This window comes from Amblyomma maculatum, chromosome 10 (genome assembly GCF_055883805.1).
Source record: "Amblyomma maculatum isolate TAMU_Amacu chromosome 10, ASM5588380v1, whole genome shotgun sequence".
Lineage (NCBI taxonomy): Eukaryota > Metazoa > Arthropoda > Arachnida > Ixodida > Ixodidae > Amblyomma > Amblyomma maculatum.
In genome coordinates, this window is record NC_139353.1 from 180978506 (window position 1) to 181043610 (window position 65105).

Consider the following 65105-nt stretch of genomic DNA (forward strand, 5'->3'; position numbering starts at 1 on the left):
TAAGGCAATTACATCAGAGAAGGAAGGTAATTTGTATAGTTACCATTGTTTCGTTGGCAGCACTACGTGGACGCATAGGATGTAATTCTGGGTGAAAGCGAAGAGATTGTGCTTCCGGTCTAGTCTCTCGTCTCCCGCAACCGGATATATTTGGAATTGCTCGGTTTACCTCTTACTGAATGTATCCATCATATGCAGCCCACGCCTTGTACGATTGATTCTCCAGAAGAACGGCAACGGAATATGGTTAAAAGCGCCTGTCTTGTACGTGGCGCGGGTGCCAAGGTTAAAAAACGTATTCGAAATGAGAATGTATCGCAAGATAGGGTCACGCTTTCCGAACGACTGAAGCAGAGTCCAGACAGCGGAACAAGGACCAGAATAACTCAAAAATACCAATGCAAGATGCTTTGAAAATCAGGCGGATCCTGCGTTCTCACCCTAGAATCCGTCAGAAAGACGAAGCAAATACCAACGCTCAGTTTTGAGGCAACAGCACCCAATGTACGCGGCAGTTCCGAGGCTCTTCACTCGTTATTTCTCAGTGGGCGCACACGTGGACTCCAGGAAGAATATTCCAACACGTTAAAATCCTTGCTCTGCAGGACGCCGTGTCCGATCGTATCACGCAGCGTTGAAGCCACAAAGTATATGGTAATTCATTCGCTAATTTCAATAACATTGATTGCCTTCTCAATTTTGGTAACGTTCCTCATAATAATAATGATAAAAACAAAAGGCACATCACGTATATTTGAAGGCTGACCGTTCTCAATTTTTAACGGCCCTCTACACTTGAGCATGCATTTGAAACATTAATTTTTATACATCATATTTTGCGTGCCTTATCAGTGATTCAGCGGTGAAGGCTAAAAGAGAAAACCTGAAGGATGTGACGACAAACATTGTCACAGTTGTGCCGCTCTCGGAAGTGTTAAGGAAGGAAGGCCGCTGGTTCGCTCACTGTTTCAGTGAGAGGTCTGACGATGGCCAGGGCGAAAGGGATAACCCTGGGTGCCTTGGTGACGTAGGCGAGCACGTCGAACAGCACCGGGTACACGTACGAGATGACTTCGGTGCGCTGGTGGGTGAAGCTGATCTCGCTCAACGCCATGTGGCTGTCCTGCACGGAAAGCGTACAGCCCTCAAGAAAAGTATACGCGTTGTACCAAAGGCAGTTCTTGGTAGTTCTTGGTGTCGGCACATGTTATATCGTAGTGATGGTCAAACTAAAACTCCATGCACTAAACTTTTGGCTCACAACTAATGTTCGGCTCACTGAACCGAACATTCATTTATTAAGGAGTGATTTGATTTATTTATTTATTTATTTATTTATTTATTTATTTATTTATTTATTTATTTATTTATTTATTTATTTATTTATTTATTTATTTATTTATTTATTTATTTATAGGAAAGGAAAGGCGAGGTAACTGCCTCACTTGTTTTCTGTGGACACCGCAACCGCGCCGTTAGGTAAGGGAGGAAGGTGGGAGTGAAAGTGGAAAGAGGAGCCGTAGTGGAGGGCTACGGAGTAGTTTCGACCACCTGGGGATCTTTGAAATGCTTATTGCAAATGTTTTATCACTGCAGCACTTCTATCAGTTCCAAAAAATATCACTTTGTTTTTATTATTACTTTTGATATTTCTTGCTCTTCGTCGTAATTACTGAAAGCCAGAATGCAGCAGTTTGGCATATATTACTCGCTGTGTGTGTTCGCGTTTCCTTTACCTTATTCCACCACGTGTTTTGATGCCGCTGCGGTTACATGTCAAAAGTCCTTGTATGAACTTAGCCAATTCATAAGTACGCTGACGAGAAAGCCGTTTGCTACTCTTCGCAGGTCTATATGAAATTTTTTTAGTAACTTAGTGTGTTCTAATCAGCTAATAATTATTAGTTAGACACTAATTACGTGTTCTTCAGTCTGTTTAATTGTTCTTGTGAAGCACCGCACTACTTCGACGTCTTCCGTTTATTGTGAAGTCATCATGCACGATTTCTCATTTTTGACAAATTGTGACATAAACCATAAGTTTCTCGGTGTGCGTAAGTATTATTACCGTTTATTTAAATGCATTTTATTCCACTTTTACGGAAAGCCGGCGTTATTCCGCTCACGTTTGAGATATTTTCACACTGCTTCAATGATTTAAAACTATATTTTCCGGTGATGTTAAGCATTAGTGAGCCTTAATTACAAGTTCCTAAACAGGAATATTTGTACGACTCCTTCGCTGCATAGTCGTCCGCGCTATGTCAGCGCAAATATGACAGTTGTGGCTATCATTAATACAATAAATGTGCAGTCATCAACCTTGGGTTCTAGGATTATGTTTCTTCTTCTATCTGGTACAATTTTTCTTTTTTTTTTATATATTTATTAACTCCGGCACTATATAGAAGCGGTAGACTGGTTTTGAGACTGCACACTTTCTGGGCACACAATTACGACTTTGTAATTTTGTCATACCTTTAACGGCACAGCTTAAAGGGAAACTCCGGGGCTTTACCGTCCAAATGCACTGGCTAGTTGCGTTGGTAAAGTATTGGAAAGAATGCTGCTTACACGTATTGAGTGGTACCTGGAGCGCTACCGCATATATCCAGATATAATGTCAGGGTTTCAACGTGGACGCTCTTTAATTGACAACGTGGTGGACCTGGTATCATCTGTACAACGCCAAAAAATTTTAAAGCGCTGACCCGCGTCGTTGTTCCTGGATATAAAGAGCGCATATGGAAACGTCACTCACCAGGCCATTTTGGACGCTCTGGAAGCTGTCGAGCTTGGCGGTCGTGTTTTTGCTGGATACGCAGTTATTTATCCAACAGATCTCACTTTAAGCAGACTGAGGATGGCCCAGTTATTTATCCAACAGATCTCACTTTATGCAGACTGAATATGGCCCAACATCTTCTCATTTCACTTCCCGTGGAGCCCCACAGGGTGGAGTGCTAAGCCCAACGCTTTTCAATCTTACTCTTGTCGGGCTTGTCGACTTAATACCACAATCGGCGCAACTTTCAATATATGCAGACAACATCTGCATCTGGGCATCAGAAGTTACGCGGCCACAGGTTAGAGCGAGGCTTCAAAAGGCGGCTAGTATAGTTGCGGCCTACCTCCACCTGCAAGGTCTACAGATACCAACTGAAAAGTGTGCGCTAGTTGCATTTACACGCAAGAACATGTCACCTTACACCGTACGTATTGATGGTAAAGCAATAGCCTACAAAAGCAGCCATCGCTTTCTGGGGCTGATCATCGACCGAAATCGTTCGTGAACTCCCCATATTTCATTCATGAAAACGAGGCTGACAGCAATTACGTACTTGCCTTTATTGGGGGAGAGTCATGGGGAGCGTCTGTGAGGTCGATGCTCCAACTATACCGTGCATTATTTATGCGATTTCTTCGGTACAGCTTACCTGCACTTGGAAATATTAGGAAAACCAGCTTAGGGATTCTACAGAGCGTTCACTCTCAAGCTCTGCGAACCTACCTGGTATTGCCGAAATGTGTCTCTACGGCTGCTACCATTTTAATTGCACAGGAGCTCCCTGAGGGCACATTTCCAACACATCTCCCGGGTACCCGGTCATCATTTGGCCAGTCTTCCTATTACCAGGCCGCGTACATCGTGTACAGAGACCGTAGATGCGCATCGCGTTATTTTACCGTCCCAGTTTACACCCGCATCTAGACCGTCCTCTCGACTATGGAGCCTGCATAAACCACACGTGCTTATTTCAATACCCGGCATCAGGAAGAAGGTCGAGCTATCGCCGACAGAACTAAAACAAACCACCCTTGAATAGTTCCATGAGCACCATGCAAATCCTTTGCATGTCTACACCGATGGTTCAGTGAATGCCGTGAGTTCTTCAGGCGACATGGTCATACCCTCAATTAATACAGAAATAAAAGTTGGGACAATTCACCAGACTTCTTCAACAGGTGCAGAGCTAATAGCTCTTTGTGTCGCAATTAGGCATATCAGTCAGCAGAGCCCCCAGCGGTGGTCTATTTTCACAGATTCAAAAGCAGCCCTGCAAGCCTTAAAAGCGGCTCTTCGCCGTGGAGCCCATGAACAACTCGAATACGACACATTCATCACTGTGCAATTAATGGAGGACAAGACATCATATTCCAATGGCTTCCAGGACACAGCGGCATAGCGGGCAATCTTCGGGCGGACGAGGTCGCACGAACAGCCCACCAAGACGGCGATTGTGTGTTGATTCCCTTTTCCAGGGCAGACACAGCGGGCAGGCTTCGCGCACTTGCACGGAAACACATACTCTCCTTGTGGAATTCTGGCCAGTCTGCGAACTGCCGCTTAAAGTCCCTGGACCCTGACATGAAGCTCCGGCTTCCACCTGGCCTAACCCGACGCGAAGAAACTTTGCAGTGCCGCCTGTGGGTTGGTGTAGCATTCACAAACTCGTATTCTTTTATGATAGGCATTGCAAACAGCCCTGCATGTCCAAACTGTGGATGCGACGAGTCTATAGGCACATTCTTTCTGAGTGCCCTATATTCAGTGAGGAAAGGCAGTGTCTGTGCCGTACGTTTGAGCATCTAGATGGACGCCCATTGACTGAAATTAAGATTTTAGGTCCCTGGCCACGGCGATCGTCTGCGGTGAAGGCCTCCCAGGCACTGCTCCGCTTTATGAAAAGCACAGGCCTAATCGAAAGACTATGAGTTTGATTTTATGTTAAGTGATATTACTGTGACGTGATGTCTGTGATGTGACTGTACTAACTTCAACCATCCCTCTCTCACAACTTTTATATCCACTCACCCCCTTCCCCCAGCGCAGGGTAGCAAACCGGTTGCTGTTACGGGTTAACCTCCCTGCCTTTCCTCCTCATCTTCCTCCTCCTCCTCTGGAGCTTTATCGTCGTTCGAGTATTCTGGTGAAAATTTCTCGGTAAGTTTTCCTGTGTACCCTGACGTATTGTACCAAATTTAGGCGCCATGCGATAGTTCATTTGCGCAGAACACAATTTTAAAATGTGCAAATTTTCGGCTTCACTTGAGACGATTTCAGCGGGCAACACTGCATTTGTGACGTCACAAACATTAAACCCTCCCTACTGTCCACTTTCAACGTAATCATAAAATTTGGACATTTTATGTGCTGCGTCATGATTTCCAAAGCGAACGCAAATGTTTTTCCAATAATACTGTGTGTGACGTCACCGTGTCCTCAGCTGGAACGTCGTTTCTGGCCATGAAAATAGTTTTGGTTTTGATTTGCCGTTTTTCCTTCTTCAATATAGTTCTACTTGGAATTTCGAAAAACGTTTTTTTTTCTGATGTAGTCAGGACGCACCATGGAACGGAATGCAATGAAAAACTAAAAATGATGAAACACCGCTGAAGCTGTCCTGTAAGGATGCCTTTCATATTTGTCTATATAATAGAGACTTTTAGTATAGCGTATGGACGCTTTCGTACGATAAACGCTAGAAATTTATGGGACGATACTCCGTGTGTTGCATCGGCGCTTTTAGTTGGCCGTACGAAAGCGCTAACGCAAACTACAGTGGCGACATCTAGGTTTAGAATAAGAAAACACATTCGGGCTTTTTTTTTTACTCGCAAGCCAAACCTAGCCAAGTCGCACCGGAGCCAGTTTCTTTGCTGTGGCAGTTTTGTTGTACTCCCTAACGCTGGTATTCCTGGGCTGGCGACTTTTACCTTGTGTTGCCGTCATGCTGCACAACGGCCTCCTTTCAGCCCCGTACCATGCCCGTACTGCCAAGCATATTTTTACGGATACACGCGTGTAAGCAGTCAAGCCAAGACCATTCACTTCATGGCGTTGCCATACCAACAAAGCAACGCTACTCGTCAGGCTTAGGGACTGCGCTGCCGCGGTGCAAAATGAAAAATAGAGGTAAATATTCGCTAATTATTTGTGCTCAATGCTACACGAGGCAAAGCGAAAACCCCGTGTGCCATTTATAGGCGGCAGCGCGCTCAAAAACGCGGTAACGAAGACAAATTCACTCTGAAGCGGGCGGCCTGGACGCCGCCATCTTGTCAACGCTGATCTCGCATCGTACGTGAGGGCTGGGTACGATAAACTCAGGTTTCAGCGTACGCTGGCCTATCGTACGAAAGAGTTCGGTCTCGGCTATCGTATAGCGCATGCGCAGTGCCTGTCACGATATTTTTGGCGTGCGCTATTCCTTTGCGTGTGTCTGTGTACGCTATACTAAAAGTCTCTAATATAAAGCAATCTGAAAACGCAAAATCGGAAATAAAAACGACCTAATAGCACAACAACTGTAAACGAAAAGTTCGAGTTTTGCCTCCTCTTGGCTTTCTGGTAATGTGCGATAACTCGCATATACGCATAAAGTTAGTTTCAAATTTAACTTAGGCTGCAGAGCTGCATCCACCCTGGTACCGGTTGCTATTTTTTATTCAAATTCACTTCTCACTGCAAGCATAATTGTTTTCCTGAAATTTATATATTTAACGTAAGTACTAAATAATCATATCTCTTGAAGTACTCTAAACCCCGCGGGGATGGGTCCGCCGCGCAAAAGAGTGACAGATACAGCGCCTTTTCTTTCTCGTAAACGAATTATTGAACGTCGGGGAATTTTCAAGCGTTTAATGAAATGCTGGTTGTGTTCGACAAGAGGCGCGCGATGCACTGTCATTGATTGATTGATTGATTAAAACTTTAATTTCCACCGATTTAGGAGGCCCCCTACTCCCCGCTCCTGGCACGCAGGCCTGAGTAACGGGGGCTGGAACCTCCGCGACTAAGGACTGGCGAATATACATTGGTTATTCGCGGCCTCAGCCGCCAGGCGGACGGCTTTCTGCTGGTCAGCGGGGACGTCGCTTCGCAGCAGGGTTACCCAGGCTTCTCTACTTTTAATGTTCTCCCTAGCGCCCGGAGACTTAGGGCATTCCCAAATTATATGGTCGAGGGTCCCCCTCGCTTCGCAGGCTTTACATTTATCGTTTTTTCTCTCCTCTATATGGGTGTGAAACAACCAGACAGGGTTCGGGAAATTTCCGGCTTGTAATCGCCGCCAGGCTATGGCCTCTTTATTATTTAAGCTAGGATCCGGTGGCGGCATCAGACGTCTTCCTAATCTATAATTTTCGATTATTTCTTTATAGGCTGGCAAACGTTCGTCCATCGCCTGGCGGTCGGGCGGTTCCGCGTTTGCCCGGAAGTAGAGATCTCGGGCTAAATCATGGGCCGCCTCGTTGCCGGGGACGGACGTGTGTGCTGGGACCCAAATTAGGGTGATTTTGCGATCGATTTTAGTTGCAGCTTTTAGAATTCGGGCGGCTTCTTGTGAGACCCTGCCTTTTCCGATATTCCAGAGAGCAGTTTTACTGTCGCTAAAGATCAATCTAGCCTTCGTTCCGACGCAAGCGAGCGCTATTGCGACCTCTTCAGCCGTGTCTATGTTTCTACTTCGGATGGTGGTGGAGACGACTGGTGCGCCGCTACCATCGACTACCGCGGCGACTGCCGCCCCTGATAGGCCGCTTGCAGCGTCTACGTAGGCAACTTCTTTTACTCTGAATTCTTTTGCACTTTTAACTAGTGCTTCTGCTCTCTTCTCCCGTCTCTCCTTGTGGTATTCTAGGTGCATGTTGCGGGGGAGAGGACGGACAATGATGTTCTCGCGACATTGTGGTGGTAGGGCAACCTTGTCGGCTGTGCCCCTATCTATTTTTCGACCCACCCATTCTAAGATGGTTCGACCCGTGCTCGACCTACTTAATCTTTCATGTTGGGCGATTCTCACCGCTTCAGCAAGTTCCGTCCAGCTATTATGCACTTCCATTTCTATCAGGCGTTCCGTAGAAGAAGAGATGCACTGTCACGACCGGTCATGACGTCACCAGGTGAAGCTGATCCCGCCAGGCGCTCGATCCAGGCGTCTGCGCGGCGCCTTTGATTTGCCGCTTCCTCGACCGCCGCACCACACAGCAAACAGAAGCAGACGCAGATGACTAGGAGGCGTTAGTACAGCAGGCACCAGCGGCGTTTGAAAATGATTTAGAGGATAGAAAAATGGCTGTGGCTCAACTTGGTTAAGCCGGGAAATTGCGAAAGCAATACCCGTGGCTACACCCTCGCTCACGTGATAGCCGTGCTGTTGTGGTGCTTGTGTGAAACTTGTTGTATACCTTGTGCTGCTGTGGTGATCACTTGGCTATTCTAAGTACAACTAGTAGTGAAACTATAATTGCTGCGGCTGTGAGGATATATTTGGTTGCTTGTGATCTTAATGCACACTGTAGAACTGCTGTTCCTGCACTGGCTACAACGGCATGCTTGGCACTCATGGTAAGTGTCCTGGTAAATCCAAGCAAGATAGGAGCTGCGTGCTTAGTCTGCCTGTTTTATCTTTGCGAATAGAAAACTACGCAAGTAGTCATCATGTGGTGATTGAACTTTGTAAATGACGAAATGTTTGTGTGTACTTCTTGATTGTGCTTGCCCATATTGTTTTTCGCTTTGTCCACCTCATGGGTTTTGTAAATAAAGAAACATGTACGTCTTTTTTAAATTGCTCACAGTGTGTGCCTCGTAATTTTCTTCAGAAAGTGGCTAGTATCATTACAATCGGTGGAGGTTTAGTGCCAAAAATGTTCTGATAAGTTTCGCATATCATTGAAAGTTAACCCAGGCGAAAATCGTAACTGGTCTAAATGGCTTAAGGATCAATTCCCAGTTGATACCAGTTAAATCCCAGTTGAATCCCAGTTGGATCAAACTGAGATTCAACTGGGATCTAACTGGTATCAACTGGGAATTGTTCCATAAACCATTTAGACCAGTTACGATTTTCGCCTGGGAATGAAAAATTGCTAACTAGTATAGCAGGCGTGCATGATATAGTGCCATTCTATAGTCTAATCATAATTCGTTTGAATTAACCCATTTGCTCGGCTTGGCCCTCTGCGTGTATAGGCATAGGAGTAAAAATTAAAAATAAAAGCACTGCACCCAGTCTGTAGCATATGCAAACAAGTGAAAACAAGAAATAAGCTGAAACTCGCGTGATAATATCGCACATTTATGTTATGGCGGGCCGCGTACTTTACAAACGTGGTAATAGCTTCTCCTCACTTTCGATCGTATAAGCTGATCCGTTTTTATCAGGATCACTTCCGAAAACCTCGCATATACTCACATGATGGCAGAGGTGCCTGAACGTGCCCCGATTACCCTTCACCTTTATCGAACTTGTTTTTATTACGCAAGCTTGCCATAAGGCATATTATAAAAACACATGTAAATTGTTTTCCGTAAGGACTCCATCGAACTTGCGTGCTTACGATCTTCCAAGGCTGCTTTAAAACCGTGCGAGAAAAAAAAAATACCTATCGTGACATGCATCTAAGTAAGCAATAATCATGTGGCTGTAGCGGAACCATTTAGAGAATTGCATTCGTGCGATGGATGTTTATGTAAGTCGCCGCACTCGTAAGTACTGTATTTAGCGAGGTAATGAACCGGCGAATGTACGGCGTATAAATACACACTGACTAAACAAAAAATGGCTGAGGCTTAGCTTGGTTAAGCCTGGTCAGATGCGAAGCATATTGATTGCTAAACTCGGCTTTCCATGGTTACACTTTGCTAAACTTTCCTTTCCTTGGTTACACGTGCTTTTACACGGTTTGAACTTGGAATGCACAATGTTTTCCCATCGCATAAAACTAGGGCAAGTTGTTTCCTCGTTCTTTCTCGCCGTGTTTTCCGTTCCTTTTCAAGTCGCTGCTCCCGTTGTTCGGGGGTTTCTTCGGCACGCTTCCGTCGCCTAGAGGCATTCCAACGCTCCAAACGTGTCAACGTACTACTAGACTCACTGTCCATACTAGTGGAAGCGTTGCTCGTATCAGTGGAGCATCGTTGTCGCCGAGCCGCATGCCGAGCACGCTCCTTGGCCAAACGTTCTTCCCGCTCTTCTGGGCTCTTTGCAGCACGCCGCAGCCTTCGCTTTTCATTCCACCGCTCGGCTGCACTCCCTGGAGGCATCGCCACCTTTTGTGAGGGTCTACTGGAGGCTAGCGCAATCGTCTCCCCTTTATATATAAACCTGCGCTATACCACGTGGTCCGCACAGCGTGCAACCGCAGCCGACGGCGCGAGCCGGTCCTCGGTCTCTCCTCTGTCGTGACGTCAGCGTATCACGTGGTGTGACGTAGCATTCCACATTCTTTGCACGGCATGTAACCGTCACGAAGGGCTGTGGTTTACCTCTAGCAATATGCTTCGCATAAAAAAAAGACGCGGAGCCGAAGCAGAGAGCGCCAGAGCACGCATACATGCTTCGGGCAGGCATGCAGCTACGGGTAGTCGCTGCCTAACTTTGCGCATGTGGGCCTTATATTATTAGTGCTTTAACGATAGCGAAATTGTTGGCTGCCGCCTTGCCCATGGCATTTTAAAGCTTGCAGCTCGACTGTGGTACGAGCGCAAGCTGAGAAAACTCGTGTTTTATAGTTTGCGCCAAGCTGCGGCGGAAAACTTGATGCATAGGTGGCGAGCGCCGCGGTGCGGCGAAAGACGCTGCCACGCCCCTTTTCCAACTTACGCTCTCTCCGGCCGATTGGAACAACCGGAGAGAAACGTGCGCGCGGAGGTGATCTCGGAGGCTATGCGGTGGTGGCACCGCCGCGGCCAACGTCGGCCGCGGCTTGCGACGGCGCGAGTCGGTCGCCCTTTTCTCAGCGTGACGTCACAACACCTGTTGCGCTCCTAGTGGAGAGCGCAGGAGTTAGGCGCCGGTGTTGGCACCGCCGCGAGTTGCGACGGCGCGGGTCGGTCGCCCTTCTCTTCAGCGTGATGTCACACATGACGTCACACAGAGGTCAACATTGGTTAAGAGGAACATTGCTGCAATCATGCACGAAATCAATTCGAAAGAAATTGAGGCAGTGCTATTGGAAATTCTTACGGGACGAAAAGAGCAACCAAGCCTGTTCCTCTTAAATTTATATAGTACGCCACAGCAGAGAAAGGCGAGACTCGGGGCCTTCTTTAGCAAAGCGATAATCACAGCCGGGAGTAACCCCTTGCTAATAGTCGGTGACTTCAACACGGCGCACCCGGAATGGGGTTGCGCTAAACAAGATCCTAAAGGCAGGCAGTTATGGGAAGATGCGCACGAGCTGGGACTCACCTTGCACACGGACCCTAGTTTTCCATCCAGGGTGGGTAACAGCTTCTGCGTAGACACTTCCCCTGACTTGACCTTCTCCAAAAATGTGAAAGATCTGAACGGGCAAAATTCGGAGCAAAATTTTGGCAGCGACCATTTTATTCTGGCCAAAAAGGAGTAAAGACGCGCCGTGTGTGTCAACCGAGGGTTACGCAATGGGAACTATTTAGGGAAAAGCAAGAGAAGGCTGCCGAAAGGAAGATTACAAACATAGAAAAATGGACGAAGACCCTCATGCGTCACGTTGGAGAGGCAACAAAGAATCTTGAAGGGGACAATGCCCCGGAGATAGCTGATAGCAAACTGCTTCACATGTGGGAGGCAAAACATGGTATGGAGCGCAGACTAAAAAAGCAAAAGTGGAACCGTAATCTTAGAAGGAGGATAGCTAGACATAAAAAAAAATGAAAATTATGCGGGTAAATTCTGCGAACAGAATTGGGGCAGCAGATGCGACGAAATGGAAGGGGGCATGACCCTTTCCAGAACGTGGGGTCTGCTGAGACACCTGTTAGATCCGACCAACTCAAAATCCCAGTCAGGAATTAGATTATCAAAAGCCAGGCACGCATTTAATGGTACAGATGCGGAATTTATGGATGCACTAGTCAACATGTACATTGGCGATACTCATAGTGCCCCCTCCCAAAGTATGACGGTGCTCCCAACGAGGAGCTGGACGCACCCATCACGGAGGCGGAGGTCAGGACAGAAATATTGGGACTAAAAACAAAATCGGCCCTGGGCCCTGACGGGACAACTAACAAAATTTTAAGAAACCTGGATGATGACTCAATCAGCGCTCTTACTGAGTATATGCAAGAAATTTGGACTTAAGGGCACCTGCCTCGGCAGTGGAAGTCGGCAAACGTAATTCTAATCCCAAAACCGGGCAAACCCCCGAAATTAGAAAATCTAAGAACTATTTCTCTAACCTCATGCATGGGAAAATTGATGGAGCATGTAGTCCAGACACGACTGACGCGCTTTATGGAGAAACACGACCTGTGGCCGCACTAGATGGTCGGCTGTCGACCGGGTTTGAGCGCGCAGGACGTGATACTCCGACTCAAATACGACATAATCGACTCGCGTTCCAGAGACGCCACGGTCTCCAAGAAATCGGAGTAGGTGAACGAACATATGAGTACATCAAGGACTTCTTGTCAAACAGAACTGCCTGCATAAAGTTTCAAGACATTCAGTCCCCCACAGTGAAGTTAGAGAGCAGGAGGACGCCGCAGGGCTCGGTTCTCTCCCCGTTCCTTTTCAACGTGGCGATGAGGGGCCTCCCTGAAGCTCTGAGGAGCATAAAGGGGCTATGTTTCAGTATTTATGCGGATGACATCACTCTCTGGGTTAACCAGGGTAGTGATGCGAGCATTGAGGTGCGCCTGCAGGCGGCGGCGGACACTGTCGTAGACTACGCTGCCAGTAGGGGTCTATCATGCTCGCAGCAAAAATCAGAATTATTCGTCTATAACCCAGTCACTCCGATGCAAGCGCAGCTGGGAATTTGACATTAAAGTAGAAGGAAAACCAGTTCCAAAGGTAGATCAAATCAGAATCTTAGGACTATTCATTCAGGAAAATGGATATAATGATGGAACAATCAGAAAGCTATAGGAATTCGCCACACAAGCCAGTGGAATATTTAGAAGAATCGCGTTGAAAGGACGAGGCCTGAAGCAAAGAAGCTTGCTTAAACTCATCCAAGCTTACGTAACAAGTCGCGTGAGCTACGCCACGCCGTTCTTAATTATCAGGTCGCAGGAGAAGAGGTTAGACTCTCTCATTCGACGGTGCATAAAGAGGGCCCTGGGCTTACCAATTACCACATCCACAGAGAAGCTCCTTTCTATGGGAGTGCACAATAGCTGGGACGAAATAGCGGAGGCTGTCCGAGTTTCGCAGCTGGAATGATTAAGTCGAACGACCACGGGCAGAACTATACTCGAAATGGTAGGCCTGCAGACAGATAGGGGACTACGAGAAAAATCAAGTATCCCCCAGGACTGCCGAGAAAATCTAATCAATCCCCCCTTCCCTCGTAACATGCATCCCATATTCAACACAGAGAGGAGGGAGAAGAGAGCAGAAGCACCAATCAGACGCTTCGATTCGATGGACAGCAAGTCGGTTGCGTACGTGGATGCGGCAAGTGGCAAAACGGGGGTGGTGAACTCATTTATTGCGCCCAAAAACAGGGGACCAGTCAAAGGACCGGTTGCGCTGACTTAGAGGAGGTCGGCGGGGATCCTTTGAGATGCCGCGGCCTCCACCGCGCGCTGGATAAGCCAGCGTTGGTCTGCTGGCTCGGAAGTACACAGGAGAGACTCCCACGTCTCTGGGGTGTTTGCGTTGTCTGTCTTGTAATGTGTACAAGTCCACACCATGTGTATGAGTGTGGCCGGAGTTGAGCAGTGTTTACACATGGGGGCTATCTGATCCGGAAAGATCCTGCTGTATAAGAGGGGGTGTGGGAAGCTGCCAGTTTTTAATTTGCGCCATTGGACGGCCTCGCGTCTTGTTAGATCGCGGTGTGCGGGAGGATATGTGCACCTTTGGAGTCGGTAGTGCTGGAGTATGTCCGTGTAAGTGGTGAGTAGAGAAGCGCGTGTGATATTAGTGTAAGCGGAAGCAGGGTGGCTGATCATACTCTCGGCTCGGCAGCCGAGATCTCGAGCGAAAGTGTGTGCCTGGGCGTTTCCGCTGAGCGACTCGTGGGCTGGAGCCCAAAGAAGTAAGCGAGATGTGGAAGAGGGTACTGTAGAACGTAGAATGTGTAACGCCTGGCAAGAGATACGGCCAGCATCGTAATTGCGAATAGCCTGTTGAGAGTCACTGATGACGACTTTGGTATTAGGGTCGGCTAGCGCTAGCGCAACGGCAACCACCTCAGCTGCGGTGACTGTTTCTGCATTGCGAATGCTGCAGGCTTTGTACCAGCTGCGCTGAGGGGCGAGAGCTACTGCCACCATCGCTGGTCTTGATGGATGGTAAGAGGCGTCCGTATACGTGACGTCCTGACATCCGCTGAAGCGTTTCTCGAATTGACGAGCCCGGTCGGCCAGTCTCTCGGCGTGGTGTTCCGGGTGCATCCGTTTGGGAATGGGAGGAATGCGGAGATTTAGGCGATATTCCGGTGTAAGTTCAGCGTAACTTGGGGCCGATCTAGGCGGGGAGATCCCAACTTGCTGCAGTACCGCTCGGCCAGCGTGTGTGAGTGAGAGCCGCTCATACTGGGCGGTGAGGGTTGCCTCGATCAGTTCGCTCACGGTATTGGAGATTCCGAGAGCCATGAGCTTATGGGTAGCTGTGGACATGGAAAGACCTAGGGCCGTCTTGTATGCTTTTCGAAGTGACGCCTCTAGCCGTTCGCTTTCGGCACGAGTGAGACGTAAGTAGGGTCCAGAGTAGGTGATGCGGGAGCAGATGAAAGCTTGAACGAGGCGCAGGAGGTTGGACTCTCGCATGCCATGATGCTTGTTGTAAGGAAGCGTCCGATCTGTACAACCGACTGGTCGATGCGTTGGATCGTGATGTTGTTGCTGCCGTTGGCCTGTAGATGCAAGCCCAAGATCCTAATGTTGTCTGTTCGAGGAATCGGGTTTCCTTGCACCTGGAGGTTGATGTCAGGAAGTATATTTGAAGGGCGTCGTCCCGGGGAAAGGATGATGATATACTCGGACTTTGTCGCCGAGCAAGTGAGGCCAGCTGTACTTAGATAATCTCCAATCCGTTCGATCGTGGTCTGTAAAGTCTCTTCAATCTGGCCGTCACTGCCGCGCGTGATCCAAAGTGTGAGGTCGTCAGCATAAAAGCTTTGATGCAGGTGGGGGATGTCGGCCAGTAGCTTCGGCAGGCCTATCAGTGCGACGTTAAAAAGCATCGGCGAAAGTACGGCGCCTTGCGGCGTGCCACGGTTTCCCGGAGAGATGATGGAAGGATCTCCAGTGCCGGCTTTAAGTTGCACTGTGCGGTCGGTGAGAAAGTTTCGGATGTACGCATACATGCGATGTCCAACACCGAGAGCTTGAAGTTGTTGAAGAATCGCTTCATGGAGGACGTTGTCACATGCATTGGCAACATCGAGGCTAACGATGACTTTCGTGTCTAGTGTACGTCTCATGACTACCTGATGATGGAGAAGCATAATGTCCGGGGCCGCTAAATCAGGGCGGAAGCCGAACATTGTGTCTGGTAGAAGATGGTTGTCTTCAAGGTATCGTGAGAGTCTGGTCTGGATAACGTGTTCCATCAGCTTCCCAACGCAGGACGCGAGAGAGATGGGACGGAGGTTGGCCAAGGTTGGTGGTTTGCCCGGCTTGGGGATGAGGACTAGATTGGCGCATTTCCACTCTTTAGGGATGGTACCGCTGGCCTAACATTCTTGAAAATAGTCTGTAAGAGCATGAATGGATGCGTCGTCTAGATTCCTAAGCATTTTATTTGAAATGTGGTCAGGGCCGGCCGCCGAAGTCGTCTTGAGGCGATTGAGTTCTGCTCGGACCTCCGCAAAAGTGATTGGAGCGTCTAGACAGAGATTGTCCGCGCCCTGATAGAAGGGGAGGTTGGTTGTTGGTTCAGGGCGGATGTAAGTATTTATAAGCTCTTGTTTGAGCTCGTCAGGCGTGCCAGGATACTGGTGGAAGATTCGCTCGAGCTGTTGGCGTGTCTGGAGCTTGCCTCCTGCTGGGTCGAGTAAATGTCGAAGGAGGTTCCACGTCTTACGAGCGTTTGGAGTCTTGTTCATCTGGTCACATATGTTGTGCCAGCTCTGTCGAGTGAGTTCTATTGCATAGTTCTCGATATTCGTATGTGCGCGCGCCAGTCTACGCCGGATATTGCGGTCCCATTTCCGAGTGGAAAGTAGAGCTTCGAGCGACTTGCGCTCCCACAGATGGGCGTAGTAGCGGTCGCAGTGTGGGATACTGTCCTCTAACTCGACGGTTTGAGTGGCTTCGACCACTTGTTTGACAATTTCGGTTGTCCACGCCTTGATATCAGTAATCGCGGGAGGTTTGTCCTGCTGTTTCCTGTGCGTCCGGAAGGAATCCCAGTCAATCACCTGAGCCGGCCGCGTACATTGCCTGGTGGGCTCGTGTATTACAATTTCGAGTACGAAGTGATCACTCCCAAAGTTTTCGTGAGTGTGACACCAAGTCGCTTTAACTCCGGCGGTCGTAAAGGCAAGGTCCGGCGTTGTATCACGCTGTAGGCCCGTACCGTGTCTAGTGGGTAGGACACGTCCGTGATAAGGGTCAGCTGGTGCGTATGCCAGTCATTCCAAAGGCGTCGACCCTTAGCAGAGTCATAGTGGTAGCCCCAAGCGCGGTGATGCGCATTAAAGTCACCGAGAATGAGGAGGGGTTGCCCCTGCGCCAGCTGCTGGGCTTTGAGGAAAATCGGACCGAAAATATCCTTATGAGCTCGGGGAGGGCTGTAGACATTGATTATAAACAGACTGTACAACGTTTACGCGAGGGTCGAGGTAATATTTCTAAGAAGACGTTTTCGGGGAAAGTAGGATCTAAATTGTGCTGGAGGACAGTGAGATTACGTTTGACGAGAGTGGCTATTCGAGGTTTTACTCGTTCCGATAGGTATGTACTGTAACCGGCAAGTTTCGTGTTCTTGTCGCATTCCTGGAGAGCTATTAGTTCGGGGCGATCACTCGCGGCGAGGAACTGCTGGAGGACCGGATGCTTACGCGCGAACCCACGACAGTTCCACTGCCAGATGGTGGTGTTACCCGAGCTTCTCGCCATGATTAGGCTGGGATAGCTGTGGGGTTTGAACGGGTGTCGGCGCAGGGGCCGCGGGTACCACGGCAGTGAGGAGTTTGCCCTGTGCTTCTATAGCTTTGCTCAGCATCTCAAATTGTTGCGTGACTTGTGAGCCGATTGTGCGGAGTGAGCGTTCGATGTGTGCTTCCAAAGCCTTTTATGCGAGTTTGACTTAGGTTGCAGCTTTCCTCAACTTTGGCAAAATGCGCATGCCAACCCTCCGCGGGTGTGTCGGTGTCGGACGTTGCTTTGCGTTTTTGTGCGGATCGGTTGGGAGAAGCGATATCCATAGGTACTGATTCACATGATCCCTGCAGATGCGGGGGAGACGGAGTGAGTGTGGCCGTTGGCTTTTCGAGAGCCTCTACTCTGAGTATAAGTTGCTGGATGACTGCTGTCAGTTCCATAATCGCTTTGTGTGTGTCTAGAGTAGTGGGAGTCCCTTCCTGCGTACTCACCGGTTCATGACGTTCTCGTAGATCGCGTAGAGATGGTGGTAGCCCAGGTGGCTGCTGCAAAGGATGAGGAGAGTCCCCTGTCTGCTGGACGACTGCAGGTGGTCCGGGATTGGTCCGGGAAGTCCCCTGAGCACCCATCTGTGGAGCGGAAGACTTGAGCGGTGGAAAAGAGCTCGAGCGGTCTCGGAGCTGCCGCTGCTGGCTATCGGAGCGTTGCCGGTCCCATCGGCTGGTGCGCTGGAGTGTGATCCGCTTGGCGGTCTCTTGGATCTTGAGTTTCTCTTCCTGAGCATTTCGAATTTTCTCCCACTTCTTGCGCTTGACTTCGTAAGGAATCCTGAATATTTCCCTGCAGCGACTATCGCCCGTGAGATGTTCTTTGCCGCACAGGCGGCATATTGGTTTGCACGTGTGGTCGTTTGCAGGATTGGATAGTCCGCAACCTCTGCAGTTTGTAGTTGTGCTTGCACAAACATCGCCACCATGACCGAGCTCGCCACAGCGATAGCACACCTCGTACTTCTTGAATAAGTTGCATCTGTGGCGACTATTGCAAAAGTAGACCCAGGTAGGTACTTGGCGCTGAGCGAATGTGATGAGTACTGCGGTAGTGTTTCGAGCCGCCGAAAGTCCACAATGGGTGGGTTACGGTTGCCTTGCAACTCTGCTTGGATTGTATTTCGATCCAGTCGGAGGTCGACGCCGCGAATTACACCACGGCTCGAACTGTCATCTGGAGCGCAGTAGACTGATATCTCATACGCCTTGTTGTCAACGGCGATCTCTTTGAGTTGCATCACCCGTTCAGCTCTTTCGACGACAGGGGTGCAGTACGCGAAAGTATTCTGGATCAGGTTAGCTTGTATTAGGCCTTCGTAACGAACAGCGTCCCTGGTGAAGCGAGCAGCAGTGCAAATCGCTTCCAGTAGTTGGTAGGTTGTAATCTTGGAGAGTAGCAGTCCGCCCCGTGGGCGCACAATTAGCTTGAGAGCGTTGCTGGGTAAGCGAGGCTGGTTCGATGCTACAGATTTTTTGGCTAGTAGGCGTCCCCGCTGCCTAGGCGTGAGTTCAGCTTCCGTCTTCGCGCGTAGCCCATTGTCGATTTGGGACGCTTGGTTCGGACCCGCTTTGTCTCCAAGGAAATCTGGCACGGCAGGCCCTGATGTTGTTCGCGCTTCCCGGGGCTTGTTTACTTTAGTCAACCAATCACTGGCTGCTAATTCTCGAGAAATTGGGATGCCTTCTATGGTGACCCTCATGGCGAACTACGGCGCGCGGGCACGGTCCACGGCGCAGCCCAGCTGGCGAACGCTGCTGCGACGGAGGTGGCGAACGCCACTGCGACGTAGAGCTCCGTATTCTTCGGCGCGGCGCAGTAGGCCTAGCGAGGCATCTGACTTGGTTACAGGGAAAAGTTGACCTAAAATGGTCAAAACTCGTTTTACGTACTTCTGGTTGGTGTCCCTGGATTCCGCTCGTCTTCAGGAAACCGGTGATATCAACGGAAGTATTGTAGGGCCTCACTGTCTAGGGTAAAAACACGAAATCAGCGGAGCTCATGTGGAGTTCGTCCCTTGTCTGCCGCCAGGTGGCCTCCGCAAAACGGGGGTGGCGGTCGCCTCGGGGGTCGACGGCCGAGGTGCCAGGGTATCAGCCGCCACCATTAGAAGCCGCAATGCCGAAACGGCTGAAGAAGTTGCAATAGCGCTCGCTTGCATCGGAACACAAGCCAATTTCATAATCAGCGATAGCAAAACGGCTATTTGGAATTTTGGAAAGGGCCTACTCTTTCCAAAATTCCAAATAGCCAGAAGCGGCAAGCATTCTGGCCAGTAGACGACTAAACAGGAAAATTCGCCTAATTTGGACCCCTGCACACACGTCCGTTCCTGTCAACGAAGCGGCCCACGAGTTAGCCCGAGCTCTCTACTTCCGGGTAACTGTGTAGCCGCCCGATTGCCGGAACATGGACGAGCGTCTGCAAAATTATACGGAGATTCTTCAAAATTACAGGTTAAGCAGGAGACTGGTGCCACCTCCGGATAAAAGTCTAAACAATAGGGAGGCAGTCGCATGGCGGCGCCTGCAAACTGGGAACTTTGTAAACCCGGTCTGGGCATATTATGTCCAAATGGAAGATAGGAGAAACGATAAATGCAAGCACTGGGGGGAGAGAGGGACCCTCGACCATATAATCTGGGAATGTACTAGCTCCCCAGGGGCTAAAACAAATATAAATTGTAGAGAAGCCTGGGAAGCCCTGCTGCGGAGCGAGGTCCCTTCTCCACAGCTACAAGCCATCCGCCTGGCGGAAGAAGCCGCGAAGAGCCAAGACCTCTTTGCCTGCTTCTGATCGCGGAGGTCTCTGCTCCCGTCCCTTAGGCCTGCGTGCCGAGGGCGGAAATTGGGGGTCTCCTAATCTGGGGGAAAATAAAGTTGTTATCATCATCATCAACTTAGGTCCATGGTGGCACCGCCGCGCCACGGCAAAGGCTGAAAGTGCAAGTAGTATTGCTTTCGCAATAAAAGGCGCAGTGTCTGTCACAATTCTCAACGGACACGTGCATCACAACGTAAGGTAGAGGAGGACGATGGGAGTGAAACAAGAGGCAGAAAGAAGTTTGGTTTCGTTTCGTTTGTGGGGTTTAACGTCCCAAAGCGACTAAGGCTATGAGAGACACCGTAGTGGAGGACTCCGGAAATTTCGACCACCTGGGGTTCTTTAACGTGCACAGACATCGCACAGCACACGAGCGCCACTCCTTTTCGCCTCCATCGAAACGCAGCCGCCGAGGCCGGGTTCAAAACCGGGTACTACGGCACAGTAGTCGGGCGTCTTACCACTGCACCACCCCGGCGGGGCGCGGGGAGATAGAAGTGCCGTAGCACCGCTAGCAGCTAAAATCCTGCAAGATAGTTACACCCGTGGCTACCAACCCATGGATAAACACTTAGTATGGGTACCAGGTCACCAGGGCATCCCAGGGAACGAGAGCGCACACGCCTCAGCCCGAGCATTTCTCCCCCGGGCACCCAATACGGATCTCGTGGAACCTCCTATCCCATTGCTAACTTACACCGAAATACTTCAGCACTTAAGATTATCTCGCCGGGTCTACCCTCCACCGGCAAAGACACTAGACAAAGGGGAGGAGATACACCTCCGCAAGCTACAGACCAACACTTTTAACAATCCACGCAGACTACACGCAATAGATCCAGAGTCATTTGACTCACAATGCAAATTCTGCGGGGAGAAGGCGGACCTATACCATATGGTGTGGGCATGCCAGCGAAATCAGACTGTCACTATTAATAACCAGCCAACGCAGGAGGGGTGGGAGGCAGCTCTGACCAGCTCGGACGCAAGGGTTCAAAAAGAACTCATCGGAAGAGCGCGGACAGCAGCCTACGCCAATGGGGTTCCGGACTGAGGACTCCAACCGCCGCTACAACCTCCTAATCATTTTCATTAAAATATTTTTACCACCAGTGGGCTACGATCCATCATGCTATAATTGATTCGGCCTCATCAAACTTGTGTGGTTCAAAGTACCCTCTAGAATTTTTTTCAATGCATTTAACAGCTTGTTATGCTTCGTTTTGCTTTAATATAAATCGTCCTAGTGAATACGATTCAACTGCGTATATTGCGTATTTTTCTTTGTAGCGTGAGCTACACTACGCGGGTTGGAAGGAGTTTCGCGTGTCCTCTGCGCCGACCAAGCTTCGCATGCGCGAGAGTCACCCCAGCGGCGGGAAAGAGAAAGGGGGTGTGTCTAGTGACATACATATAAAGGGAGAGCAACTGTGCCCATGACAGTTGGATTGATAGCACTCCCCTGATGGGGCTGGGGCAGATAGATCACCGCCGCTTGCGGCGGGGGCTAGCCTGCCACCGAATTTTTATCTGTTATAGGCCGTCATTGCACCCGCCACTGCTTCGGTGGTGGACGACGGCTGTTGATGCGGCGCGCGTCTTTGTTTCCCTCTTTCTTTTCTTTCTTCTCTGTTTTCTCTTCTGTCTGCACGAGGCAGCGGAGGGGGCTCAGCTACAGAGCCAGTAGCAGGCCCGTGCATTTTCTTGATGGTTGATTGATTGATTTATAGGAAGGGAAAGGCGCGGTAACTGTCTCACTTGTTTTCTCTGGACACATCAACTACGCCGTAAGGGAAGGGAGGAAGGCGGGAGTGAAAGAGAGAAAGAGGAGCTATAGTAGAGGACTGCGGAGTAATTTCGACCACCTGGGGATCTTTAACGTGCGCTGACATCGCACAGCACACGGACGCCTCTTCGTTTCGTGCATTTTATTTTCCTTCTTCCTACAGCCACAACAACAACCATGACAGTTGGCGAAACTCTCCTGACGGGGCTGGGACAGGTAGGTCACTGCCGCTTGCGGCGGGGGCTAGCCTGTTCGAATGTTTACCTGTTGTAGGCCGTCATTGCACCCGCCACCTCCGGTGGTAGACGAAGGCTGTTGTTGCGGCGCTCGTCTTTCTCTCCCTCTTCCTTTTCTTTCTTCTCTATTTTCTCTTTTGTCTGCACGAGGCAGTGGAGGTGCTCCCCGCCGGCGTTGGGCAGTGGTAAGACGCCCGACTACTGTGCCGGACTACCCGGGTTCGAACCCGACCTCGGTGGCTGAGTTTCGATGGAGTCAAAACGAAGAGGCGTCTGTGTGCTGTGCGATGTCAGCGCACGTTAAAGATCCCCAAGTGGTCGAAATTACTCCGAAGCCCTCCACTACGGCTCCTCTTTCTCTCTTTCCACTTTCGCTCCCATCTTCCTCCCTTCCCTTATGGCGCGGTTGCGGTGTCCACAGAAAACAAGTGAGACACCGCGCCTTTCTGAAGCTATAAATAAATCAGGCAGCGGAGGTGGCTCAGCTACAGAGCCAGTAGAAGGCTCGTGCATTTTAACGCGATAGCGTTGAGGAGCTCGTGTCGCAGAAAGGCCGGTGTCGTCGGCGTCGGCGGCGTTGGCCGTGAGCGATACATCCCGGCATGCACTTCATAAATAAAAAGCAAACTTCCAAGATGGGCTGGGTGGGAAACGAACCAGGGTCTCCGGAGTGTGAGACGGAGACGCTACCACTCAGCCACGAGTTCGATGCATGAAAGCGGTAGAAAAGCGCTTCTAGTGAATCCTAGTGAATCCTAGTAAAAACCTGCCGTAGAACGTTATACTGCGGTGTATATCGGTAATTATGAGCATGTTACTTACAGAAGTCGCAGTTACACGAGTAGCGAACTACGTTTCCGCTACATTTCTCCTGCGCTCTGCGCACATGCAGAGCCATCTTGCTGCAAACACAGAACAAGCCCTCCTCGCAATGTGCGGCGCTGCCCCGACACGTGGCGCGCCACTCGCCCCTGACGTTTCGCCGTGCACCCTCACGGGTTGTAGAATCAAGCGTCTTTCCTTTCTTTAGATCACTATCTTCGCTCACCCGCTTCTCCCCTTCGGGCCGCGCAGGTACCGGTGCGAGGATGCCCCAATACCCTTGCATTTAATAAGTTTTCTCGCTCTCTCCCCTTCCAACATCCAGCGTGCGTCCCTCGAACAGTGTTGTTTAGGCGACGCGGCTCCTCTTTCCGCTCACAGCGCGATTGCTAGGTGCAGCGTCTGATGCCGGACGCCTCTGAAGTGATCGCCGCGCCGTAGCGCTTCTGCAGGGAAAGCGTCCCCTGCGATGTGTGACTGACCGACATACTCAGTGCGTGTGAACACTAAAGGAACACGGGAGCAAAAAACGTTGTAGTGTGCACAACACAGTGCGATAATGTAGATTGTGAGAAGCACTTGTTTGAACAAATAATTAGAAAAAAGTTGTACATAGCACTTAGAAGTGTTGAGTATGAAACCTATGTCTTTGTGTGACTCAAGATCATACCGAGCGAATGAGTGGGCGGTGCGAACGAGGTGCAATAACGCTATCGCGTTCCACTCTTCAAGGCAAAGCTTAAGTGTCCTCCAACTTTTCTTTTTTCTCTCATCTATCTGGGTGTGAAACAACCAGACAGGGTTAAGGAAATTTCCGGCTTGTAATCGCCGCCAGGCTGTGGCCTCTTTATTATTTAAGCTAGGATCCGGTGACGGCATCAGACGTCTTCCTAATCTATAATTTTTGATTATTTCTTTATAGATTTGCAAACGTTCGTCCATCGCCTGGCAGTCGGGCGGCTCCGCGTTTGCCCGGAAGTAAAGATCTCGGGCTAAATCATGGGCCGCCTGGTTGACGGGGACGGATGTGTGCTGGGACTCAAATTAGGGTTATTTTGCGATCGATTTTAGCTGCAGCTTTTAGAATTCGGGCGGCTTCTTGCGAGACCCTACCTTTTCCGATTATCCAGAGAGCAGTTTTACTGTCGCTAAAGATCAATCTAGCCTTCGTTCCGACTCAAGCGAGCGCTATTGCGACCTCTTCAGCCGTGTCTATGTTTCTGCTTCGGATGGTGGCGGAGACGACTGGTGCGCCGCTACCATCGACTACCGCGGCGACTGCCGCCCCTGATCGGCCACTTGCAGCGTCTACGTAGGCAACTTCTTTTACTCTGAATTCTTTTGCACTTGCTATTCTGGGTGCATGTTGCGGGGGAGAGGACGGGCAATGATGTTCTCTCGATGGTCGTGAGATGACGTTTAATGAATCGGTGTGCGGGCCTAGCGCGCGCGTTCCTGCCCGCGCCACTGCCGTCTTCTTTCTCCTTCGTCCGTAACAATATTTTTAAGATCTCCACTTCTTTCCTTAATTTATAGATCTCCTCGTCCTTCTTATCATTTGTCTGGGAAACCCCACTCCCAAAGCTTACATTTTTACGGTTCCTGCTCGGGCTCCGTTTCTTAGTCCACGGGTTTTTCGGGTCCCTGGAACTCCATCTCCCACTGCGTCTAGATCCGGAACGTCCCTTGGAGCGGGAACTCGACCGGTCGCGCTGCTGTCGCCCTTCGGTAGTCTCCTCCAGCCTCGGGAAGTTGTTTCTGGCGCGAAAGTACTCGTTTCCACGCTTGACCTTGGAACGACCTCAGCGATTTTCCTCGACTGTCGCTTCGACTTGTTGTTGCTGCTGCTTCTATGCTGATGACGCGCGGTAGAGGCATATGGCCGTGGTAAGCGGCAGCGGTAAACTAAAAGTCTCTACTATCGACCATATCACTCCCGCACAGCAAGTACCTGCGACCGCCACTATCATTTTTTAATAGCAATTACAGGCACTGAAATCACTTACCATCAGCCCGCCGGGATGTGCGCTGACTATTAGATTATATTCTAAGATGCTTTGGAGCCAGAAATTGCTGGGTAAATACATTCCCTTATAAACCGTAAGGAGGACCCAGAAGTTTGGGCACTAAACTGCCAGATACCACTGAGAGCCGTGTCTGAAGTATCCTTGCTTACTCTTCTCAAGACGTCACCGATGAGCCCGGTCCAAGTCCCGTTCCTGAAGGCTCCATACTCTGCTGTTTGGTCGACGTTCAGGGAGTACCTGAACAAAAAGGGCACTTAAATTGGCGGCATGTTGGCAAGCCAGCATGCCGGAGTGTTCTCTAGTGGACAAAATTTAACCAGTTTTCAAGACAAAAAGCCTCTCTAGCGCAACGCACACTGGGGACAAAACAAGCGCTTGTCCCACTTACGGATGGCGTTAAAAAGACACTCCAATTTTAAAACGAACCAGCTCGCCCTTAAACAAACGTTGCTAAGCCATTTCAACACAAATACGATAACTTCAATCTCGTCAGCCAAACTTTACTAAAATGAAGCAAAAGATATGAACAAGAAAAGATGTATTAATCAGTCATAAATTACTGACATCATTTCGTGATTAAGCCCCTTTATAAATATAAGCCACATTCGAATAACATTTTTCAGATTAAATTTCAGCAAAAATTTCTGTTGGCATAGGTGGTTTTCTGCGGTTCTTATGAAGCGGCCCACGGAACGAAAACGAGCCAGGACAAAAATAAAAATAGAACGATTAAGACTTTGAGATTTGAGGAAAAACACGACGACCGCATATTTGAAGGTATTCCTGTCAGCCCCGATGGCTAAAAAAAACCCAAGCACACTCTGTTTTAAACGCAAATCTCTCATCACGGGATAGCTCGCAAACAATCAAACTCTCAATACAGCCGAAGAATGCAAGAATCGCCAAACCTGTTTTTGACGAAACTTCGCGGCGCTTTTTGTGTGAGCGCGTTTTGAAAGAGAAAAAAAAATTGAGAAGAGCATTACTGCAAGCCGATACGAATTGCTACTGTTCAATATACCGTTCAACAGAAAGCGTCGCCAGTAGCGGTGGGCATTAAAGAGCAAAATTATGGTCCATTATTTTTCGAGTACTTCAATAGAACTACCCCGGAAAAGTGCACGTTAACAGTGCATATCAAAAATGTTTCTTACGAGCACGCCATACGTGCGGTATCTGCCACATTTCAAGCCAACTGCACATATTTATCAACCTTCCAATGTACAAATTTCTAAGCACGCATGCAATTGTACTATTTATCTAGTTTGGCTTTTAAATATCGGTCATCTTCACCGACATGTAGCTACAGTCTTATGATGTTATAACTAAACTGCTGCTCGTATATACGGCGTCCATCAGTATGCCGCATGGGCGCCGCCCTTAGGCCGAACTCAATGCGCGTGCCACTCATTTCTGACTGTGATGATGCCACGAGCGTTGAATTGTGAGTCGCCTGCCTGAAAACGCGTTAAAAAAATTTGTGAATTTCGCTGCCTCCTGGAGCCCCCTATATCACAACTAAACTTGCTGACAATTTTAGCTTTAAACGCCAGCCGCATTCGTTGTATATATTTGAGTCCTGGAATGAGCCAAGAACATTTCTTATAGTAATCGTTTGGCGTATGCGGACACAAAGGTTTATTTTTCACACTTCTATTTTCGCATCTCGAAATTTTTTCTGCACATTTTTTAACCGAATTTTGCGTACTTTATTTCACATGATACCATGGCTCCACTTGTCTTCGTTTATATGCTACCATAACACCGAACCGTGCTTAGATGTCTGTATAGTACGGAACGGCCTCGCGAAGCCATCAGTAGCTTTATTTTCTCCGAATTTTCATCATGCTCATATTTCTTGGGGGCAGAAAGAAAATTTGCTTTGACTGGATGAACTTCTTTAGGAAAGATACACGAAACTGATAGTGAAATATTCTGCCGAATATTCATCGGAAATGTTTTGATGGGCCTTCCTACCATCGTTCTTGCTTTACGAGCCCCCATAGATCGTACGGCTTCGTGGAAACCTTAGTAATGAATTAAACCCTCCTTTCAAGGAACTTCCTGCATTGCGCGCTTATATCAGCAAACAAATGTTGAGAATCTAGGGGATGTACATAATATGCATGCGAAGGGAGCTAACAGCCCCGAGGTCAAGGTGTGAGTGGCTGCAAGATAGCTTTGTATGGCCCCTGAGCTCGCTCAGGTGCCATGTACCTTGATTTATGGAAATGAAGCACGAGTACCAAAAACTGGCAAGAGTTATCTCCGTTGAGGAGACTGCACTACGAAGACACGGGAAGCTGTAGTTTTAGCTATACATGTGGAGCCATCTGGGAGCCTCCGCGTCAAATGGCAGATGTTTAACCTTATTCAACCCTGGTTACCCTAGTGAAAAAACCCTATGAGTCACAATAACCTCATACAAATTTCTCATACCAAACTTACACTAAACTCATACAAATCTCATATCATCGCATACAAATCTCATTCAACAAATGAGAAATATATGAGATTGTACGAGATCTGTATGAGTTTAGTGTGAGGAATCTGAGGTTATTGTGACTCATATGGTATTTTCGCTAGGAATATATATATATATATAGTAGCGAAGCACCTGCCGTGCTGGCTCCGCCGTTATGACACTCCGAAACTGAACCGAGCACCCAGGTTCGAATCTTCTCCGACTTTTCAGCGTGAAAGTGCTACAAGGGGTCGTGGTCACTCATTGTTCAGTCATATGCTGCCGGTTTTCTGACGAATTGGAAAGACATATCAAGGAAACTGCGCACTGAAGGCGTTATACCGTACTTAGTTTAAATTACCCGCGCATGGCCATGGGGTTGTGACCTCACAGAACAGCTTAGCAAATCGAAGAGGTAGCACAAACAAATAGCAATGGTCGCACAAGATTCTTGGTCAGTGGTGGTGAGCGTATGAAGCTCTTCGCACTAAAATTCCGTGTTGAGGCCTTTTGTAGGCAGCACCCGCACAAGCCAGTAACTCACGTGAAGTTGAGCTTGTGGCTGATGGCCTTGATCATCTTCAGCTCAACTCCCTCCTGGAGCTCGTACTCGTCGTTGGGACCCAGCCTAGCCACCACTACGTACGGAGTGTTCTGCGCAGGGTAGGAGAATCGATCGATGCGGCGAAAGCCAGGTGGCGATCATTTATCAGCTGACGCGCCACCGTTCCCACCCAATGGCTGAAGCCAAGTGTAGGCTTCAAGCTAAAGCCAAAAGAGCCTTTCGCCAAAAAAATGTTCATGACGTAAGCGTCTAGGTTGGGTGCGAAGCCTACAGTGAAAGGTACCTTGATGCTTCGGTTTAAGACGGAAGACACGCGGCTTGTCCAGGCAATCTTGCGTTCAGCTGAAAGGTTCAATTCTTATTCTTTACGTGTATATAAATTATGCAATTTGTAAAGCCAACAGATTATCCCAACTGATATCAGCACCGTTCTCTCAGTCACAAATGGATATAAAGTGTGCTTTCGGTAGTTTAACTTCATGTATTAAGACATGTTGTAGCCAGGCGAAGTTGTTTTTTATTGCGATAGCAATACTACGCCAGATGCCACGATTGACCTTGAACAGCCGAGGAGAAGGAGAAGGAGGAGGAGGAGCAGAAGAAGAAGACTGGTAACTTAGCTCTCGCGTCATACTCTTAAAAGATGAGCTTAAGTGCCCCCAATAATTTAGCACCTTACACTGATAGGGTGTGACAGAGGAATAATGTAGCAGGCAAAAGCTTCCGTCGTTGCTATCTCAATTCAACTAGGGTTAACCAGAGGGAAACCTCAACTAATCTTTTTTATTTCGATAGCGCGCCTTTTGGCGTAGCCCATTCTAGATGCCCTACGAATGCCAGCATCAAAAATGCAGTCGCTTGAGTGAGCCCGATTAACTGACCCGCCTAACCTGTACCTATGCTCATGGGCTGAACGCAATCAGAAGTAGCGTGATCGGCACTACTCATATGTGTGTATACGGAGACACAATGCGGCTTTCACTGCGGTCATAGTTATGTGTGCATCTTTGTATTTCGCTATGTTTGATTATCAACAGATAAAAACATGATAGTGTTAAAGGCCCTGTTATCAAAAAAATCTCGCGTCGGTATGGTAGATGTCGGCATTTGGAACGAAAAGTCAGTCATGCCTCTGGAAAGCAGTAGTCCGCTAGTGACACTGTCAAGCACTGATTGGATGTCTGGTAGTGTGATGTCAAATACCACGTGATATGGCCTAGTTTGCAGGAGCGGCCAACTTAATTGCGATACCCCTGGGGAATAAGACAAGCTACCCTTTTCTAACGGTACGAAGGCACGATGGTATGGTTTGGTTGAAACAAAACTTTATATCTTTGTCGTGTGGTTTTTCACGCACTATTTTACCTTGCCACTGTATGCTAATAATATATGTAGACGCTTAAACTAGCATACTAGTGATTAAGCGAGCGGCAAAATGAATATACGTAAACAAAGGTCCGCGAGAGTAGCCGCAGAGAGAAGCCATGAAGCACGCGGTCCCTTAGAAACACAGCTTTTCAATTGTTTTACTGTTATTACGAACTTAAATGCGTTTCCTGGCCACAGATACTTTGGAACAGTTGGTAAACTCATGAATCTAATTTTTGGGGTGTGGGACTTTGTGTCTTGCAGCCGGATCCCATTTCTCGTGAAAACGCGATAACAAGTGTGCTTAGTTGCCATCCTTTGGGCCCGATTGCAGAAAGTGTTTGATGCGCATGTTCGCTTCGTCGATTGCCGATGCTCATCCGCCGAGTGATCACGTGAGCAGTAGTTGAGACGACAGCAGTGGCTACCTTAAAACAACTTGCGTATGCGAACAGATTCGCCAAAACAACCGAATGCGCCGCTGCGACTAGTTTTGAGCTCTCGTAGTATATCTACACCAGTCCATCTGGGAACGTTTTGCAAAGCTTCTTAGCTCGTGCTTAAAACAAAATAATAATGGCTTCCTAATAAAGTAACTAATGATGACGTCATCTTTTAGGTTTTGGTGCATTATGACATCGATCGAAGCTGTGCACAAAAACTACCACTAACTAATATTCCTATACTACTACTACTTGCATATTTCCATGCCAAAGTCTACCTCGATGCAGTGAATAAATTACTCACGTTGACGGTGCTGACAGCCAGGTGAGCGCCGCTGAGCTGCGGCTGGTAGGCGATGTGGTCGTCGAGGCGGCGCATGAAGCCGCAGTAAGTGCAGACCTGAGATGAACTGTCTGTCACGTACAGTGTGAGTGTGACGTCGCCTGCATTCTGCTGAAGAGCCTGCGGATGAGGAATTACTTCATCAGGAACGTGTACGCCGGTCAGTATTGTAACAAGGAGCTACACTGGTTTAAGTCACCGATATAATGAGACTCACTTGTATCACTGGGAGATTTTTGTTCCTGAACGCTCGTCTTTTTATATCCACTGGCTCTCGACACAAAATTTGTTGGCAATGTACTGCTATCGGCATCTTGTAAAATATTGGGAGTAACAGACTTAATGTATCGTTTAGTTAACCGCAGCATTTTTAATTGGAGTGTTTGTGAAGTATTTGTGGAGCATTCAAATTCACTAGGACGGGTCAAGAGGGGGGGGGGGGGTGAGCAGTTGAGTCACATTGACATTAGCCCATTCCAAGCACATTGTAACAACGAAGGCCTTGTGCGACCTTGTGCGTACGTGTCAGTCTTCTCAGACTCATTTATTTTCGGCAAACTGATGCGTTGGATACGGCGTAGCTCATATAGTTTTCGTGCTGTCACGTTTTTAGTTGGCATAAACCGTAATGTGCTCGTTAGACAACTACTTCACGAAAATTCGCAGTTATCCTTGGTGAAATAAAGCGGAGGGAGAAGGCTTTACCTGGACACGTAAAATAAAGATCAGATAAACGCTGGTCTAGCAGCGCAACCGAGTAATTAAAGAAAGGGACCTTAGCCGAGAATAGCAGTTTCACGTATAGGTAAGTGCACACAAGAATACTAAATTCGCTGTTACAATTTTTCACTGCAGTTAACGCTGGGCAGGCCTAACCAGAAAACAACGAGGAAGGCCTTCTTTTGCTGCGTACTTGGCATGGTTGATGATGATGAGCCATTGTCTAGTCAGCGTACGTGACTGACCGTGCAGTCAATGACACTAGTATCCGACGCGCGTCAAAGGCAGCCGATGCCGATCTTTTGTTATAATTCATTTCCTCGAGGCCATAATTGAGCAGCCTAAAACCGAGCTTACGCTAAACGTGCGGAAGCCGCATGAGAATATTGTAGAAAAAGTGGCACATATTAGCCTTGATCACTCCTCCCGCACATTGGAGACTTTGGTCTCTTATAGTGCATGATAGTGCATGAAATGATGCGGCTGTAGCTGTGTCCTTTTCTATAGCCGAACGCTTTTGAGTACTATCAAATGATCATTTTCCAACTCCTCCTTATTCTTATAAGCAGTTCATACTATAGAAACGTCACACAGAAGTTTGTGACGAAAGGTTTTGCTTAAAAAATGCAAGCCATATATTCCAAGCGCACCGCGGGATTCTGAACAATCAATAAATGTCCCATATAATTACGAATGTGTGACAAGCAGTTTAATCTTCAAGACATTTGGAAAGTTGGCGATACGTAATGACCCACACAGCCCGGCGAGGAAGCAAAGTTCTTAAGCTCTAAATCCACTTTACTTTAAGACCTTCAAACCTTCATCGTACGGTATTAACGGGGTGGGACACAAATAAATAACAGAGGAAGCACATATTTCTGCAGGAAAAAGGTATGCAAACAAGGTATTCTTCATTAAAGCACAGGTGTAATGTGTTCAAGGAACATAGAAGGGCAGGTAATGGCAGCAGGGTCTCAGGGAAGGCTGTTCCAGTCGCTGTCATTCCGGGGGAAGAATGACGAAGAGAATGTGATCTCACGGTTTCGAGGTCCTGACACTTGCTGCTGACGGCCCGTTCGAAAAAAGCGAGTGTTAGGGTGCGCAAATGCATTATTTCTGTCAAAACTCAGAATAAAAAGATCCCGAGATAAACATGAGCTAAAAACATGGCGAGAATAAACAAGGGCAGGTAAGTTGGACTACAATTTTAAAGATGATTTCAAAAACGTTACAAGCATGAATCAATCTAGTTGCTCCGTTTTGAACTGATTCAGATGGGTTGGAGAGTTGCGCTTGTTTCGGACACCAGATGGCAGATACGTAATCTAATTATTATCTAACTAGAAATTTCTGTGAGAGAAGCTTCGCAAGCTCACAAGAAAAATGCAGATGTTTCAAAAAGCCGAGCGACTTACAACGGCCGCTTCTCTTACCACGAGCTCCCCTGGCACGTCTTTTGGCGGCCCAAATGCAACGTTGAGCGCGCGGCAGCACTTCAGTGACTGGAACGGCACCACTGGCTCCCGGAAATCTAGTGCCGATGTTTCAGGGAGCGCCAAGTGGCATACGGCGCCGACCTGCGCTTTCAGGGGCGTCTGCACAAGAAAAAAAAAGTGGAGGAACAGGCAAACGTACTGCCAGGTTTTTCTTCAGATATGGTAAGATCAGGATTCCACAGGGCACAAGTCGAGCCAGACTCCATGCATCCACTTTAGTGAAAATGCCTTTGCCCTATTCCTCCAAATAACTGGGTTCTTTATTAGAGTCTCAACTTATTCTTAAAAACAACAAGTCCAGGCCGCAACGGCCACTTTTCAATGGATGCGAAAGCGTACACCCATTTGCTGTGCAATGTCAGTGCACATGAAAGAACTCCAGGTGATCGAAACTTCCGGAGCCCTTCGCTACGCCGCCCCTCATAGCCTGAATCGCTTTGGCACGTTAAACCTCTTAACCCTTAACCATGCCGTCACCATGGCAACCGGAGAGGAGCAGCAGGTGCGGCGCGCGCTTCGCTGCCGCACCTGCCGCCGCCGCCTTCACGCGCGCGCGCGCGCGTTTGTGTGTGTGTGTGTGTGTGTGTGCGTGCGTGCGTGTGTGTGTGTGTGCGTGTGTGTGTGTGTGTGTGTGCGTGTGCGTGTGTGTGTGTGTGTGTGTGTGTGTGTGTGTGTGTGTGTGTGTGTGTGTGTGTGTGTGTGTGTGTGTGTGTGTGTGTGTGTGTGTGTGTGTGTGTGTGTGTGTGTGTGTGTGTGTGTGTGTGTGTGTGTGTGTGTGTGTGTGTGTGTGTGTGTGTGTGTGTGTGTGTGTCATCCTAAACAGTAAAAGTTGAATGGGCCTTAGCCAGCCTTGCTAAGAACAAAGCTAGCGGAACTGATGGCATTCCAGCTGAGTTGCTTCACAACCTTAACGATGAGGCTGTTAACGTTCTGTATGCATTATGTCAGCAAATTTGGACAACCCTGCAGTGGCCACAGGAATGGAGGAGGTCAGTTTACATTCCCATTCCAAAGAAGGGCAGTGCCAAAGATTGTTCCAACTACCACACGATCGCGCTTATTTCGCATGCTAGCTAGGTGATGTTGAAAGTCCTCCAAGGTAGGCTGCAGCAGTATGTGGATCGGGAGCTTCCGGACGCGCAAGCTGGGTTTCGCAAGGGCAGAGGAACTAAAGACCAGATTGCCAACCTTTGCTGGATCATGGAAAAAGCAAGAGTTTCAGAAACCTATCTACTTCTGCTTTATTGATTATGCGAAAGTGTTTGACTGCGTAGATAACAGCAGACTGTGGCAAGCTCTCCAAGAGATGGGAGTTCCAATTCACCTCATCTGTCTCCTCAGGAACCTGTATGAAGGGCAAGAGGCCACAGTCAGAACTGGGCATGGTCTTACTTGATTGATTTCCGATTGAGAAAGGAGTGAGACAAGGCTGCATACTGTCGCCCTGCCTATTTAACCTATATGCTGAGTGCATCATGAGGAAGGCCGGTCTGGACGAGTCTTCAGCTGGAGTGAAGATTGCTGGAAAACGCATCAATAACCTTAGACATGCGGATGATACCACTTTAATGGCAGAAAGTGAAGTGGAACTCAAGACACTTCTGATGGGCGTACAACAAGAGAGTGAGAAGTTTGGGATTAAACTAAACATTAAAAAGGCAAAGATCATGGCGTCTTGCCCTATCAAGTCCTGGAGAATAAAGGGACAGGAAGTGGAAGCTGTGACAGATTTTCTCTTCTTGGGCTCCAGATTACCCCGGAAGGAGACTGCAGCCATGAAATTAGGAGATGCCTGTTTCTGGGAAAGAGAGCCATGGCTAGCCTTGACAGCCTAGTAAAGAGCACAGAGACATTAGACTGTCAACCAAGGTCCGTATAACTCATGCTATGGTCTTTCCAGTTGTGATGTATGGATGCGAGAGTTGTACTGTGAAGAAGGCTGACCGCCGAAGAATTGGCGCGTTTGAATTGTGGTACTGGCGGAGACTCTTGAGAGTTCCTTGCACTGCCAGAAGATCAAATCAGTCAATATTGTCGACCATAAACCCCGACTGCTCATTGGAGGGTCAAATTCTAAAGTTAAAGCTCAGCTACTTTGGTCATCTGATGAGAAGAGAGGAGTCACTGGAGAAAGATTTGATGTTGGCAAAGGTTGAGGGTCACCGGAGAAGAGGTAAGCAGCGAATGCAATGGTTAGATGGCATCCCCGAGGCGCTGCAGATGAAGTTTTGTGATGTTAGGAAGATAATGAGAGACCGGAAAGCGTGGCGTGATATGGTCCATAGGGTCACGAAGAGTCGGACACGACTGAGCGATTGAACTAAACTGATGTAGCAAGCATGCCTGATGACGCGGTATATCATGCGGAACATAAAATTTCAGTGTTCGATCGAGCCTTCTTAGACAAATGTGTCGGGCGTCTGGCTGGGCCCAGTAAGCTGCTGTAGCATTCTTCATACAAGTCGTAAGAAGGCACGTCGTATGCGCTTTTCAGGCGCTTTGATCAGAACGCCGAGACTGAGATACACGCCGACGCGAGCAGTGTGGGCCAAGATGTCGTTTTCGTTCCGAAGAGTGGCGGACAGGCGAAAGTAGTCGCCTATGCTACTAAGTCACTCTCAAAAACCGAATCCAATTACTGGAGGAACGAGAAGAAATGCCTCGCGATCATCTGGGCCACTTCGAAGTTCCGTCCTTACCTGTATGATCGACCATTCAAGGTAGTAAATGATCATCATGCGCTCTGCTGGCTGGCCAATTTGAAAACCCCTCCGGCCGCCTTCCACAATGGAGCGTACGTCTCCGCGAATTCGACATCACAGTGGTCTACTAGTCTGATCGCAAGCATTCTGACGCAGACTGCTTATCCTGGGTCCCTGTGGACACGCCAATACAGGGCGGCGACGTTTTCTTGGGACCGGTAAGCGCCAGCATCTTCGCTGAACAGCAGCGCTCGCACCCCGAGTTGAAGGACATGGCTGACTACTTTGAAGGAAAGATCGCTTCCCCTCCAGCTCTGTTTAGTCGTAAGTTGTCGTCCTTCGCTCTACATAAGGACGTCCGATCTTGAAGCACTTCGGGGCCAACAAGGCCACATACCCCCTTGTCGTGCCTAAGGAACTCTGAAAGAAAGTTTTGCAGGTGTTCCACGATGAGCTGGCAGCAGGGCACCCCGGGATGGTGCGCACGTTGCATCGGATCCAAGAGAAGTATTACTGGCCACGGTTACCGGCCGAGTTGCACATCACTAGAAAACGTGCCGTGAGTGCCAGCGACGCAAGACTCCGCCGATCAGACCAGCTGGGCTACTGACCCGATACCGCCCCCTACCCAGCCCTTTCAACATATTGGGATGGATCTACTCGGGCCCTTTCCGACTTCATCTGCGGTTAACAAGTGGATCATTGTGGCCACTGACTATCTCACACGCTACTCCGAAGCAAAAGCACTGCCCAGTGGTACCGCGGTGGAAGTCGCCAAGTTTTTTGTCGAACAAATTATCTTGCTCATCAGGGACAGCGGAACAACATTTACGGCTGAACTAACGCAAGCCATCTTGACCTACAGCCATATTAGCCACCGACTTACAGAAGCATACCATCCGCAGATTAACGGACTTGCAGAGCGCCTCAACAAAACAATCGCGGACATGATCAACATGTACGTCGACTTTTAGCACAAGACCTAGGATACCATCCTGCCCTAAGTGATCTCGTATAATACGACCGTCCAGGAGACAACGAAGGCGACCCCGTTCAAGCTTGTGTACGGTAGGGAACCCACGACAACGCTCGACGCAATGCTACCGCACGGCACAGACGGAGAGAATATCGACGTCGCCGCCTATCTTCAACGTGCAGAGGAAGCAGGAAGACTCGCCCGAATGCACATTAAAGATCAGCAACGAACCGACGCCCGACATTACAACTTACGACGACGCGATGCTGAGTACAAGCCGGGAGATCAAGTCTGGGTTTGGACGCCCATTCGCCGTCACGGACTGAGTGAAAAGCTTTTACGCCGATACTTTGGCCAGCACAAGGTGCTTCACCGATTAGGACAATTGAACTACGAAGTCGTTCCCGGCGGTGCGACAGCGTCTCAGCGGCGCCGAACGCACCCAGAAAGTGTGCATGTTGTACGCCTTATGCCATATTAAGCGCCCTAAACTATTCACATTTACTTTCCAATGTTTATGTTACCTCATTTCTGTTTATTTTTAAACATCGAGGCGCCCTAAACTATTCATATTTACTTTCCAATGTTTATGTTAACTCATTTCTGTTTATTTTTAAACATCGAGGCGATGTTTTTCTTTAAGGGGGGAGTAGAGCCGCGAAGCATTCAAAACTTTATTTCTCCTTTTTCAACAGCCGCCAGCATGCGGCCTTATCACTGGGATTCCAGCGCTCGAATCGATTATGTATTATTTGTTCTTTCATTTCTTTTGTCGCGTGACGTAGCCTTATCATTTTCTTTGTCGCGCAAGATGAACCGAGGTATATCTCGAAGATTCCAGCCATGCGTGTATGTTTCTAGAATATTCCAGGGAATTCTAGTCACCCCCGGTTGCGGTTTATCTCGATCTTTCTTCGCAGCTTTTAAATCTAGCGCTGACGCGTGCAACGGGTATTCGTAGATCGACTACCGCTGAGCATGATTGTTGCCATCGCTGCCGCCAAGTTGTTCAGTTCTTTTACGGGCGCAAGTCAGCCCAACAAAGAGTTGATTCTTGTAATATCTTCTCCTCAATTGTTGCCGACAGCATTGTCATCACCACTTGACAATATACCCAATGTCTCTCATTGCTAAACATCCAGTGACCACAACAGGCTCAGCCAGAGAAACGTGCCATATTTGCCAAAAATGTAAGTATGAAGACCGTTCTTACTGATGAAATGATTTAACGTTCGATAGTAGCCGTAAAGGCGCTTTTACAAGGTCGGGAAGGAAACCGTTCAGCCTCGTTACTTTTGGCAAAGACGGTATACCTCTCGCTACATATATCCTTGCATAGTTGAGCTAAGCCACTGCCAATTTTCAGATTAAGCAGCAGAAAATGGGGGCTTGCCGAGAGGAGAGCTGCTGATATATTAATTATTATAGTGGCATCTTACACTCTGCGCTGAAACTGCGTTCAAAACGACTTCGTGTTGAAGGATTCTCTTCTCCAAACTTGCTGGTTATAGTATGCCAGGCGTGGCAGCTTAAGGAAACTAAAAATTGCGAAATGCGTTTCCTAGTCAAGTGAAACAAACTCTGGTGTGTTGAGTCGTGTTATCTAGTCTGCAATAAAATTTTGCTTTTCTAAGTTGATGGCTACAAGTGTTTCGTTTTACTGACTGAGCTCAGGTATAAAATGTCGAATGTAAATGCGGATACCTTGTGAAACAAATGGCTGAAATTTCCACACCAGGCTGTCATTAACGCAGCTTTATTTACCGGCTTTGAAAGAAACCTATCAGGTCACAGGTACCGCCGCATATATCTAGCCTTTTACGCCTTTTGCGCACAAAAGCGATCCAAATAAAAATGGATTTTATTAGATGCATTTTGGGACGCTAAAGCATCACCTACTCTTACTTTGAAATTTTTGTAAGGATAAAGTAACTTTCTAAGAAAGTTTTCAGGAAAAAGCGCGTTTCGTTTTCAGTATTTATTACGCAGAGTTAACAGGGGCCTCCTCATTAGGTTATACTAGAAATTAAGATATTAAGTAAATTTCCCCGTGCCTGCCCAAAGTATTTCGTTCACGCGTTCATCTCGGGCTCTGAACAGCACTCCCTCACTCTCCTTGTCGTAGAGCTTCCTAAAAGAAGGTGTTGGGTTGTACGTCACACCTTCGTGTCTGTGCGTATATCGCCCAAGTGCACATGTGAAAAGGAAGCTGACACCGCCGTAACATTTTGGGGATGCTTATCTCTGCCTTTGGGGCTATTTCACGATAACATTAAGGGGTATTGTCAGCAGTTCGGCGCAATTATGGACACTGTTCCGTCTTCCACAGTCGCTACCATAATGCCAAAGGCCACATGGCATATAAATGCTACAGCGCAGCGCCTCCGTGGGAGAGTTACTTGGTATTTCCACAACACGTGACGGCACTGATTTAGGTTTCGTTTGAACAAATGGCTTGTCAACTCCACAAGCGGCTGTTCCCGGCTGCCGACTGCCGCCTTGGCGTAAGCCTCTACAATATTCGCGCGTCTTACCACTGCACCAACCAGGCGGGGCAAGCCTCTGCAGAGTACGGGAGTACGGGAAACGTGACATACATCCCGCGAGCCCCGCCGGGGTGGTGCAGTAGTAAGACGCCCGACTACTGTGCCGGAGAACCCGGGCTCGAACCCAACCTCGGCGGCTGCGTTTCGATGGAGGCGAAACGAAGAGGCGTCCGTGTGATGTGCGATAGCGCACGTTAAAGATCCCCAGGTGGTCTAAATTACTCCGCAGCCCTCCACTATGGCTCCCCTTTCTCTTTGTCCACTTTCACTCCCACCTTCCTCCCTTCCCTTACGGCGCGGTTCAGGTGTCCACAGACACAAGTGTGACAGATACTGCGCATTTCCTTTCCTGTGAACCAATTATCAATTATCACATCCCGCGTCCGTGACTCAGAGTGGCTGCACCGACGACGTCAGCAAGCATACGCTTCGTGTAAAAGACACTACACAAGCTCCCCACATAGTTTTCTCACCAGTGGTTTGAGCAGCCCAGAGACGGTGTGATAGGTCGCGTTGGCAAGTAGAACCTTGTATTTGCGTTGCGGGTCCCGAGTCCAGGAGAAGGAGCCCTCGGCCGACAAGTTGGAGCTGTCGTCGGCCGAATCCACGACGTTGGCCGCGCACCTCGCCGCGTGCAGCAGGCGCAGCAAGACCGCTGCGAGTTTCCCGATAAATATACCACGGTTAGCAGCAAACAGCGGCCCTGATTCCTTAGGGAAAGACAGCAAGCGAACTCTCGAACATTGATAGTTGAGTATAATTACTATATTTATTGCATACTGGCACCCTGCAGATCATTCCTTAGAAAAGAGCGGGTGATACAGAATGAAACGCTCGGAAGCGAAATAGCGGACATACAAACCAAGCAGCGACGGCCAGAGGCAGACAGTAGAACAGGAATTATGAACATTTCCTCGCGATAATGTGAAATACTTCGTTCCATTTTATGATACATTAGCTAGTACGATAAAAATATAGAGGACACTGTCGAGCACTGAACCATGTTTTGAGGTAAGTCCTTTCACTTTAGATAACAATTAAAGCCTGTAAATATTTATCGGTCAAAAAAACTGCATTAACCTTTTTAACTAGTCAAAGTTGAAATATGGTGCGATATTCAACCTTGAGGCGGCCCTTTAGCGTTGCCACATTATTACATCACTGAAGACTGATATGGGTGCAGTTGTTTCCACCGAAAACAGTGGACGCGGTGTTCGTAAGAGACCGGCCACGGGAAGGCCAATCGATCAGACTTATTTCACATCAGGGATGTAAGTGACAAGGAGGAAAAGCTTACGTGAGGGTTTACGTGCATTCCACGCCCCTTATAGGATCTTCATTGTGTACATACCTCAAAATCAAGCAGCGCTGCAGACACGGAAGTCTACCAAAAAAAGTTTAAGAAAGACAAATGACACGCTATGTTGAAATATCTATTTCCCTTTATCTGTCAAATTCTTAGTGGGCAATAGACTTTCAATTCATTTCGTGTCGTAAGATCAGGGTAGCCTCAGACTCCTAAAACGGGCACTGAGGGCAAAGCTGCCGAATTAGTTTTCTGATCAAAAATCATTTTGCTGCCTCTCTTTCAAAATGTGTTGACGTTTTTCTTGCATCAAAAGAAGCATTTACGGCTGAGGTCCTTACAAATACGACCGGCTTGCTACTCTTTTGAAGTGAATGGCGTTGCAGCATACCTGTATCCCCCGCAAAAAAAAAAAAAAAAAAAAAAAAATTGGTGCCGCCGCTTTTGCAGGCTACTCATGAAACCTCTCTGTTTTGTCTTATTTTCTGACTTTTACATATTTCAATTCCAAGTGAGAATGTTATGTCTCTGATTAGAAGACAGTAGGCACCACCACCTATTTACCCTAGGTGTGCGTATAAGATCCCTCTTTTAACACTAATACGAAGTCACGATGCATAGTCAGGCACCAATGGTTACAACAGCGGACTTGTTGATAATGCCGAAGCCATTTGTCAACGTCGCCATGAGGTTCGACGAGCATCCTCCAAAATTTTTATCGTTCAATTCGTTGAATCTTCTAGCGCTGGATTTCCTATACTGCGCTTCTGTATTCATTTTTCACTACATCTCTGCTCTCATGCACTGACATCTGTGGTTACATAATGGTAACGAAAATTCCCAGACGACCAACTAGGTTCAGGGGCTTGAGAGCCAGAAGACAATCTTTCTATAGCATGCTATATAATATCTTATCGCCTACAATAAATTAGGGGGTTAATATTGCCGCATAGAAGACGACGCAAAAGATGACGACAAGCGCGAGCCTGGAAGTGAAAGAAGCTTGAACACAAGACTTGTTCTGGTCGACCATTCAAACCATCTATTGCTAGGTTCTCCTTGGTCTTCTACCGAGACGTGACACTGGTGGAGCGCGCTGGGGTATGCATAGGACTCCTTCCGGCAGTCCACAGCGGATCCCAAACATCGACACGCCTGTCCATCGTGCTAGCCGCCGCCTTCTAGGCCTAGCGCCGGAGTACAGTCATCTGCCGAACGACTCCTCAAACGCCCAAGTTCCTAAGACCTCTCAAGCCATGGCACATACCAATCCTACACCGGTGACTCTACAGAACACCAAGGTGCCAGAGTGCTTTCGCGGGGAAGCGTTTGAAGATGTGGAAGACTGGCTCGACCAGTTTGAGCGAGTGTCAAAGATCAACCAGTGGAGCGCAGACCAGAAGCTTTGTAATGTTTATTTTGCCCTTCAGGATAATGCTAGAACGTGGTTTGAAAACCATGAGGCCAGCTTATCCACATGGGATGACTTCCGCTGCCAGCTGGTCGACACTTTCGCGAGAACTGACCGACGGGACAATGCGCTGCGCCTGCTTGAAGTGCGCATCCAGAAGCCAAATGAGAGCGTGGCTACGTTTGCGGAAGACATGGCTCGCCTTTTTCGCCGTGCCGACCCTGATATGAGTGAACCAAAGAAGCTACGGCATCTCATGCATGGCGTCAAAGAACAGGTGTTTGCCGGCTTGGTCCGCAACCCCCCTAAAACCGTGAGTGAGTTCGTTAAGGACGCTACGGCTATCGAACGAGCCCTCCAAGACCGGTGCCGCCAGTACAACCGACCGGTCAACTGTGCCCCGACGACTGCGGCGGCGCTGACTGCAACAGATACGACCACTCTTCGAGACATCATTAGAGGCATTGTCCTTGAGGAGCTGCAGCGAATTACGACTACGAAGGCTCAGTCGTCAGGGGCCCTCATGGAAACAGTGAGGAATGAAATTCGATACGCCCTATCACCGTCTACACCATGCAACGCGTCTCATCCAGTCGACAACGCGGCACCCCTTTCCGAACCATACCACGCTCCAAAACCGATCAGCTGCACGGCCAACATTCCTGCAGCTTACCTCGAGCCGCAGCCCGAGAGCTATGCTGCGGTCCTTCGTCGCCCACCTCCAGACCACGCCCCACCGAGCTCACCGAACCGTCAGGAGATTCGGTTCCTCCAGGGGCCTCAGTGGGCGCCTCCCAGGCGCTCTCAACTGCGCCGAACTGACAGGTGGCGCAGTTATGACAGCCGACCACTTTGTTTCTACTGTGGACAACCTGGCCATGTGTATCGGTACTGCCGCCACCGCGAAGAGGGGCAGTCCTTTCCGCTTGCTTCTGCTCGCCGCCGCTTCGACACTGATTCTGCCCAAATCGACGACGACCCTCCGGTCAGCAGGGAAACCGAATCCCCGGGCTTCCGCCGCCGCTCCTCCCCATCGCCACAGCGTTATTCGCCGACGCGTCGCAACACTACTGGCGTTAGCGGACGGCGGTCTCCTAGCCCTCACCGGGGAAACTAAGAGCTGCAACCTCGCGAGGGGAGGTTGCAACCAGTCTAAAAGTGTCGAAACCCTCACCACCGCCGCAATTGCCGACAACCCGGGCTTCTGACGCCGCCGCTAACATTGACATTTCCGCACTACCGCCGAAAATGCCGTACCAGATGATCAGCCATGACGACGAAGCTGACAGCGCCGACCTTGCCGCGCTTCCGCCGCAAATGCCGAAAGGGACGATCAACCCAGATAATTTTGTTAGCGCTGACCTCGCCGTTTCCATTGATGGGCTGGCGGTACATGCTCTGGTGGATACCGGGGCAGATTTTTCAATTATTAGCCAGAAACTGGCCGACACCCTGCGCAAAGTAAAAACTGAATGGACTGGGCCAGTAATAAGAAGTGCTGGGGGTCAGCTACTGGCACCGACAGGGAAATGCACTGCCCGGATAGGAATAGGAAACGCGGTGTTTGTTGGCAGCTTCGTTATTCTCCCTGACTGCTGCAAAGACCTCATCTTGGGCATGGACTTTCTGCGTCTTCATGGGGCTGTAATCAGCATCCGTGACAGCATCGTTGCCTTCACCAATAACCATGAAGACCTTGGTTATGCGCAAGTACCACTATTGCCCTTACGCGTCGCCAATGAGACGGTGACATTACCTCCGAGATCATGTTCTCTTGTTGAAGTGAAATGCGACGTGGCGCATACAGGCGATGGCGTCGCCGAACGGGCAGTTACCCTGGTACTCAGCCGAGGTGTTTCTATAGCTCGAGGGCTGGTCAACTTGACCAATGGGCATACCGAACTGCTGCTGACAAACTTCAGCGACGAGCGTCAGCAAATTCCGAAAGGCACAACTGTGGCCTTTTTCGACAGCCTCCCAAATGCGCAGCACTGTTGCTTACTGCAACAGAGAGGATCAGTGTGCAAGACACCCGTAACCATCGTTGATGTGAGCCCAAATCTGTCTTCTTCAGAGCGGGACCGCCTTTTAGATCTCATAGATCAATTTCGAGACTGTTTTGCTTCAGAAGCGCGGATCGGCCAAACGCCTTTGACAAAACATCGAATTATCACGGATGACTCGATTCGCCCGATTCGACAAAATCCTTACCGTGTGGCTCCGAAAGAACGTGAAGCCATTCAGCGCCAGGTGGCCGAAATGCTTAGAGACGACGTTATCCAGCCGTCACAGAGTCCCTGGGCTTCCCCCGTGGTACTTGTTAAAAAGAAAGACGGCAGCTTACGATTTTGCATAGACTATCGCAAGCTCAACCAAGTGACCAAAAAAGACGTGTACCCTCTCCCTCGCATCGACGACTCCTTGGATCGCCTACGAAATGCACGTTACTTCTCGTCGATGGACTTGAAAAGTGGATATTGGCAAATCGAAGTGGATGAGAGGGATCGGGAGAAGACAGCATTCATCACTCCCGACGGATTGTATGAGTTTAAAGTCCTTCCGTTCGGTTTATGCTCGGCGCCAGCAACATTTCAGAGACTGATGGACACTGTGCTTTCGGGACTTAAGTGGCAAACATGCTTGGTGTATCTTGACGACGTGATAGTGTTTTCGGCTACATTTGAAGAGCATCTACTCCGTTTGCTAGCTGTGTTTCAGGCCATACAATCTGCGGGCCTCACATTAAAACCCGAGAAGTGCCACTTCGGTTACGAGGAGCTGCAGTTCTTAGGCCACGTCGTCAGCCAAGAAGGTGTTCGGCCGGATCCTGAAAAGCTCTCCGCAGTCGCCAAGTTCCCAACACCTACGGACAAAAAGACATTGCGGCGCTTCTTGGGTCTTTGCGCCTATTACCGTCGGTTTATTGCTGGCTTCTCACGAATAGCCTGGCCATTAACTTCACTGACTCGTGACAACGCTGTCTTTCGCTGGGGTGAAGAACAGCAACAAGCTTTCAATGAGCTGAGGAGGCGTCTACAGACACCACCTGTCCTGGCGCACTTTGATGACGACGCCCCTACACTGCTTCATACCGATGCCAGCAACGTGGGCTTAGGTGCTGTATTAGTGCAGCGCCAGGATGGTGTGGAAAAGGTAATTGCTTACGCCAGCAGGACCCTATCTAAAGCAGAAGCGAACTACTCGGCAACCGAAAAAGAATGTCTTGCAGTGGTATGGGCGGTTATGAAATTCCGCCCTTATTTGTACGCTCGCCCCTTTCAAGTCGTCAGCGACCATCACTCTCTCTGTTGGCTGACGAACTTAAAGGACCCTTCAGGGAGACTCGCGCGTTGGAGCCTTCGATTGCAAGAATTTGACATGGCAGTTATTTACAAATCTGGAAAGAAGCACACAGATGCAGATTGCCTTTCGCGAGCGCCGGTCGAACCTTCCACTATGACCGATGAAGACACTGCGTTTTTAGGTGTCATAGATGACGCAACGCTTTCCCAACAGCAGCGAGAGGATCAGGAATTGCTCCCTCTTATTGATTTCTTGGAGAAGCGAACTACGGTTGTGCCGAAGATTTTCGCCCGAGTAATCTCTTCATTTTTTATTCGCAACAACGTCCTTTACAAGAAGAACTTCCGTCCTGGGGGAAACAGTCTTCTGCTCGTCGTCCCATCGGTTCTCCGCACTGAAGTTTTGCAAGCGTGCCACGACGAGCCAACCGCCGGTCACCTAGGCTACACCCGCACGTTGGCTAGAGTACAGCACGGATACTACTGGCCAAAACTGCCGGCGACAGTGAAACGCTATGTACGTACGTGCATTGACTGCCAGCGCCGTAAATCACCCCCTATAAAACCAGCTGGCCTACTCCACCCTCTTCAAGTGCCAGCGACACCTTTTAAGCAAATTGGCATGGACCTCCTGGGACCATTTCCGACGTCTACAGCCGGGAATAAATGGATAATTGTCGCCACTGATTATCTGACCCGCTACGCGGAGACCAAGGCTCTGCCAAAGGGTACCGCCGCCGAAGCAGCTAGGTTCTTCGTTGAGAACATTGTCCTGAGGCATGGCGCTCCGGCACTTATTATAACTGACCGAGGAACTACATTTACGGCCGAACTTTTGGAAATCGTTCTTCGCCTCAGTGGTACCAGTCACCGTAAAACTACTGCCTATCACCCTCAAACCAATGGGTTGACGGAACGCCTCAATAAGACCCTCGCAGACATGCTTTGCATGTACGTCGACGTAAACCACAAGAATTGGGACGAAATACTTCCCTACGTTACGTTCGCCTACAATACGGCCCGCCAAGACACCACTCGCATGACACCATTCAGCCTCCTTCACGGGCGACCAGTAACAACTATGCTGGATGCAATGTTGCTCCCGAATGCCGACACCGATGATCTCGACCAGGACGCCGAGGAATTCGCTCAGCGTGCAGAGGAAGCTCGCCAACTAGCTCGTGTGCGGATTCAAAATCAGCAGGAGCACGATGCACAACGCTACAATCAGAGACACCGGCATGTAATGTACGAACCTGGCGACAAAGTGTGGGTCTGGACACCTATTCGCCGCCGTGGACTCTCCGAAAAACTATTGCGACGATACTTTGGACCCTATGTTGTTCAGCGACGTTTAACCGACGTCACTTATGAGGTGATGCCAGACGGGGTGTCGACATCAAAGCGACGCCAGCACCAAGCTGACGTCGTCCACGTCGTGCGTATGAAGCCATACCACTCAGTCTGACCTTAACCTCCTACCTCCTTTTGTTCTCATCGGGACGATGCTTCCTAAGGAGGGGGGAAAATGCCGCATAGAAGACGACGCAAAAGATGACGACAAGCGCGAGCCTGGAAGTGAAAGAAGCTTGAACACAAGACTTGTTCTGGTCGACCATTCAAACCATCTATTGCTAGGTTCTCCTTGGTCTTCTACCGAGACGTGACAATATGATAATTTTGGAATTATTTAGTTTGAGGCGGCGATTTCCGTTTACTATACTCGGGGTGCATGACACGTCTTGTAGCTGGCGAAATTTTCTTAAGGTGTAAGTTTCGAATTTAATGGGATTGTCCTAGTCCTGTGCCAGGAGAACTGCACACTCGCATGCCACCTACCAAGATATGCTTGTGATTGTTTGAAGTCGCAAGACGAAAAAGAATTGACGGCGATGCAGAGCACTTTTTTTTTCCACTATGTGGCTACTAATAATTTTGCATTAAAGACCTGTCAAAGGCATGTTTATGATTTTTAAACGCTGTGACGCTCGAAAGTGCCGGCGGCGCCGATGGACCATTTTTCTTTTTTGCCACGCTGGTGGGATGTAACGCGTTAAAACATAATTTCTTGTTCGAAGATTGAAAGTGGGAGGGGGTGATCACGAACGTGAAATATGTATGCATCAAACCAATATATTTCCCATGGTAATGAAAGTGTCGTGTGTTTTATGAGCGCCCTGGTCGCTAGAGACTTACCTGCCATTGTAACTCCGTGCTCGTCATAGACGAGGGTGCTCTTGAACGGACCCTGGCAGAAGTCCGCCACCACTTCGCCCAAGTCGGAGTAGCCACTCTCGGTCACTGCGCCAAGGAAAACCAAATTTCCAAAGGAACTGCAACGCTGCAAAAAAAAAATTAACTAAGTAGCGAACAGAGCGGGCATATTTCTGTGACTTTGTCCTTCGTTTTCTCCTATGATGCAGCTTTTTGGTGATGATTATGCATAAGCCCTGCATTACACGTTGAGAGTCGAGTGTGAAAGCCATTTCTTAACGAAAACTAACTGCAGAAAGCTCACTGCATAGCGCGCGTCTGCGTCTCGTTGAAACGCGCATACAGCAGAATTGGAACGAAGAAAACTATGAGAAATTATCTAGGGCAATCGTATACTGCACAGGAAACTGTTGATCGCATTCGCGGATCTGCGACCATGGCGCGAGCGCATAGCGTTAGATGTGTTCTGTGTAATCGTGCAGTGTGCACGGAGACTTCGATGGGTCTTCAAGAGCACGCGGACAGAAGTCACGCTCTATGCATTGAACATCGCAGAGTGCTAATCACACCGCGCACTGTGCGCAATTGTGTATTTGTCCGCCAAATATGCTGTAGATGGGACCGTGGGCAATTCCTGTAATTACCTCTGCTCTGTTCGTTGCAATTTCTACGTTGGTGGATTGCTTACTGTGCTTTGCAAACAGACTTTTTGCATTGTGTTTTCGGCCAGCTGCTGTCCGCTGCCTGCTGACTACAGCAGTGTGTGACCGTGTTCCCAAACAATGCCGCATCAGAAACAATGAATGAGCCTTTGGCAGTTTTTCGTACCCATATCTTGCACACTGTAACAGTTTCGAGGGGCTAAAGTGAAAATGAAACTGACCAAGCTGTTTCTCTGGCCAGATGGCAAGCGATACAGGTCGTGAATGCCCTCAAGATTTTCCTGTTTTTAACTTTTTGCGTACACCGGTGACACACCGCTATATTCTGTGCTCGGTTTTATGTCTGCAATTTCCCTCCATCCTCTGCAGGCAATATAAAAATGCACAGCTCGACAACTTGTCCGTTGAGTATCCACTGCCGTGCCCGCTGCAGCCATAAGTGTGCATAAAAAACAAAAAAAAGTGGGAAAACTCTGTATGGCTCCGTACTCGCTTACGAGTAATTTCTTGGTTAGAATTCGTCCCCGGCAGATTTTTTTCTGGAAATGTCAAATTCCCGCATATGTCCCGGGCTTGCTTTACCCTGTGACGTAGAACTCTCGAACTAGAACTCCAAACACTAAAATAATGTACAGTTCTTGGCAAAAGTTTAAAACACAAGAGGTCAGCTTCTGTATTGACGATCATTTAGCATTCGTGGATGTTCTTCCTGTTGAGAAGGGCAGAGAAACACTTCGGGACATTCGAAACACTAGGAATGCATGCTGCACGGTGAGGCTCAGAAGCAAATCTTCTGTGGCAAAGACTGTACATTTCCCCTGAGCCGATGTCATCGTGATATCCGTAAGTACGTTCTGGCATCTTTCATATAGTACGCACGCGTTTCCAACGTAAAAGCGCCCCAGCTAGCCTATATCTTGGCTCTCTCATAAACTGTGTTCCTGCGTTAGTCGTCTCCTTTCGTCTCACCAATGGTTATGCGTGCCTCTACCTGTCCCGTGCGACGAGAACCCCGCAGATTCACCCAGCTGGAAAGATGTCACCAGGAGCAAGAGCCACAGTGCCCTCATCGCCATCTGCAGACCGTAGGTGGACAAGGAGCACGCTGCAAGAAGGCACTATCCTCCCGACGAATGATGCGAGTCTGGATAGAAGCCACCGAGCATCTTCACATCCATCTGCCTGACGCAAAGGGGGTCATCATCGCCGTTTCTAGCACGGACACGCAAGGAACCCTGAGGGGTAGAACTGTGCCCTATTGTGTGGGATTGCGTGTAGCGAGCGAGCGCTTTGTAAGACGCGAGTTCCTAGCCTGCAATCACGTGTCCATTCAGGTTTTGGAGCACACCACCGTACGCTAAGAGCCGCTGCGCTGTCTGTGTCGAGCGCCAACTCGCGTGATGATGCTGACAGGGCGCAATTAAGGAAGCCACCGTCGAATTTCTTCAATTTTGTCCCGGCGCGTGACAGGTATTGTTAGGACCACTCGCTTCGTTTTCGATATCGATTTATAAGTCTTCATATGCACGCGGGCGTTTCTTCAATTCTTCTTGCTTTCATAGTTTATATCATTTTTTTTTGCTATTTCTGCTCTCTCAATGTATATTGATCTGGAGCACTGAAACTTCGCGATCTTTGTTTCGCATGGAGGCTGGCGTTCGCGCTCTCCTCCGCCTTCGTCGCGTTACTTTCCACCAACCCGTATTGTCGGCATTACCAGGTAAACACTGTTGCGGCATGTGAACATACACACCAAAACATAGTGAAACTCGCATCTCACACGATAGTGTAGGCGTTTTTTTAACGCTCTGAACTAGAAACGGCAAAATTGCCCATCGTCACAAGTCTCAAATGATATTAACAATTATATCTTTCAGCAATTCCCGCAAGGAGCACAAAAGGAAACCACGGTAGCTGTCGCGCCTACCACCCGCTACCCATACATCTGCAATTCGTTTTGAGCTAAGGAGAACAGCCATATAATCGTCTAGCTTTCGATAGACATCGCAATCCCGCCGCGAGTAAAAGAAGAGCGAGTTTTAAGATAGGGCACGCTATCGTTTTGGGGGGATAGGGAAATAGCAGGGCGCGAGAACACGTGCCTACAACGAGAGCACCCTTTCAGCTCAGCATTTTGCGCATGCACACTCGCGCCATGCTATTCCCCTATCCTCCTAAACGATAGGGATTCCCTGCTCTAAAACTCGCTAATGTGGAGGGAGAGCAAGGAATGGTTGTGAAGCAGGTACATGGTAAAGTTTTTGAGCAGGAGGGGGCTGTGATTAAGTAAAGCGCTGGTATAAAGTCGGATGCAGTTAAATCTGCAGTAACCAATGCACATAATTTCCCTGCATCAGAAATTATAGTCCCTTTTAGGACTTCTGTGGTTACTCTAATGAAGACTTAGCCATAAGAGCAAATTAAAAGCATAAGAATTTCGATGCACCTGTCATTAAATGTTAAAATCTTACCATGTTTACGTTTCAGCGGAGTAATAGGCGAGCCGTGTACCACAGGCGATAGTTAGAAGTGCTGGTTTATTTAATTGTATGATATTATAATTGCAGCGAAAAGATGATATTCATTTTGAATATTTTATAATATTATATTGTTTAATGAAATCTTGTGCGTACGCCGGATAAGGATAAATCACAGTGGGAATGTCATAATGGCAAGCTAAGACTGCAGGCTGCAAACAATAGCAATGGCAGCCTCACATTCGTACCACGAAATATGTACAATCACAAAAAAATATGCTCACCAATTAACATCAAATTGAAGCAAATATAACATTCTTCACAAAGATGCATAATGAGAACAAAAATAGTTTAACAACACACACTCACTGCTATATTGAACAAATCAAAACTAGGAAAAGTGATGCCCTTGTCTAAATTAACAGAAAATTGTTTTAAGCTATAGATATAAGTATTTAATTATAGGTGGATATTTTTATGTGTACATGGCTTCATTTTTTTGGTAGTACGTTCTATAGTAGTGCACGCGTGCCTGAAACTGAAGCCAGATCCCGGTCTAGGCCCGTGGATTCAAGGCCGGGCCTGGCGCCGGCCTGCTAAATTATAGCTGCACTAAGCCCGGCCCGCAACACTTGCAGCAAAGCTCACCCAGGGTCCGACCTGGACCCCTCTTTAAACTATACAGTTAATTCCTCACGTAGGCTCACACTACAGAAATAACGAACCGGCCTACAAAGAAGCTGAGATTGCAGTATGAGGCGTGTTCGCATGTTGGATTTTTTTACAATGACCTCGTAGGTGCGCTCAGATAAAATAGAGCAGCTAGGAAGTTCCGAAAGTCAAATTTAATGGGTTGCATACAGGCTTGATAAAGTGCTTCACATTCCCTCAAGTGTTTTAGTCAAATTTTACGGCCCTCACTGCATAAAAGAAAATATTCGTCCTCGCAGTTAGGGAAATGATATTCATTTAATCAACACCAGTTCACAGCTTGAATCCATGGAAGAAATGGCCGTTTTCTAGTACTGACAAAAAACGGAGGAAGAAAGGCCGAAAGGTGAAAAACCGAAGGGCTTATGTACGTCCCAATACTGATAAGCAGGATGAACAATAATACGGTCATCTCTTACATCCATTCCCGTGCGCCAAACACTGTACATGTAGAGCAACATTAACGGGTCGCAAGGCACTTGGTTCTGCTCATGGTAGAAAGCGTATTCCAAAAGGCGTCAAGGATAACTTTTTTTTTTCAGGGCGCGTTTCAAAACATCCCAAAGAAAACCAGCATCGTAACAGTGTAAAAAGATATGTTCAATTGTATTCACCTTTTACATATAATACAATTGACCGACCACGGTACAAAAAGACCTTTGCTCTGCAACCACTGAAACCACGGCTTCCCCGGATGTGTGCCAGTGTGCAATTGAAAAAAGAACTAACGCACTGAGGGCTTCACAGTCATTCTTCATTCATTCACGGACGTGTGCACTATGAGCTCCCAAGGAGCGGTTTCAGCGGCCCAGTTCGGCAGCGATATCAGGAGTACTGATAAGCCAGGCGAGGATTATCAGCTGGTTCTGACACATCTGCCCACAGGTTCGAGTGTTTTGCATACAGTTATTTTGCATGGCGATGTGAAAGCCAGGCCGTACCGTGTTGAAAACTGTCGTGACGCTCTTGAGCGTCTGTCACTGCTGTGTGGGCTGGGATTTTCTGAAATGAGGAAGCCAAGACTAAAATGCTGCAGGCGGGGGCGTTCAACGTCAAGGACCACCACGGTGTGGTCATTGACCCTTGCAACCAGAGCGTCAGGATAAAGCTGTTCTGGCTGCTACACGGCGTTCAAGACGACGACGTGAAGGCAGCTTTGGCGGCTTCTGGAAAAGTTACTGACAAAACTCGGGACAAGTGGAGAGTTGAAGGGTGCGTCGACAAGTCCTCTACGACGCGCTTGGTGACCTTGAAGCTAAAGATGGGCGTAACTATCGAGGACCTACAGCACCGGCTGCGAGTTGGGGAGGACCTCGCACTCGTCCACGTTCCAGGCAGAGCGGAGCGCCAGACAGGACATGGCCTCCGAGATCTTTATTGGGCCGGCTCGGATCGGCAACGAAGTTGCCGACTGACTATGGTTGCAACTTGAGGCTCGCGCGTTTCGTCAAGGTTGCTGGCAGCGCTTCTACGTCCCAGAAGCACATTTCAGAACAAGTAATTACCAAACAGTCATGCTTTGGGCAAATTAACGAGTGTTTTATCATGTGAACTACGTCTTTGTGTCACTCAAAAGCGCGACAAGCAAATGAGTAGACGGTGAGAATGGGGCGCGATAACGCTATCGCGTTCCATTTTAAAGGCGAAGCTTAAGCGTCCTCCAAATTTTTTTTATTGCCTGACCTTTGCAAAACAACACAAACACACGTAATAAACACACACAAGGCATTGATATAATAAGCCTGCCAGGGGCTGGCTTCGTCGTTCTAAAATTCCTTTAGATCCATCAAATGTTCTATCTTTGGCAACCACTCAGGGTTATCATCGACAAACTTCACAATCTCGATAAACCAATGGACAGCCTCGCGGAAAAAATTCGTGCAGGACGCGCATCAGGATCACAGTGATATCCTGCCATGCGTGAACGACATATACTGTGGAGGCCCATTAGCATGATTGAATCATATGGAACCCCCTCCTCATTTTGCGTGGGTAAGTACCGTATTCCGTAAGGATTAATAGGTAATTCTTTCTTTATGGTTCTTTGAAGTACGTCCCAAAAATAAACCCCTTCCCAACAGTGAAGAAATACATGATCTATCGTTTCTGGCTGTTTACAAATTAAGCAATCTGCACCCCACGGAAGAACTAAACATTTTTCTTGCAAAAATACTTTTACTGGCAATGTTCCAGTGTACAATTTAAAAAAAGAAAGTTTTAGTCGTTGCCGGCACTTTCATTCTCTTTATCCTCTTCATTACATTCCTGCCAGGGCCTCCCTTGTATATGGCCCTATAGATGGGCTCCGGAAGAAGAACGTCGCACAAATCTTTGTATAACTTTTTCTTTTTCACAGTTGATAAATATTCTTTTGAAAATCTTGCAGAGAGAAATCGCACACTTTGAACATCTTCTCTAAAGTAACCAAAAATACCTCCCGTGTAACATTCGGTTGGCACAACAAAATTTGGCAGTGCACGTCCAAGCCTAATTTGACAGTCGGTGAACAAAAATGGATCATGAACGTCACGCAGGAACAGAAATCTGCTGACAATCCGCCGCAAAAAAATAGATGCCCTAAGCTCACGCCTCTATCCTGGACACTCCTAAATAAATTCGTGCAGCTGCATCTTTCCCATTTTGAAGCCCACACAAAAACCGCGAATATCTTATGCAGCTTCTGCACACTCAGTCTTGCACAGTGTAAAACTTGCATCACATACCACAGCCTAGAAACGAAGAAGAGGTTGCACACTGGCTCTGGCAAAAATTGATAAGCCAGTTCCTTTCCACTTATCTGCCCTTTCCCGCATGTCATCTGTGCGTGCTCTCCAATATGTCTCGCTATCACGATAGCATTCTAGTGGCACGCCAAGGTACTTTGGCGGAGCGCTTTGCTATCTACCATTCCAGAGTCTCAGGGACTTGGACCAGTTTACCCTACTGCCTGTAACTTCGCTAAAGTTTTTTATAGAATCAACAACTTCGGTTATACCCTCCTGGTTAACCGTAAAAACCACAACATCATCGGCGTACGCCAGCAGCTTCCCTTCCACGGCTTGCAAACGAAAAGCAGTAATATTCTCATTGTCCCAGATATTTAAGCAAAGGGTTTCAATGTAAATGCAGAATAAAAGAGGGCTGAGGGGACAGCCCTGCCGCACAGAACGCTGCACGCTAATGGGGGCCTCCAGATTTTTACTCACGACTAATCTCGTAGTGCAATTTCGGTACGCCAGGGCCACGCCCTCACGAATAACAAAACCAACATTTATATGGTCCATTATACAAAGTACAATTTCATGGGTAACACAGTCAAATGCCTTTTCAAGGTCGAGATGCAGGATGGTCACACGGCCATTTATGACCCCCCCCCCCCCATCACAACATCCTAATACACTTCTTGCTTTGTGTATATTTGTAACAATGGACCGTTCCTTTATCTCACACGTTTGATGTGGCCCAACAATTTCCTGGATTACCGACTGCAGCCTTCGTGCTAACACCTTCATATAAATTTTGTAATCAACGTTCGTGAGCGCAGTTGGCTGGCATGATGTTACTTGTAGTAGCCTATCTGCTTCATCAGTTTTGGGTATGAGGACTATGTGGGATTTACCATAAGGAGGCAGTTCGTTTACGTCATAAGCTTCGTTAAACACTACAGTCAGCACTGGGGCTATTTCGAGTTTAAATTCTTTATAAAATGCCGCACTTAAGCCGTCTAGACCAGGTGATTTTCCCGGGTTTAAATTGTTTATCGCCAGTACGACCTCTGATTCAGTTATTGGCAACTCTGATATTTCTTTCCTTTTTTCATTCAGTCTTGATAGTGCCCCGAGACACCTGTCCTTAAACGCTCTCATATCAAAGTCGTGCAATGCAAACAGTGTCTGGTAGCATTGAAAGAATGCTCGCTGAATATGCTCATTGTCATCCGATAAGACGCCGCCCCATTCTATATTTCCGATGTGATTTCTCTGTGCGCGTGCCTTTTCAATTCCTAGCGCTCGTCTCGACGGTGCCTCCCCTGCAGCTGTCTCTTCCGCTCTCGCACGCACAAGCGCACCGCGATAACGCTCTTGCTCTATCAGTTCGATTTTTTGTTTAATCTTCCTTATATCTTCTGTCCATTTGCCAGGCGCTGCACATTTATTTTCAAGCATTTTTCCAAGCAGGGACCTTAAGTTGCGTTCAATATGTTTCTGTTCGTCGGCAAGTACGCTAGATCTACTAATTGCTATTATGTTAAGCTGTTCCTTACAAAGCTCCCATTGCTGCCATGTTCTCAGTGTACTATTAGGATCTATCGTGCCTATTTCTTCTGTTGCTGCGTCTCTGAAAAGTTCGTATTTAATCAACTTGTCATTTAATTTCCACTGGTCTCAATTAAAGGACTGCCCCGTTTTTGAGATCCTATCACATATATTACTAAACAGTGGTCAGAAAAAGAGACGGAAACAACATGGTAGCTACTACATTTTGGAATCACATCAAGCGAAACATATATGCTGTCAAGACGAGCTTGGCTTGCACGCTGAAAATGTGTGTATTTTGCACCGCACACGCCGTCAAGACATTCCGCCACATCTTCAAGGTTCCACTCCCCCCCAATTTTGGACAGTACCTCAGTGCTTACGTCTCTGAATCCGCGCACACTGGTCTTATCGCGACTACTAAGGACGCAGTTGAAGTCGCCCATAAGGATGAGGTGTTTTTGCAAACTGAGATATATACTGTTAAATGCTTTCAAAAAACGCTGCCCTTTCCTGTGTTTGATTTGGTGCATACAAACAATGCGCCACTCAGCGCTGCCGAGAGTGAAATCAACAAAAACACACCTACTCGACAAACATGAGAAATAGGCCTTCACCGCTTTTTAACAAAGAGGACGCATCCTGCAAAAGTACCTATTGCCCCGGAAGAGACTAGAACGCTCCCCGACGTGGTCGCGTTGAGGGCATACCAAATCAACCATGTCTGGGCGCTTACGCTGAGAGCTTCCGAAGCAGCCAAGAAGCTTCTTGCAGTCAAGGAACTAGAAGTAAAAAAACGCCGATGTCTTATTATAGATCCCGAAGACCAGCAGGTGAAGCTCAGGCTGCACTGGATGCTTCACGGTGTGGCCGACGAGAACGTCCGGACCGCCTTCGCAGCGTTTGGAAAGGTTACGGAAGTGGCCCGTGAGCGCTGGCGCGTTCAAGGCGTCAACGACAAGGGTTCAACAACAAGAACTGTCCTCCTGAAGCTGAAGCCCGGATTCAAAGTCGATGATCTGCCCCACCAGGTACGCATTGTTGGAGAGTTGGCCCTGGTTGTGGTGCCTGGACGACCCATGCAATGCCTGCGTTGCCTTGGCACAGGTCATGTACTTACAACGAGAATGCAAGGTGCCCCGCTGTTCAAGGTTCTGACGCTATGGTCATCTGGACAGAGAATGCGTCCGCACTTACGCATCGGCTACGGGTCATTGGTCGATTGGCGAGTCAGCGCAACTTCTAATGGACGTGGTGGAGGCGGAAGAAGCGGCGAAAGGTACCGACGGGTACGGGAAGACGAGAGGATTGTGGTTTTGTGGTGTTCTGGGATTTAACGTCCCAAAGCAACTCAGGCTATGAGAGACGGCGTAGTGGAGGACTCCGGAAATTTCGACCACCTGGGGTTCTTTAACGTGCACTGACATCGCACAGCACACGGGCGCCTTGCTTTTCGCCTCCATCGAAAAGCGACAGAGGAGGCACCTTCTGTAGTGAGCAAGGACACCAGCACGTCAGCCAGCGGAGGGAGGGCACCTGAAGCGGCACTACCTCTCCAGACAGACTTTGAAACGGCTAGCGAAGAAACCAGCTATACGGAAGTCAATGCTGACATTTCGTTGAGATGGGAAATGCAGCAAGATAATACCGGCGGCCACAAAACCAGCGTGACGGCTCCGGCTAAGCGACCACACGCCTAGACTGACACCGAGGTCAACAATGCATCAGCCTGCAGCGTTGGAGATGGTTTGGTTTGGCCTGTGGGGTTTAACGTCCCAAAGCTACTGAGGCTATGAGAGACGCCGTAGTGGAGGACTCCGGAAATTTCGACCACCTGGGGATCTTTAACGTGCGCTGACATAGCGTTGGAGAGCCGCCAGCAAAAACGCCCCAGGCCCGGCCCTCAATGTTCAAGCCGCGGTGGTCGGAAGGGCGGGCCGTCCACAAGGTCCTACGGCAGCAGGCTAAGGCCCTCCCACCAGATGACTCCAGTGTCATGAATGACGTCTAGCAGAACACTAGACGCGAAGGGTAAGCACCATGCTCTCGGCCTCCTTACACTTCGCGAAAATGGCTCCTGCACCCCCACTCCGCCACGCCAGCTAGATAAATTTGAAATGGACAAATGCGCGTCTATTGATTGTGGTGCTGTCTCAGAAATGTCCCTTAGAGAAGTGTATTGTGCCGTATAATTGCGTATAATAATAATTATGAGCATGTAAATTACAGAATTACAGAACACGCAGTTAAGCAAGTGGCAAATTACTTTCCTGCTGTAGCTTGGCGCGCACGTAGCGCCATCATGCGTGTGGCGCACGGAATAAGCTAGACAGGGCATGGCCTCCGAGATCTTCATCGCGCCGGCTCGAATCGGCAACGATGCTGCCGACGACCTACGACTGCAACTTGAGGCCCGCGCGTTTCGGCAAGGTGGCTGGCAGCGCTTCTGTCCCGGAAGGATTAAGAAATAAAAATAAGTATACCAAGTTGCTCTATGTAGGAATTCGAAACAGAGCCTCCCATCTCAGTGCACGCCTCAGCCGCATTGTAAGCGAAGGAACGCTTAGAATCCCGTTTCAGAACAATCCGCCTTTTGCGCGAGTTTTCCGCGCATGCGCGAAGCCCCAGCGGCGACTGATGAAAACACACTGAGCGGCGTCGACGGCGCTTCTCGTCGCCGCACTCATAGCCAACGCACGGGGGCTGGAGGCGCGGTCACGTTCACAGCCTCGGTAAAACGATGCCAACCACCTGTGCCGCTTACGTCTGCCACTCTCGAGGCGTGCAGGGATGCAAGACGCGTTTTTTTTTTAGGTTTCCTTCGGCGAGCCGCGACCAGCAACGGCGTGAAGCTTGGATAGAGAGACCAAGCATCAAGACGTGAATGGGCGACCTTGGCAGCCGACTGCGTGCTCTCAACTGTGCGAAAAACACTTCGTTACAGGTATGTATGCATCTAAAGGAAATGTGCATGATGAAAAGTACCTACCGAAGTTTGCACCAAGCCTGTAACCCAACAGTGATAGCCGCAGTAGCATTTATTTAGTGCGTGTTTGCTTTATGTGCGACGGGGCTGACCACGATATTTTTGTCGTTTGTTTTCTTCATATGCGAAGGGGCGGAGTAGCGCAGATATCACAGGTGGCTGTGCATGCTCTACCGTAATATTCAGCATGTTTTATCGTGACTACCGCCTGACTAACAATAAAAAAAATTACGGCGTTTGTTTTGGCACCGCTGTTCGCGAGTCGAATGGTTGAGCCGGTCATGAGTTTGCCTTGTAGTAACATGGTGTTTTTGCCGCTTGATACTCTTTCATGACAGTCAGTATTTTTTTTTTCACCTTACAGGCTCGCCTTCGTTTTCGCCAAAGCACCCAGATTCCCTTCGGTGTTCGTTTACACCAACGAGACAAAGAAGGCCGCCATCCAAGCCTGCGATAATCGAGAAAGCAATACTTGCAGTTTAGCGAGGACGTACGTGTCAGCAAATTATCAATGCATATGAAAGTTTGCCAGTAGTTTACTCACCCGGCAGGGCATAAGCAATGGCCCGAAAGCACGTTGCCTGTCGCCTTTTCCACAACGGCATGCACAATGTAATAGCCGCCTTTCATTGAAGGTAGTGTTGTGTCCGAGCTAATTTATTGCTCAGAAGGCGTCGGTGTGTCTGCGTGCGCTCCACGGGCATCTCAGCAAGCTTCGTCTGCAGATGCCCACCCGGTCTGCACGCACGCCTCAACAGCCGCTGTCCTCACCCATGGCCACTTCGAAGCGCCGATTTGGTCGCTTTGTGAAGAAACGGCCTGACTTCCCAAGAAGAGCCTGGCCTGTTAATGACCTACAGAGGGGCGGCGGCGGAGCAAGCGACCGTCGTCGGAGCCGCGCGGTGTCGGGTTACGGTACTGGACGTCGGACAAAAGCGGAGGGAGAAGCCATCGTCGGCTTCGCGCGAGGTCTGGCCTGCTGGCTGAAGTGTTTGCTGCTGAGGGGGAGACCCACAAGGCGCCGGACCGAACGAACAAAAACAGAGGCAAGCCGTGAGGATGGAACGATGGGGGGTCGCTTGTGAACTGGCGACTTGTTTGTTAAAGTGTAGTGGCACACGTGCAAGAATGTGCGGGGCGGGGCTCAGTGATGCAGTGCGCAAACTGTCACCTCGCGCTTTGCGATTGGCCCGTGCCAAAGATGAACTAATTCCCTGCCTAGGGATCTAGGGAGACCCAAGAGAAGAAAACCTGGTGTCCAACATCGGGAGAGGGCTTCCTTCTGAAATCTCCAACGTGTAAACATGTAAATAAACTACTTGTATTCAGCTCTAACGAAAGCTCCACGTCTCCGCGGTTCCTCGACGCTTCGCCGGTCAACGCTACCCTCGGCTCCGGTCCTGTGCGTCCGGCGTAGCGGCAACTGATTGGCAGCGTGGTGGGATCGAACCTGGCTGACTGATGGAGAAGAGCACACCGAGATCACGGAGACTGGCAGTTGCGGACTGGTGAGTGCTGGCATTGCTTTTGAGTTCCCAGGCTGATGAGATAGAGGTGTAATCTTATTTCTGGGGAGGCCAGCCGCAGAAGCGTAAATTAAAGTACTTCTGGGTGGAGGCCAGGGCATTGTCACACTGCTGTCATGGATTTGAAAAAACTGCTCAAGTCTCAACTCGTGAGTCTGGGGGAGGAGCTAGGCATCAAGGTTGGCCCTGAAATGACAAAGCATGAGGTCATGGTTTCAATAGAAAGTTCGGATGCCGAGAGTGAGCAAGTAGAAGAGACATGGTTGGAGATTCAGAGAGCCCAGGCGGAAAAGAAAAAGCAATTAGAGCTTGAAGTAGAGAAACTCCGCCTGCAAGTTGAACTCGGAAAGACGAGCGTTGTTCAAGGAGTAGAGGTAGCGGTCCGACAAGATCTTTATGATCAATCAAAGTTATTGCAACCATTCAAGGTTGGGCAGGACATAGGCCTCTATCTTGTGAACTTCGAGAGAACGTGCGAAAAGGCACAGTTAGGTCGCAGCTCTTGGCCGCGGCGTTTGTTAAGTTTGTTGCCTTGCGAGGCAGCGGATGTAATTGCTCGACTCTCTGTGGAGGACTCTGACGACTACGATAAAGTTAAGGAGAGCCTTCTCAAGATATTTCGTCTGTCGTCAGAGGCTTTCAGACAGAGATTTCGGAGCATCACAAAGAGGCAAGGTGCTAGCTATGGAGAGTTTGCCTATGAGTTGAAGGCAAACCTGACGGAATGGATGGTAGGCGCCAAAGCCAATAATGAGTACCTCAAGGCCTTAGAAATAATTGCTATCGAGCAATTTCTTTCTAAAGTTCCAGAGGCGATGAGAATTTGGATTCAGGACAAGGCGACTGTCAGCTCGGTGCAGGCAGCGGCAGAACTTGCGGACGAATACGTCTCCCGCCGAGAGGTGCGAGAGGAGCTTTCTTCCGCTATGCCGACTGATAAGGGAAATAGCGTGACAGGGTCGGGACTGAAAAAGCGCCAGTGGAGTTCAGGATCTAAGCTGGGAAATGTGACAACGGACACTACGAAAACGCTTACTGTTGAAATGTCGGAAAGTGAGCCTCAAGGAAGGGGGACGAATGATTGGTCACAGAAGAGTTTTGAAGCGCGCAAACCGCCAGTTTGCTATAACTGCCAAGAATCTGGGCACATTGCCGCGGGATGTCGAAAACCAAAAGTTACGTTCGCATACACTTGCGATTTGATGAAGAATGAGGAACTACTAAATCCTTATTTGTTTGATTTGACTGTCAACGGAAAAAAATGCCGAGTGCTCAGGGACAGTGGGGCAACAATTGACCTTGTGCATTTTGATTACGTGGAAGAAAAGCAGTTCAGCGGGAAATGTGCGTGGATAAAGCCGATTCTGGAGGTATCTAGTGTTTGCCTTCCAGTAGCGGAAGTCGTGATCACTGGACCTTTCGGTGAAGTTCGTACTGAGGCTGCAGTTTCAAACAAGCTGCCACCGCAGTACCCCTACTTGTTTTCCAACCGAACGGACCAGCTTCTGAGAGCTGAAGGGAAAAGCTTGACAGAGGGAGTCGTTCAGGCGCTCACAAGAGCTGAGGCGCGTTCCCTTGCTGCCAAGCTAGAGAGGAATGAGGCTGACTCAGGGCAGGAGGAGAGAGATGTCGCGGGTGCACAGTCTTCGACATCGCAGAAGAGCGATGAACACGGGAGCAGTGAGGGGGTGCCACGCAGGCAGTTCAATGAAATGGAAAACAAGCATGCCCCATCACACTTCGATGACAGAGAAACGGGAGACAATTCAGACAATACAGGACAATCGGAAAGTGAGGGAAGCGATTGTAAGGTGTTGTCTGTGCTTCCGTCGATAGTGTCGCTCGATCGAGGACTCGGAAAGGTGAACAGAGAAACGCTCATTAAGAAGCAGCAAGATGCCGAAAGTCTAAAAGATGTGTGGGGCGCAGCCAACATGGAGGAGGCACAGACTAGGGCGGAAAGTTACTACGAACGAAATGCAAAGTTGCAGTCGTATCAAGAAGGCGATCAAGTCCTTGTCCTGCGCCCATCGCCAACGAATCAGCTCAAAGATCAATGGGAAGGGCCGTTCCGAGTGGTTAAAAACCTTTCAGAGACGAACTACGAAATCGAGCGGAAGCGAAGGCGCCTAGATGTCACGATCTATCACCACCACCTCATGAAGCGATATGAGGGCGAGATTCAGGCAGCCACCATGGATTTGAACTTCCGTGAGGAATTAACCACCGAGATTCCTCAGCTGGGCAGCTCTAAAGGAGAGAGGAGGCCTACAACGCATGCAAAAAAGAAAGTGGTTGCCTGGTTTGGGCATCCCAAAAATTGGCATGCTACCTCTACGGAACACTGTTCGTCTTTGTGACGGCTCTAGCAGATGTAGGGGAAAAATCTCGACTATTGAGAGGGAGCCTTGCGCTCCATGATTCGTGCTTCAGTGTGCGATACAAAAAGGAAAATACAAATGTACCTTTACTGTTCTAAGTGTTTAAGTTAGGTATTGTTGCACTGAATGTTTCTTAGCAGTTTTCATAAGTGAGTGAATTTGTAGCTCTTTTTATGAACAGAAGAGAGGGAGTAAGGCAGAAAACGGATGGCAGTTGTGTGACAGGGTCCGCAAATATGATACTGGGCAGAGATTTTTGTTTATCATGCAATAGCCTGGGAGCTTGAGAGCTTTTTCTAGCGCTTGCTTGGTTTGTGGCGCCAGTCTTTGCGATTTAGGAGTGGCCCAACCACCGTACGAAGAAGCTGATCTCTAACGTCGAGCAGCGGAAACTCCTCGCCGTCCGAGATCTTCCCGTCGGCGGAGGAGCTGTTGTGTCCGAGCTAATTTATTGCTCAGAAGGCGTCGGTGTGTCTGCGTGCGCTCCACGGGCATCTCAGCAAGCTTCGTCTGCAGATGCCCACTCGGTCTGCACGCACGCCTCAACAGCCGCTGTCCTCACCCATGGCCACTTCGAAGCGCCGATTTGGTCGCTTTGTGAAGAAACGGCCTGACTTCCCAAGAAGAGCCTGGCCTGTTAATGACCTACAGAGGGGCGGCGGCGGAGCAAGCGACCGTCGTCGGAGCCGCGCGGTGTCGGGTTACGGTACTGGACGTCGGACAAAAGCGGAGGGAGAAGCCATCGTCGGCTTCGCGCGAGGTCTGGCCTGCTGGCTGAAGTGTTTGCTGCTGAGGGGGAGACCCACAAGGCGCCGGACCGAACGAACAAAAACAGAGGCAAGCCGTGAGGATGGAACGATGGGGGGTCGCTTGTGAACTGGCGACTTGTTTGTTAAAGTGTAGTGGCACACGTGCAAGAATGTGCGGGGCGGGGCTCAGTGATGCAGTGCGCAAACTGTCACCTCGCGCTTTGCGATTGGCCCGTGCCAAAGATGAGCTAATTCCCTGCCTAGGGATCTAGGGAGACCCAAGAGAAGAAAACCTGGTGTCCAACATCGGGAGAGGGCTTCCTTCTGAAATCTCCAACGTGTAAACATGTAAATAAACTACTTAGTTCAGCTCTAACGAAAGCTCCACGTCTCCGCGGTTCCTCGACGCCTCGCCGGTCAACGCCACCCTCGGCTCCGGTCCTGTGCGTTCGGCGTCGCGACAGTAGACAAATACTGCGAAGGAGGGCGTACGAGAGATCCGATGATAAGTTGTTAAACATTAGGTTTCGTATATACCCTTCTTCACGGTACTTATTGCCCTTCGCTGTTTGTCGCGAGTATCGTGCTCCACTTTTCTCCATGTATGCAATCAGCTGCCCTTCGTTAGGGAGCTTAAAATTTGTTGTCTTTGTCCAACCGTCTGCAACGGCAAGGAAACCGCCCGGCACAAATGAGTCTCCTGGAGGGTTCATGCTCAGTGTCAGTTCCTGACCGACATGCGCATGTGTCATCAGGTCGTTGATTCCGCAGAAATCGCTGAAGAGGTTGAAAGGTTGTGGATCCTTTCACAACGAAAAGACCATTCTTTGTGCATCGAACCTTTTCACCACTGCGACCACATACGTTCTGGGCGGCAGAAACCTGCTCTGGGCTATAGTGTGAATCATCGATTGTGAGAAACATGCCGCGCGTTTCGCGCAGGCTTCTGTTAAGCATTCCAGCCCGGACAGGGGGTGTGCCTCTCTGCTAAGCTTCGTAGATGAAATCCTATAGCTAGACGCTAGACCATGACGCAAGGTACCGGCGCCGCGGTGACCGTATGTGCTCGGTAACTCAAGACCGCATATGCGCCGGTCGCATTGAGTCACAGGAGACGATTCCATCAAGCGCTGCGGCGTCAACAAACCCCTGGCTGCTTTGCCCTTTGAGATCTCTTTCCCTCTGCCGCCGCTCTCTCCTTATACACTATATCGTGAATCTGCACGCTGAGAGACGTCTCACGCCGTCCCGTCGAGCACGGCCCGCGCGTCATGGCACGCGCTACACGTTCCTACAGTGCAGAGACAGTATCTGCGTGCGTTATGAGTGGGTTGTGAAAACGCTGAAACATTCCCCCATACAGCGGGAACATGATACTGCAATTACACTGCCATTACTTTCCGTCCGAGGGCAAAACAAGAGGGGAGCTTTCGCTTTTTATCCTGGCTATTTCGTATGGTGCGCTTTCGCGTCGTCTGCTACACAGCCGCTCAATGTGTTTCCCGCCAGCTCCCGCATGATGGCGCCACATCCTCGCGCAAAAGGCGGATTACCAAACAGCCATGCTTTGGACAAGTTAACGAGTGTTGTATCATGTGAACTATGTCTTTGTGTCACTAAAAAGCGCGACAAGCAAATGAGTGGACGGTGCGAACGGGGCCCGATAACTCTATCGCATTCCATTCTTAAAGGCGAAGCTTAAGCGTCCTCCATTTTCGCATCCCCAGAGGATGTGCGCCTGAGTGTCGGGTTCTCCGTTCTTGTAGTTTGGACATGCGGGGTCGTATTACCTCCCTGCTCGAAAATCAGGGTAGTGTCGGTTCACTACATCGAGCGGGAGACATACGATGCGCGCCCGCCAAAAACAGCCTGTCGACCTTGGAGCCAGGTGGTAAAGGGTGGCTGTTCCTGGCCCCACGGGGCTGGGACGATAGGTCAACGCAGCTTGCGACGGGGGCTAGTCAGTTGGTTGGTTGGTTGGTTCACAGGAAGGGAAAGGCGCAGTATCTGTCACACTTGCTCTGTGGACACCTGAACCGGGCCGTAAGGGAAGGGAGGAAGGTGGGAGTGAAAGTGGAAAGAGAGAAAGAGGAGCCGTAGTGGAGGGCTACGGAGTAATTTCGACCACCTGGGGATCTTTAACGTGCGCTGATATCGCACAGCACACGGGCGCCACTTCGTTTCGCCTCCATCGAAACGCAGCCACCGAGGTCGGGTTCGAGCCCGGGAACTCCGGCACAGAGGTCGTGCGTCTCACCACTGCGCCACCCCGGCGGGGCAAGGGCTAGTCAGCCACCAAATTTTTATTTGCTGTGGGCCGTCATTGCACCCGCACCGCTTAGGTGGTGGACGACGGCTGTTGCGGCGCGCCTCTTTCTCTCCTTCTTCTTTCTGCTCTACTTTCTCTCTTCTGTCCGTACCACCTGGGGATCTACCCGACCTCGGCGGCTGCGTTTCGATGGAGGTGAAACGAAGAGGCGTCCGTGTGCTGTGCGATGTCAGCGCACGTTAAAGATCCCCAGGTGGTCGAAATTACCCCGTAGCCCTCCACTACGGCTCCTCTTTCTCTCTTTCCACTTTCACTCCCATCTTCCTCCATCCCCTTACGGCGCGGTTGCGGTGTCCACAGAAAACAAGTGAGACAGTTACCGCGCCTTTCCCTTCCTATAAATAAATCACCTGGGGATCTCTAACGTGCGCTCCGCTGTCCGTAAAAGGCAGCGGAGCGCACGTTAAAGATCCCCAAGTAATCGAAATTACTCCGTAGCC

At 49.0% G+C, this 65105-nt stretch overlaps 1 protein-coding gene across 1 annotated transcript; it reads right to left on the reverse strand.

Moving 5' to 3' along the window:
- Nucleotides 1–934: 934 nt before the first annotated feature.
- Nucleotides 935–27867, reverse strand: LOC146178041 (putative glutamate receptor). The gene is made up of 3 exons (XM_084581672.1): nucleotides 27741–27867; nucleotides 24882–24969; nucleotides 935–1123 (listed from the first exon to the last, which is right to left on the reverse strand). Exons 1-3 carry the CDS (start codon nucleotides 27773–27775, stop codon nucleotides 935–937), a joined length of 312 nt encoding a protein of 103 aa, XP_084437798.1. The 5' UTR covers nucleotides 27776–27867.
- Between the last annotated feature and the right edge of the window lie 37238 nt (nucleotides 27868–65105).

Excerpts from the sequence above, each read along its gene's own strand:
- LOC146178041 (XM_084581672.1), bottom strand. The coding sequence starts at position 27,775 with ATGATCAAGGCCATCAGCCACAAGCTCAACTTCAC. Across the intron at positions 24,970-27,740 it reads AGCCACAAGCTCAACTTCAC|GTACTCCCTGAACGTCGACC; the intron begins GTGAGTTACTGG and ends CTTTTTGTTCAG. Across the intron at positions 1,124-24,881 it reads TCGGTGACGTCTTGAGAAGA|GACAGCCACATGGCGTTGAG; the intron begins GTAAGCAAGGAT and ends CTTTCCGTGCAG.